Raw genomic sequence first — 72,089 nt, forward strand, 5'->3', positions numbered from 1 at the left:
AAAGCATGAAAAAGCTTTTGAAAAAAAAAATCTGTTGTTTTCTTTTGCTCATTTCGTGAATATTATGTGCCGGCTGACAAACAAGATGTGAAACAACCTATAAATGTGCATTAACAGCCAGACACCAGTGTGTCTTCCCGTTCGGGTACATTACAGCTAGATCACGGCAGTGTAGAGTCATATATACTGTAAATCTACTGTACACTACATGTTGATACCCTTTTCAGGCAGATTTTTTACACCAAATTGTGGAATCAGGTGATGAGTATGGTCAGGGATTTCAATTAGGATATAAGCCATAAGGTATCAAGCCAAATAGAGTTCATCAATGGTTACAGGTATAAGATTACTGCTGAACAGTAAGAACAAATGCTCTATTCAAGGAATGCACTAGACCACAATTAGAAGACTTTCTTTGCTTCAGCTAGGAAATCTACTGTACTAATTATACTATTATGTAATGATGAGCTGAATGGAAGAAAAATAGGCCCATTAAAACTATTAATTGGCTTTTTTATTTAAGAGCAATATACACTGATCAGCAACTACATTATGACCACCTGCCTAATATTGAGCCGGTCCTCCCTTTTGCCACCATAACAGTGATGCACTACTGTATGTGTTCTGACACCTTTTAATCACAACCAGCAATAACTTTTTCATGAATCTGATCTACACTACCTTGGATCAATTTTGTAATGTCATGACCTCTGCAGCCTGGGAACATCAGACAAGAGCTGTTGTTCTGAAGTTGCTTAAACCCATTAAAATTTGTCTGGTCTCACAGTAGCTACATTTTTATTTTATAGCTCAAATTGAGGAAAAGGTGAATGCTGGTTTTAATAGAAAGGTGTCAGAACACACAGTGCATCACTGGTTTGGATAGAAAGATGGGGGATCTACTCAATTCTTATACAAAATAATTTAAAACAAATGAGAAAAGTTCTCATTCAGTACCTAATATGTGCCTCTGTGTTTTATGTTTTGGTAATTGTCCTATTTTAATTTAGCTCATCAATACATCATAATTTCCAGGAGCAAAGGAAGTCTTACAGTAGTTAATGCGTTGATAGAAATTGTACTGCAGCTGGTCAAGATTAATATAATTTAAATGCATCCCAATTCATTTGAAGCGTTATTATTTCATTGAATACAAGTCCTAATCAAAATATAACCTTGGGCTCCAAATTTTTTTCTCGCCTCCAACTAATTTAAATTAGATTTTGTTCTGTAACTAATGTGAATAATGTTGATTATGTAATTCTAGTGATTATAAGATTAAATCTTTTTCCCAGTTGGTGCACCTGGTGTTGTTACGACTAACCCTGTGTCGCAGCCATCTATGGCATCCGGTACTACAGCAGCAGTACTTTTTTACTCAAGCCAGTGTGTTCTGTGGTCTTTTCAGCACCACTGGACATAGGGTTGAGTTACTCTGTAAGCTGATTTATGTTAGAATATTGATGGTCACATGTCTCAAATAGTTATACAATATATGAGTATGTAAATATAACAGAAATGTAAGTTAAATTTGTCATTAGTATGCCATATGTAATTGCCATGGGTATTTAAAAAAATAACGATGGATTGGCACCCAGTCCAGGGTGTACCCTGCCTCATGCTCCAAGAAGACTTCCTGCAATGCTCCATAGGATATATAGAGAATGTTTGAGTGGTACAGTTTAGATTTTCTATTAAGATTATGTCTACCAAATGATGTTGTAACAGTAGAGCAATTACACCCTCTTGTAATGAGCTATTTTATATCAACACCATTATGTAACACACTGAGCTACAAATTCACTTGTCAGGTCCCCAAAGAATGTGTCACAACCAAATAACAATAAAAATTCACTTAATTCTTGTGTTAATAATCTTATGTGACAATTTATAAATTAATGTTTGGTTCCCAGATGTCATGAAAGGTTTGTGCAGGTGTCATATAAACCTTCTACTAGAGATTACGAAAATGTACCTGAAATTGAACACATCTCCTTTAATAATCTTCATGAAAGGGAGTATCTCAGAGGATTCACCCTTTTTTTTATTATTATTCATTACCTGTCTAGACACACATTTGTATGGATAGTCACACACTAATTAATTAATGGTTTCCAAGGACAGACTTCCAAGAGGCAGGTGTAAAGATGTACCCATGTGCACCGGGAACAGATAGGACTGATGAAAGAAAGAAACCCCAATAATTGTTGCCTCAAGGGAAGAGAATACACCTTAAGGCTAAAGCCTGCTCAGACTGACTGATGGCTAAAATTGAAATTGAGAAAGTAGAAGAGATGGGTCAGTAATGAATCGAGTTGCAACTCAATGAATACATTTCCGGAAGCAAATGAAATTTGTTGGGATGCCGCACTGCCCTGAAGCTTTCATGACCGCATGCTTAATAGTTTTAAAAGGTTTTCTTCAGACATACAGATGTGGGTATGAGGCATATACTGTAAAGATGCAATTGCAAACGGAAACAAGAGAAATTGTTAAGTGTAAAAAAGTGATGAAGAAGATAGAAAGTGACAGATGATAATTACAGGTGGCACAGGGGGAGCAAAACAAAATTAGAAAAATCTTTTTTCAGTTTGAGAAATAACAAGAAAGAGACGACAGACAGGGTGCTTTCTTTTTGAAATCGAATCAAGTCTGATAATAAGGATATACACATTATTATGTTATTCGTAATAAGATTTCAGCTCTGTTCAACATTCATACAGTTTCTTCATACTTCAGGTATGGGTTTTGAGTCACAGCATCAAGAACAAACAAATAAATCAACACCCAAGCATTCGATCCTCCAGCTCACAGGACTCCCACTCAGGTCAGAAACTGCTTTTGACAAACTCAAAATTCAGAAAAACATGAATAATGAATGATTTATTATTCATCCTTACTATGTATTAAGTCCTAAAGGCTATTTAAATAACAATATTCCACAATCTTTCTGACATAGATGTTTAGATATTTTTTCTCTATAGTTTAGACACTGAGGGTCTTTCAAACATTTTCCTATATTTTTACAAGCATACCTCAAGTACATGTAGAGTGATAATCAATCTAATGTTAATATTGATGTTAATAATGTTAATAGTAATAATTTAATAATCAGAAGTGAAAGACTACTTATTTTTCTTTCATTCTATATTTGTTTCATTCTAAAGAGAAACTGCTCCAGCATTCTACAACCCTTTTTGGGTGGAAACCATCCATTCATTATCTATCCCACTTATTCTATGGAGGTTATTCCCAGCGAGCTCAGGACACAAGGTAGGAAACACCTTGGATAGGGTGTCAACCCACTGCAGGGCACAAGCACACATTTTTGTGTGATATTTGAAAATACCAATCAGCCTACATGGCATGTACCACATGAAGAACATAAAAGCTCAAGACACATGGATCAGAAGTTAGATTCGAACTCCCAAACCTGTAGGTGTAAGGCTACGGTGCTAACCATTAAGCAAATTATGATTGAAATAATGTTGAAATGTGATACAGAGATGAGCCACAAAGGATCAGGAACCACGATCAACCCCTATTAAATTCATGGAAAAGTCAAAGTTTTGGAGAAAGAAACAATCTGTTTATGATCTATAATGTTCCAGCTCATTGGCCAAGCACGGTGAAGGTATAGTGTCATGGCCTTGGATTGCATGGCTGCTTTTTGAACAGATGATGAAAAGAAGTCAGAAATATTATGTCTGCCAAATTCCAGAGAAATGTATCCATTTGACTTCTCATCATGCAACAAGATGGTGACCCAAAACACACTGCCTACTCAACAACAGACTTCTTAATGGAAAAAAGAAAGAGAGGTTTTTCACTGGACAATAACCCATTTATGGTGACTTAGACTGAACAGAGAAATCTTAAGAACAAACAATAATGGAGAAAAGATACAAGCCTAGAAACCCATTAGAGGAATGCAAGAGTTTGGAGATGTTCGTGGATAATCGGCTTGATGCAGTTACTAAAGTAAGAGATATGCAAAGATTACTTTAATAATAAAAAAAAAAAACGGGTGGTCTGCCACCAATAATTTCATGCTTTAAATCATCTGGATGTAAATTGCAGGAAATGAAAGCTGAAATTCTGATTCATCATGTCATAGACATCTTTTGATCTCAAGCCTTTGTTCAATTCCCCTCAGTATATATAAAAAAAAACAAAAGAATTGGTATTGCTTTTCCAGTACTACGGCCATTAAATACAGATGACATAACACAGATCAAACTGTAGTGTTTTTCTTGTACATTATTATGTTTCTGGCTTTAACCTTAATCAAACAATCTTTGCAAATTTAACAATCCAGCTTTCACACTTGTTATTTGGCAGACAATAAAATATTACTAATTTCAACACATGACTTTATGGACTGTATTAATATTAAGTGCTAACTTGCACTTGGTTACATGGTTGTGTATGTCACAAACAAAATTTTAATTATAATTTTTATTGTAAGCACATTCATATTGAGAAAAATAAAAAATTTAAAAAGCTACAGGTAATGTTTACATCAAACAACTGAATAAAGAAGAACTAATTCAACAATCTGTTACTTTTTTATGATGGTCCCTTATGACTCTTATGGCTAGTTTGAGTTTACACAGGAGGAACTGGTAGGAAACAAACATCTGGTGAGCAGATATTCTGATTTGGATTTCCTTTGAGAGGTCAAAGGAGAATGGCCAGACTGGTTAAAGCTGGCAGGATGTCTACAGTACCTCATTATCCGCTATGATTACCGCCATGGTGAGAAGAAAAGCATCTCAGAATGATTGAAGCACGACTGCCGTTATGCAGGGTCAAATTTACTGGTCAGCATCAAGTTCTTATGTTTGAGATGTACATTAACTAAAGCTCTTGAACTGTATCTACAGTGCGCTGCTCTATTTGGATAATTGCATGTGGTTTAAGCACGTGTACTGGAGTTACGGCGAGCGTATATAAAGCTGAATCACCTGTGTAATTACTTATGGGATTTCTGAGGCTGAGCAATTTATGGTTTTATGTAATTTGGAGAAATATTTTTAAATGAATGGACAATTATGGGAAAAAAACTATTTACTGTATACACACTTACCAAACCTGCTTTATTTGTCTCCCAAACCTAACTGATAAAAACAGCGGAGAGCCTGGAAAAGACTTTTTTGTTGTGCATGACCAAGCACAGTTGCAAGATTTTGTGTCACATGGCATGACATTTCTGTCATGCGTTATTACTGCTGCATACACACACTTTTAGCCTTAGCAATGCACAGACTAATTAGTCTTCATCAGTGATAAATGTGATTAATTCTAGAAATATTACTTCATTTAAAAAGGCTCGGAAGGACTGCACCAAAATGGACTAGAAAGTGTTTGTAATAAATTAATAAATGAATAATGGAGTCTGATAATTCGGTCTTCTAATTTAAGAATCTGAAAAAAAAAAAAAAAACGGTAAGTGGTGGGTTTTTTTTTTTTTCTGGAATCCAGTAGTCTATCTTGTAATACAATGACACCCCAAGAGCCCCACTAAATCAATAAGAAAGCACAAGATTGAAGTTCAGTGATGCAGGGGTGTTTTTTTTATCTGTGGCATGGAGCGTTATTTGGAAACTATTTGTAGCCACAAGTGGAATTATAACTAAGTCCTGACTCATTAAGAAGACACAGATACATCTTATTTGTTCAAAAGAAAATGTTAATGACACCTTTGTGTACCTTATGTAAAAAGATCAGGATGCAAGTGTATGAACTCAGAGGCCCAGATTTAATTAGATCCTAAATAACCTGCACTAATTGGTGTGTGCAGAGTGGCTGTAACTAGCTTTGAGGACACCGAGGACTTAGTCATTTTAGAAGAGTTAGTCATTTCCTGAACCAAAAGTTTAAGGGGGGAAAAACGTCAGTTCTCTATTATTGTTTAAATGAAAAAGTTTGCATGCTTAGTTTATCATCATCATCATCATCATCATCATCATCATCATCATTATTATTTATCATATGAAACATCTTTTACCTGGAATAGAGTGTTTATTTAGCATGAATATATGAATGAATATTTGTGTATGTGTAATTAAATTTCACAATTAATAAGAGGGAGTAGATGTAGCTGACGACTTCGATGTAGCCATGCTTATATTCAATACAGCAGCTTTTATAAACATTTCCACAATAACAATTTATTATCAACAAATTATAATGTTGTTACAGTGGTGTGGTATGGAGAGCCGCACCATGAGATGTTTTTAATGATAAGAGCCCTGACGCAGGGCTTTAGAGGGGGTCAATGAAATAGGAGATTGTGAGAATGCTTATGACAGGCACGGGAAGACCTTCTCGTTTGGAGATGGCGTGGGATTATTAATAAACTGATAACACAAAATAAACAGAGCTCCGCTGTCCACGCGAGAAAGGACGGGGCTCTGGAAAACAAAAAATAACTATATCCTCTAGGGGCTTATGCCCTTACTGAGGATCTATATTTAGAAAGAGAGAAAGTAGAGTTTGTGCTTTGTGCAATTTCACCTGAGACCGCACGCTAAACCGATGATTTACTTTATATTTCCACTCATTCCGCTTTAGAATATCAGCTAACTTGCAAGTTCTGGGATTGAATCCCTAATAGAGCGAAATGGAAAGCTAGAGTTAGTTTGTGTCATCCCTTTTTCCACACAGAAAGTTGTCAAACTATACGTGTCGCTCCTGAGCTGCCAGTGATCCAGACTCCATCTGCCCTCTGGACCTGTCTGATCCGTCCTGGTGTCCCGCTTCTGGTTGGAGATCTTGTCGCATGAATGCCCTGTGTGGTCTGCCTGCGATGCGTGTGGTGACTGCCTGGGAAGTGGAACGGTTCCACTTTTCCACAAAGACGGTCCTCGATGGTTCAGGACTGAGACTACCTGAGCCTTGAGAAACAAACTGGACTCCATTTTAACTATTATTACTTGTAATTATTAATTAATATATTACCATCACACATCTGGAGTTTAACTATTTCTTATACATGGTTCAGGAGTATGTTAAACCTACATACAGTACTGTACTATTTGATAGTGCAGGCTTCTGAAGCTACACTGATCAGATAAAACAACTGTATTCTGTAAGTGTTGCTGTAAGTGTTTTCTGTGTCGGCACTTTCACCAAAAAAAAAAAATCCTACACGTCGAAGGTGTCAATGCACGGTGAATATATATATAACCAGAACACAGCAATAATGAGTCATATTAAGACATCTGAAGAAAGAAATATGCAACCGCACCTTTTTTTTTTTTTTTTAGATAACAAGCATAATCTCATACAGCCGAACAAGACAAAATGACTGTCTACACAATAATTTTGTCTCATTGAGTAATTTAATGCCTGTTCCCCAGTCAGACTTATTTGGTCCAAAAGTTTTTGAGTTGATTGGATATACACAGTTCTCTGTAGACTCTGTTAATAAATCAGACTGAATATTTTTTTGTGTGCAGATGTTGGCAAGTGTTTGGATGTGTATCTATGTTGAACAGTTAAGCTTAGCGAGTCTGTGGAATATGCAATAAAGTTCAACATTTTGAGTCATATTCCAAAAAACAAATACTGTACACAAGTACAATAAGTACAATAAAAATTATGACTAACTAACATTCAAAATAAATTATGAAAAATTATTAATCAATTTAGAATCTAATCCAGGATAGTCTACTTGTTGGCATTCTTTTATATTAAATGTTGGCTTCTACCTTCAATAAGCTACAAAACGTCAATAACTGACTAGACAATTATAACAATAGCCGACTTTACAGTACATATACCCACCCCTCTTATAAAAAAAAAAGTAAATGCAGTTTTGCTTATAATAGCATTACATAATCATTTCATGTAAAGTCTGTTAGGCCTGTGTATGATATTTCTCCAAAGAAGAACAAGACACCGGGTTCTTTCTGAGACTAGGGCAAAGTGCAGGCATAAAAAGCAACTATTACGCTGTGTGGAAAATGATCTTTTAGGTCAATTTCACTTCTCGGCACTGTCTGTGGCTGCCTCACACTTACAAACCATTATTCACTTTTATTATGCTAGTTCCTGGAATTGAAAAATGAACTCACAAGAGTAAGCGAGTTCTTGACGGCACCGATGATGGCAGTTTATTTATGCAATTACGCAATCAGCCAATCATCTTGCAGAAATGCAATGCATAGGATCATGCAGATTTAGTTAATGTTAACATCAAACCTCAGAATGTGGAAAATGTGTTTTTTCTTTGTGACTTTGACTTCTGCATTATTGTGGGTGACACACACAGGCTGCTTAGAGTATTTTAGAAACTGCCAATCTCCTGTGATTTTCACACACAACGCTCTATGGTGTTGTATAAGAATGGTGTGAAAAAGAAAAAAAAAACCCAATATCAGTGGGCAGAAAAGCACTGTTGATGAGAGAGGTCAGAGAAGAATGGTCAGACTGGTTCAGGCTGGCTGGAAGTCTATGGGAACTGAAAGAAGCACTTTATATAAATGTGGTGATCGGACAAAACCACACAATGCATTGAAACTCAAAGTGGATAAACGGCAACAGTAGAGGACCAGGTCGGGTGTGGCCCGTCTGGCATCACCCACCATTCCACATGCAAAGTCACTAAAATCTGCTTTTTCTCTTTATTCTGATGATTGATGTTATCAGTTCCTGAAGCTCTTGACCTGTATCTGCATGACTTTACACATTGTGTGGTGACTCTATTTTTTTTTCCTTAACCAAGACCTAAAATTTTGTTAGTCCTAAAAGAATTTTTATATCTTTGATTAATCAACTCTGTTTTTTGTTTGTTCGTTTGTTTTACTTCATCTGTTCGATTGATGAACAGGTCTGCCCAGATGCTGCCAGATACTGTCCAGATGCTGCCAGATTTATGATCTTACGGAATAGTTTTAGGACGGTCTTTTGGAACAGAGACCATTTATCTCCACTGGCTTCACGCCACTTTAGCTTCATCAAACCAATTGCTCAGCTGCTAATGCAATGAAAAAGTACTTATTAAATATTGGCAGTGTGCAGTTGGTCAGTCTGGCTGGTCTTCAAAGAGGACATGGCGGCTGGGTTTATGAGGTGTGAAAGCAGCAGGGAGAGATATTTCTGGCAGGACCTTCCAGAATTTTAAACATTGTCCAATTCTGATAAATGTTACTAAGAACAAAAGCTTTCTTTCAGACTAAAGATTTGCATGTGTAGTGCCTGGAACAATTTGATCCAGAAAATGGGGACATAGAGTGTTTTTATTCCAATCAAACCAAATGTCTTAAGCTTCAATATTAAATCAAATAGACTTCATACTGTATACCACATTATGCTTTATTATTTCATATGAACTGTTATATATTATATATACTGCTATAGTGGTGCTTAGTGGTTAGCACTGTCACCTCTACCTTCAAGGTTTGGGTTCAATTCCCACCTCAGGTCTGTGTGCATGGAGTTTGCGTGTTCTCGTTGTGGTCTGAGTACTCTGGTTTCCTCCTACAACTCAAACACATGCAGTGTGTGCCCTGTGATTGATTGGCACTGTGGCCTAGGGCTCCTGGGATTGGCTCCAAGCACCCCCATCTGTGTATGCAGGATAAGGCATGCAAATGTGTGTGAATGCTGATCAGAGATTCTACCATGGTTGCCTAAAAAAAAGGGATTAAATAAATACAGTGGTCACCATTGACTGTCCTACTTGGACTACAGCGGTTCATATCCTGTATATGATGGCACAGGGGCTTAGTGGTTGTAGTGCTACCTTACACCTCCAAGTTATGGGTTTGAAGATGGTATGGATGAAGATTGTATGTTTTACCCATGTTTGGTGGGTTTCCTCCTGCAGTCTCAAAGACATGCAGATTAGGCTAATTGCCGTTCCCAAAGTGTGTAAAGTATGCTTTAGTTAGTTGAAAGTTTTTATTTTATTCAACATAATAGTGAAATAAGTGACAACCATATTAAAACACAACACATTTGGACCTGTTATGTAATACACAAAAGCTGCTTGTACCGAAACATGTTTTGGGCTACAGTTTATGGTTTCTAAATAATGTATTTCACAATCAATTGTAATCATAATTAGATTGGGATAGATAAAGTAATTTAAATGAAGTAAAACATGTTTTCTTATCTTACCCAAATGTGTGGCTGATTTCATCTCCAGCAGCATCAAAGTGTTTCAGACATTCTTTTACCTAAAAAGTAACCAGGGAAACTCTGTAAAACATAAACATCTGATGTACTGTACTGTTCAGTGATAGGAGTGCGCTGAACATCTGCAGCCTTTTATGTTATGAATAGTAGACTAAGAACATTTAGCTGTATAAGCTTAGGTAAAGAAAGATGACAAAAATTGCAGATGTAGGTACACATAATAACAAGATTAGATATGGAGGATATTAGATATAAGGTGATGTTGGAATATGTTACTTAAAACCATTTATATGTTGATTTGTGTATTTGTATAAAGTAATTAATGAATTCCTTTATATATTGTGTGGTATCAGTAAGTTGTAAATGTGGCTATTTAGGTGTAAATAATTATGTGATCTATAGACTTAAAATAACTTTTTATTGAGCACATTACTGACTACTGATCCATATATCTAAATTTACACCGTAGTACCCAAATTACATTAATGTTATTTTACTGTACTTAATATTCATTATTATTAAATAACCATTAATATAGGAATATAAATTTTTTTAGCAAAACATAATTTTTTTGTAATAGTATTGATACTGCAAAAAAATATTATTTTAAGCAAAGGTTAAAATAGAGATAAAGAAAATTTTTTAAGAAATAATAACTAATTCTGTCACACCTATCCTTATATACAGTAAATCCCTACAACTGACACAAATCTGAAAATGTGAGTAATCTATTGCTAAACATTAACGTTAACTGACAAAGTCAGCAGTGATAGGGTGATTATTAATTATCAAAAGTATAATATAAACATAAGTATAATAAAGATATAATTTTAGTTGCCGACCAAATTTGGCCAAATGCTTTTGGGGTTTCAGCAGCTTGTTGGGTTTGTATTTATACACTGTGGTTATGAGGTTGAGGTTATACAGTGCCTTGGTGAAAAAATACAGTGCCTTGGTGAAAAAAAAAAAAAAACACCATTTAGGACAGGTCAAATAAAGAAAACAATTAAAGAAAATTTGAACGACTACTTAAACACTTGAGGAAGTTGGATGGTAAAAAAGTAAGAGCAGTTTCATGCACACAGTGTGTTGAGAAACTGCAATATTGGGACTAAACAAAAACCATGTTTGGAGCAATGTGGTCTTATGCATCTTGATTGGCCCTTTTTTTTTAATTTAAAGCTACATTGGTGTTGCTAATAATTATAAGAAAGAATGATTATTCATTTTAGTGGACAGGGCTTAGTTCATGAACCACTGTTGCATTTTGACATGAGTCGCTACCATACAATAGCCTAAAAATAATGGCAGACTGAATCAGGTTTGACTTTACCCATGAGGCATGAAGAAAAAAATAATGAACAGAACCGAAAAAAAAATCATACAGTAACTCAATTACCTCTTCACCTACGTTTTTTCCTTTTACGTTTTTTCAAGCTCTGTGAGAAATAGATTCCATGTTATTACACTGAGAACTGGAAGTTGTTGCAGAAGTGTTGTTTAAAAATTCCCAGGTGGAAAGTCCAGGCTCTGCAGTGCAAGATGACAAAAGACAGAACTCCATGCAGAATTAGACATGCTTTATTTTATGTTTTATTTCGGCATGGCTCCAACGTTGTTTCAACATTATACACTACAAAAAAAGTAAGCTCCTTTTTTTTTCCTACAAAAGCTTTGATTCAGACTGCCACACGACCGTTGCTCAGAATAGCAGTTACATCACAGACAAAGACAAAAGTACATTTTTCTTTCCTTTACTGTACTTAAATTGATATCTAGCAAAGTGCAAGAAAACAGTTTGTTCCATTACCGTTTTTTTTCCAGAAGAAGATAACAAGCTACTTTTAAATCAGCGTCATCAGTTTTTAAAAACCCTACCGGTTTATAAGACATCGTACATAACGTGCAATTTAGCAGAGATTATGTTAGTTAAGTAGGTGATGGCTCATCGTACAAGGAGGGCAAGAAGACACTTGACACATCACTTCATCTAAAATGACCCATGTTATACTGTACTTCTGGTATTGCTCCATAATCTACAAATCAAGTCAGGGAAGTATAATGAGGATGGATTACACATAAACATTTTTTTTGTATGTGTGTGTGTGTGCGTGTAACTACCTTTCATTATGAAATGTTTCCTCTTGAGGACTATTAGGATTGGCTGTCATCACTAAATAGAATTGGCTGTGATCACCTGGAGGAAAAATATCCTCATTTTCTCATTCGCCAGAACCCAGCCTGTTATTAATCACCGTGATCAAACATACTGATTAAACCAGATGAAAAGGTCTGGAGAGCAATAACAATTTCACTGCACTGAACTGGTAGAACACAGATCACATAAAGCATGAAGACGTAAATACAAGTTAACATTACATGATCTTTAAATCACAAAGAACAAGCAGAGATTCTGATTGGATCAAAGCGTGCATTTCGAACACACGCAGAAACACAGACAGACACTCATTCATTCTGTTAAGGCTATGGTGGCCGTGAGACTCTGGTGTTTCAGCCTAATAAACTTTTAAAACTCCCAGTGTCACTGTCTCGAACATTTGGATGCCACTAGATAAAGACAAAAGCTGCACAGTCTAGTTCCTTTGAATACCCAATGCCTGTACAGCTGACTAATCTTTGTACATTTAGACACAGTCAAACACTATAAATAAACTAAGAGGCTTGTGAGTAATTATTTATAGCCTATTCACCTTTCACGCTGTATTAAAACTATTTTTCTAATCGGTGACATTCGATTAATGATTAATCCAGCTTAAATAAAAGAAAAATCTGACAAAGAAAAGGAACTGCAGTGCTAAACACAGTGCTAAAGTGGTAGCTACATGTTAAGCAACATTAGCGCCATGACTCCTGACCAAAACTAATCTAGCAAACACTGAACAGCCTTTAGGACGATAGAATTTTTCCTCCAAACTGTTCCTTTACTATGGAACTATCCTGCAAAGTATACAGTATAATATATGGATCTTAAGAATAGCAGTAATGTTAATATTTAAATTTACCACGTTAAATATGTTAAATGTGACTAGCTTTTGCTAATCCTAATCCAATATTATGTTATTTATAATGGCATTTGATACACATTACTGTACACTACTGAAATATTAAATTACTTTTATGCCCCCGAGTGATCCAGTGATGCTGTAAAGGGCTTGCCCTATCATCCGGAGATCGCTGGTTCGATCCCCGGGTGATGCTGTAGCCTCACAACAGTGCATGAGCAAGCAGTTCGAAAAGATGTCGTTAGTGATGTCACTTAATTTGTAGGGGACACGTGATAGTCTGCGGCCCTCCCGACTGACTGGTCGTAGCAGCCTTAATGTGAAGCCCTCTAGTGGCGGGGAGGAATTGGACACAATTAAATTAGGGAGAAAATCAGGGGGAAACATCCTAGAAAAATATATATATATATTAAAAAAAAATTTAAACTTTAATTATGTTGTTTTTTTAGCACTCCAAGCCAGCATGAGGTTGGTAGTCAATGTCAGCGGTTCCTTCAGGTGCTTTTATAATTGTATAATAAGCATCTGACCCCAGCGTCATTTAAAAACTTTTAACCTCATGTTCATTTACTTAAGAAACAGCTTCACAACCCAGTATACAGTAGATATCCAAAAGCGAATGCATGATGACTCAGTGCCAGCCCACTCACACCATTTTCATCTGACACATGACCCATGCAATGACGTGATTAACTCCCTGCCGGAACACAGCCAGATCTCTAGCATGATGTGAGCTTCTCCAAGGCTCTAAGATATAGGACTAAGGTGAAAATGTCAAGTGTGACACTTTTAGCTGAACAATAATATAATGTTCTGCTATCTGGATTTAATACACTCACAAAAGGTACATAATCAGGAAACTGATTCCTAGTAACTGAGTAAATGATACGGCTCTTACAGTTATACTGTATGTGCCGACACCAAGCTGAAACACTGGCCTATAAAAAACTATAAATTGTCTTTCTTGTCTTGAAATGTACTTATTCACAAATTCCTCCTTATGCTTCAGAATTTGCAATGATTGCAGAGATTTCTATTTGTTATTGTGTCATATGTGGTGAACTGATTTGTCCCTTGATTCTTCTTACAGTTCCTTCTGTTTGGGATTGTCCTTTCATTGGTGTGTTACCTAAGTGTGTTCACCTGTTCAACGCCCCTGATTACTTTATATATGTAAACAGTTTGACAGCAAAATGAGAGTAAAGCCATTTTTGGACCTTCATTCATTTTGGGAAATTATTGTTTATAGACAATAATGGGGCGGCACGGTGGTATAGTAGTTAGCACTGTCGCCTTGCACCTACAGGGCCCAGGTTCAATTTCTGACCAGGTTCAATTCTCATCTCTGTGTGCATGGAGCTAGCAGCAAGTCACCTGCGATAGGCTCCGGGCCCCCCTGAATACAGGATAAAGCGGTATAGACAATGAGTGAGTGAGTAAGACACACACGGTTGTCCATAACAAATCATTTTTTTTTACAACTCAACACTATTATTGACACTAAATTGAATATTTGCATGGTGACAAATACAAACGCAGATTGATTTATCAATTTGGACAAAAAACGGATGGAGGTATAAATATTTGCAAAATGATCCAAAATTCATACAGACTTACCCAAAACTATTTTATGCAAATCTTTGAAATTAACACCCTTGTGACTCAAAGGAACAATGCACAAAATCATATTATTTTATCAGTTTCTAATACATCTTTTATTAATTTTTCTTAAACCTACCAAAATGGAGTTCTCATTTTGCTGTCGAACTGTTGTGTCGTTTCTTCATTGTACACACATGGTTTAGACTGTAACCTCTAATTATTGTTTTTATATCAGTGGCTCTAATTATGATTTGTGTATTTGACCTTATAAAGCTTGTACTGGGTTGTTTTCTTCATCTTATCACACGTTTAACTGATGTTTATAGAGGCAAGCTTTTTTCCATCTGCCCTATTGGATTATTATATTTGTGGGTTTTTCATGTCATTTCCAGTGAGCTTTTTTTTATTCACAATTTTCTTCATTGTTTTTATTTCCACAAGATTCTATTTCAGTGTAAAGCTCTATTTGCAACTTCAAGCTATGTTTGATCTCTGTCAAGGCCTGCGTGAAATGCAATGGTAGTCTTGGAAACAGAAATTCCGATTTGTCAAAGCAGAATAAAAAGGATAGCCGGCCTGCTTAATGTGTCATTCCATGTTCAAAACATCGCTTAGAGCTCTTTAAGGACTAGAACAAACTTTGTCATGTAACACAAAGCTGGCAACTTTGGAGAAATAACAGCACCTGCTTCGCCACAAGACGGTCTGTCATAGTGAGAAACAGTGCTTGTGTTTTTAAGCTCCAAGCCTCCTGGGATGGATGTTGTTTGACAGCGTACAAGGACGGTCTATAAAACCACGGGGGAGAGAAAAAAAGAATAAAAGTCTAGGAGAAGGTGAATGACAAATGCGCAGGTGCAATGTACAGATGGAAAGGAAAAGTTAGAAAAATATACATTCTAGTCCAGATGTGTTGCAGCTGGTCCATCTGTTTTGTGTGTGTGTAAGGAAGAGATAGCAGAATAAGTAAATGGAAAAAATAGCTTTGTAACTAGTTTACATTTCTTGCACTGTTTAACGCAATACAATGTAGGTTTTTTTTTTAGCTTAGGGTTCAAACTGTGCCTAAATACTTAAATAAGATTGGTCACGAGGTGTTGCGTAATATCTTTAACAGCACTGCTTGACAAGTAGTTCCAGCTCCAAGGTAAATATCACAGGTTTATATTAATGCACTCATTCTAGATTCTCATCATCTCTATACTGCACTACTGCAGCAGTAAACTCAAATGAACAATTTAAATTGTGCTATTTGTTAAAATGGTTAATAAAGACTATTTGCAGTGTGACGGTTATTGAGTAACAATAATTAATTGAGTTATTTAGTCTGATAGTTTTAAAGCCAGAGATATAGCTATTGGATGGATTAAAGTTTTCAGACACTTAAAAGTCCTAGATTCAAATAATTGTTCGCAGTACTGGAATAAGAAAATATACAGTAAGACAGAGAGAAAATTATACACCCCTGTGGTAATGCCATCAATCTACCCTGGTGTTGATTATTTTCCACTAATTTATATATCCCATCTTTTTTTTTAAGACTCCCGTCACACTGCATCAAAGACCATAAAGTTCCCACTGCATCTTAAAAATATTGAAGAATGCTGCAAGAGCAAGGTTGAGATATAAACTTATGAGGTTCTCACTATCTGGGCATTGGTGGCTCAGTGGTAGGTTTCTCATCTCCTACGTGGAAGCAATGGGATCCCAATGCCCAAACTCCAGCAGATGTGGTGCTGGTTCCAAGTCCAGCATAAGGACTTATCCAAAGACGGAACTTAAGCACTTTTGTTAGTCGCTCTGGATAAAAGCGTCTGCCAAATGCCAAAATGTAAATTTGGCTTAAAAACTGTTACGAATTGGGTGGCCCGCTGTAGTGACGACTCAACAACACCATCGAGTTCATACTACTTCATAACCACATTCCTGTCATGTTCTCATAATATGACAAATTTCCAATTTTGCACAGGATCTAATTAGATTAAACCGAGTTATCACCATGTCCGATCAGATCTTAACAGGCACTTTTAAAATGATTAAACACACACAGTGCTTTTCAACATGGCACCGCCACATTATGGGCGGTAATACTAATGTATAATGTATGTTTTAACCCATTTTGACTGTGTTTCTGCCAAGTTGTACAAGTTCTAACTGCGTTCACCCAATTTGTCCTGCAAACGTAGTGGGATGAGGGTTAGCTATGGCATAATTAAATATTCTACATATAAATTTCTGTTAAATGTGTTATCCTGGAATAAAATTTCCCCAAAACCAAAGCAATTAAATTACCCTATTTAAAATCGAAGCAAAATTTAAGATATTCTTGTACGTTATATTAAACTCACCACAAAACTGGGTTAAGATTATACTGTAGTTTCTAGATTCAGCGAAGCTTTACGAGAACGCCGCATCAATTTACGATAAGCAAGAAATCAATTGTTTTGTTTTTTTGAGTGTGTACATTTGTACAGTATGCATGCATGTAGGTTTTAAGTGCCAACAGTCGTAACACTCCAATAAGGTTTATAATACTTCTTTAAACCCCGAATCAAAATTGTTTAAAGAAAGATCGAGCTACTTAGTACATTTCTTTGCTGCCTAGGCAAAACAGAAGTGAAGAACAGTGGATGGTCATGTGTACTAACAAAGTTACTAAGACAGCAAACTGAGAGATATGCATCACGGATAAGGATTTGGTAATAAGATGCATAAAACTCCCCACGAAAAACGATATGCTTGTAATGAGTCACAGATTTTGGTTCCTAAGATCACCATCACGATTCACAGACAGCAATGTAACGAGCACAACTTTACACTTTAAACATAAACAATGAGGACAATATAAAATTTTATGCATGAACATCTGTACCATTTTGTAGCCATTATTTAGTTAGACCTCTAACTAAAAAATAGTTTCATGCAGTATATGTATAACAATCACAGTAGGAATGATTGAATATTTACACAATTTTCTATTACGACACAGGCGAAGTCTTGGATAGGTAGATTTTTAGCAGATAACCTTTTTTGTTTCAGATAGAGATAGCCTAGAGTGTTTTGGAAGAGCATGCTCAAACTTTTCCTCCGAGGATCAGCATTGGTGCTGTGTACTCATCACTGGCCAAGCCTTGGGCATTCTCATTTGTTCTAACATCAATACATCGGCAAGACAGAAAGAGGACTACATGAAACTACTCACAAATCCGAAAAACTGTTTAAGACCCTCAAGACAAAATGTGCCTAAAACTCATACCATCTGACAGAACTCTAATTTCAAAGCTAACACGGCCCCACTGTGCTAACAGTGGTGTAGCTAAATTTAGACATCGAGGCAGCGGTAACGCCAGTAACCTCATCATCACCTTCCCTCCTCTTGCGCTTGCGGCATGGCAGGGTGCAGCAGGTGAAAGTTGCCAGCAATGCCTTGCGGAAACGAACGTTCATGAAGCAGTAGATGATGGGGTTGACGCAGGCCGACGTGTACGACAGCAGCTGGATAAAGGAAATAGGAGCTCCGGAGAGCGCCCGCTTCGCCGATATCTGGTCAAACGCCTTCCATGTGTTCGCTGTATAGAGAGGCATCCAGCAGATGAAGAACATAGCTACAATGATGATCAGCATACGGATCACGCGCTTTTTAGCCAGGAGTTTGGCTTCGGACGTGTTGCTGCGCGGCCTGTCCGGCTTGGACGAGGCTGGGTTGCTGATGGTAGAAAGCTCCATGGCTGGGGGTTTCTTAGGAACCTGGATGTAGCATCCGTCACTATCGTCATGGCCATGGGATACGGTGCCGTTTACGCCATTCTTCATTGCTGACAACAGAAATGAACAAATATTATATGAGACATTTATAACAGTGCAGGGCGAATGTCCAGACTGATATTGTAGTTGCTTTGTCGTACATATGATTTCACATTTTAAATGACCCAAAGTTGCAGTGATATCACACGTATTGTTATTAGTGCAAAAAAAAAAAACATCGAGGATAGGAGAAGCATAATTATCGCTTAGTAATTTATTAAGATAATTTAAACATTTTTACAATTTTACTTCATTACCTACTGTATATACAGTAAGCCCTTTATAAACCTACATAGCTCTTTATGTTTATAGCCATTCCAGTAGGCATCAGGTGACATTAAGACTTCTTTCATCAATGTCGACATCTCTGTGACACAGCACCTGAGTCAAAATGCTTATTGACAAAATGTTCAACTTGTGTACCTAACAACTGACAGAAGCCTATATAAAGATTTCGACGATTATTGCAGTAGACATCAGGTGACAAAAGCCCTGCTTTCATCAGTGCTCCGGGTCACGTGACAAAGATGCTTGTTGACACTAAAACCTGCAAAAGCCTTTATAACATCTGACACAACCTTTCTTAAACATTTAAAGAGGTATTTATTTATTGCACTAGGTATTGGTGAAGTTTGCTTTCTTCGGTGTTGATGTCAGGTTAAAATGATAACTAATCTAAGTGATATGGATGTTTGTTGAGAAATTAAGGTGTTATACTGTTAACATCTTGCACAGTATTCAAATGTCAGCTTTTGGTAATAATAATATGGAAACCTGTTTTTTAGGAGTGATGTCTTCTAGACATACTGTTGTTGTCCTTACGGCTGCTCCCGGGAAGGGGTCGCCACAGCGGAACCTTGATGGCATCCATGCACCAGTGAAACGCTGGGATATGTACATTAGTGTAGCAGGGGATCATATACAGAAATATAGAGAGCTTTACTTTAATAACTGTGTTCTGTTATTCTGCGCATTCAAAAGTCCCGGTTTGACTTGAACACCCCTGGTACATTGTAGATACTATAGTACTGTTTGTATATCTAAACATGGGTCAAAAATAGGCTCAATGTTTTTTAGGTAATATTTGTTGTGGAAAGAAAGAAGGACAAGAAAAAAAAGTATATTTGCAAAGCCTTCAACTAATAAAGAATCTGTGCATTAGGTAATTGCTGGAAGAGCAAACGTACTATATACTGTATATATGCTTAAGCAAATTTAAAAAGCTTATAGCTTTCCCTCATATTTATGGTATAGACTCTGGACACGCTGCAAAGACATGCATTTTTAGTTGTAGTCAAATGCGTCACCGGCTAATCAGATTAAAATACATGATTTGCTATGCAACGCAAGCGGTAAAGCTCATAAGCTTGCAAATCAAATCAGCTATAGTGTTTCCAATCACACACCTTAATCAGACACCGTACGTCAACAAAGCTTGACATCAAAATAAAAAAAAGCTTCTTCTTCTTTGTCTTTCGGCTGTTCCCTTTCAGGGGTCGCCACAGCGAATCATCTGCCTCCATCTAACCCTATCCTCTGCATCCTCTTCTCTCACACCAACTAACTTCATGTCCTCTCTCACTGCATCCATAAATCTCCTCTTTGGTCGTCCTCTAGACCTCCTGCCTGGCAATTCCAACCTCAGCATCCTTCTACCGATATATTCACCATCTCTCCTCTGAACATGTCCAAACCACCTCAATCTGGCCTCTCTGACTTTATCTCCAAAACATCTAACGTGGGTTGTCCCTCTGATAAACTCATTCTTAATCCTATCCATCCTTGTCACTCCCAAAGAGAACCTCAACATCTTCAGCTCTGCTACCTCCAACTCTGCCTCCTGTCTTTTCTTCAGTGCCACTGTCTCTAAGCCGTAGAGCATCGCTGGTCTCACCACTGTCCTATACACCTTTCCTTTCATTTTCGCTGATACTCTTTTATCGCACAACACACCTGACACTTTTCTCCACCCATTCCAACCTGCCTGTACCCGCCTCTTCACCTCCTTTCCACACTCTCCGTTGCTCTGGACCGTTGACCCCAAGTACTTAAAATTCTGCACCTTCTTTACCTCTGCTCCCTGTAGCCTCACCGATCCTCCTGGGTCCCTCTTATTCACACACATGTATTCCGTCTTGCTGCGGCTAACCTTCATTCCTCTGCTTTCCAGAGCATACCTCCACCTCTCCAAATTTTCCTCCACCTGTTGCCTGCTCTCGCTACAGAGCACAATGTCATCTGCAAACATCATAGTCCATGGGGACTCCTGTCTTACCTCATCTGTCATCCTGTCCATCACCAGAGCAAACAAAAAGGGGCTTAGAGCCGATCCTTGATGCAGACCCACCTCCACCTTAAACTCTTCTGTCACACCTACAGCACATCTTACCACTGTCTTACAGCTCTCATACATGTCCTGCACCACTCTAACATACTTCTCTGCCACTCCAGACTTCCTCATACAATACCACAGCTCCTCTCTTGGCACCCTGTCATACGCTTTCTCTAAATCTAAAAAGACACAATGCAACTCCCTGTTATCTTCTCTGTACTTCTCCGCCAGCATCCTCAAAGCAAATACTGCATCTGATGTACTCTTTCTAGGCATAAAACCATATTGCTGCTCACAAATGCTCACCTCTGCCCTTAACCTAGCTTCCACTACTCTTTCCCACAGCTTCATTGTATGGCTCATTAGCTTTATACCTCTATAATTGCCACAGCTTTGCACATCTCCCTTGTTCTTAAAAATTGGCACCAATACACTTCTCCTCCATTCCTCTGGAATCCTCTCACTCTCCAAGATCTTGTTAAACAAACTTGTCAAAAACTCTACTGCCACCTCTCCTAAGCACTTCCATACCTCCACAGGTATGTCATCAGGACCAACAGCCTTTCCACTCTTCATCCTCTTCAACGCCCTTCTCACCTCACTTCTACCAACATTTGCTACTTCCTGTTCCACAACAGTCACCTCTTCTACTCTTTGTTCTCTTTCGTTTTTCTCATTCATCAACTCCTTAAAGTACTCCTTCCATCTCCCCCTCACCCTTCTGGCATCTGTCAGTACATTTCAAAATAAAAAAAAGCACTGAGCTTTTATGCAGGGTGTCAGGTATCCCTGTGAGCACAATCCTTTACTAATGTGACAGCAGAATCTCTTCCTTTACTAATGTGTTAGCAGAATTTCAAAGAAGGCAAATATGGCGATCATGACAAAATTGTGGATTGAACAGTCAGATGCATTTATACTTATATAACGTGGCAAAAATGTGTCTCATTCTTTACGACTTTGGTTTGGATTAAAATGTGATTCTTAGTCGGTGACCTCATCACATCACCCTGAGTCAACCTATTCTTGCTCACAGTCACAGCAGTCACATTCGCTTCAAAAAGACGTTTGATTTTCAAACATGGGACCAAGAACCTTTTTAGGTGTAAATTTTCCATGGACTCCCCCAGCTGAGATGTTTAAGTTGAAAATTATTTACAAGCTACATGCTATTTACATGCAGATTAGGCTAACGGGCATTCTCAAATTGCCCGTAGTGTGTAAATTACTTAGTGTGTGTACCCCGCGATGGATTGGCATCCTGTCCAGGGTGTACCCCACCTTGTGCCCTAAGTGTCTTTAGACTGGCTCCAGGCCCCCTGAGACCCTGAATACAGGATAAAGCGGTATAGACGATGAGTGAGTGAGTGAGTAGGTGAGTAAGTCTATCCTATGGTGCTGCAAATATTAAGGGTATCCATATGGGACCAGTCACGCGGTCTACATTACAATCACTACAATCCCTCCCAGCTCTGCCTTATGTATTCCACTACAATACTGCACCTACGCAATCATTTGCAGCAGAGTTATATCTCACAGCTGGAGAAATGCTTTTATTCCCCCTTGTAGAAACTGTTGTAGTGTACTGAAAGCTTTAAAGAGATGATGCTCAGGCAATAAGCTGAAATGTGAAGTATAAGGTATTTTAATAAAAATATGGACCAAAAGAATTTCTTTGCAGGAAAGATTTTGATAAAAGCAAACCATGTTCAGAGAGAGAATCACCTAATCAGAGCTCAAAATCTAATGTAATGCAGAACTAGTAAACTAGACCTGCACGAGTGAACTTAAAAGAGCTGTTTATTACTTTGCAGAGGCAGTTTATAACATGCCTATTAATGCTACATTGGTGATACTTTAGTAATGGGTTGAAGTAAAACAAAATATATAAGATGCATTGGCTCTTAAATAATCAGCCAAAATTCTATTTTTATATTAAATCACATTTATTTTAACTTAATATAATTTATATTAATTATTTTTATATAAATATTTTTGGGTTGTTGAACAAATCATCAGCGTTTCCATTATTTCTTATTCTTTGATATACGAGTGCTTTGATATATAAGCACCCTTCCGGAACAAATTATGCTCACAATCCAAGGTTTAACTGTACTTAAATGGTGCTTGATGGTAGTTTTTAAAGCAAATGATCGATTATTATTTAATTAAAATATTCTTTCATTTTATACTCCTATATGAGGTACATTCAATAAGTACTCTTAAAAAACATGAGATAAATAGATTCATGATTGTTTAATGTTATGTTTTAAAGCTTAATGTTAATTAGACAAATAAGACAAAATAACAGAATCAAACATCCATTATAAACATACAGCAACCCTGTGCACACAAATCCTGTACAGTATTTGAGCAAAACAGAGATAAAACCCTAGGTAAATTATTACTTCAGTAAAAGTAGAAGTCATAGGGAATTTGTACCTTTGTACTTGAGCAAAAGTACAAAAGTACTTACCTTCAAAAGTACTTATTTTTCAAAAGTACTGAGCGTGTATTAGCTTACAGTAACCTTTAGCAAAACCATTTCCCTCTCTCTCAAATCTTTGCTGTTTTATCTTCTTTTCTGATTTCAAACAGCTTCCTCATTGAGCATTTTACATAAGGAAGGCAATTACACATAATTGTACTATAACATCAAATACTGTACTATAAAATGTAGTGAAGTGCAGTAGAAAGTACAGATACTCATAGGATGTAATGGAGTAAAACTAAAAAAGTATGCAATTATAAAATCACTCATGTAAGTAAGAAGTAAATGTACTTACAGTAGTTAACTTCTACCTCTGGTGTTATGCAAATAACCTTCAAACAGTGTTCCCAAGGTTTTAAAGTATTTGACTTACTGTTGAGTTTATGATATTTATATATTGTGTAAATATATATTTATATAAATAATTAATTAATTGAAGTGCTGCTGCAGAAAGAAAATAATAAACAAAAAAAAATCTATAGGCCATTTACTTATAAGGTTCCTGATTGATATTTCAGTTGATGTTGGCTTTTTTTATTGTTTCCTCCGAATCAACTATATGGCTGCATGAATAGATATGCATATCAGATTCCTTTTTAGGAATACAGGCTAATTTAAATGAAACTGGCAAATTATTAAAACTACTAGTAGCAATATATACATACAGTGGTGGGCAAAAGTGTATTAAAATTTTCAAATGTAAAATTCAATGTTTTAAAGACATACTTGTATCTTTAAATAATGAATAATGTGTCATTTTATGCAATGAAATTGCAATGCAACAATCAACATTTAGTATGAAATCCTTTATTCTTCAGAACCTGCTGGATCTGGCTGGGCTTAGTATCAAAAAGACATCAGCTGTACTCCGGTGTCACTTTTTCAATCCATGCCTGCTTGATTGCTTTCTGAAGATCAAGTACAGAAATTTGCCACAGTTCCATTGAGAAATCCCAAGTTTTAGACATTTTTGCGCAGAGGTGAACGACCCGGCTTCAGAAAGTAAAAGTTAAGTTTTGTTTACTATAACACTGTAACTATGAGTGTGTGTGTAAAACCATTTTTTATTTTATGTCTGTAAGCGCGTGCGTACAGCACTCGTGTACTGTTTCTTATAACACACACGTTTGTGCGCGTATAAAGCAAAAGAAAGTTTCATTAGAGAGGTTAAAGATCCATTTTTTCTTTCCCTCTCTATTTCAGCCTGGTGGTATGCGTGTGCGCGCGAGCGTAATTTGACACCGTGACCCTTCACACACACACACACTCTCTCTCTCTCTCTCTCTCTCTCTCTCTCTCTCTCGCCTTTACACCCTCCCCACCCCCTCTAGGCTTTACACACACACACACACACACACACTCTGTCTCTGCTCTACACAGAAACACTGCACTGTCGCGATTCTTTTCAAAGGTAAAGTGCAGGGTAATGTCTAAAGGATGTTCCTTGCTATTTTTTCTGACAAGACAGACTTTCCTAAAAAAGGGAAAGCTTTACTGTGTAAGATGAGAAGGGGAAAAGGGGGAGGGGCTGATTCCTGCTGTCCTCTTACTTTAGATTCACACACATACACAAACACACACGCACACACACAGCGCCTGTGCGCATAAACAGAACACCTATCTGTCTGCATTTATTTTAACTTTTTTTAAAGGTTAAAAAACTAATAATTTGAGTTTCCATTATTTCTTTTGGTTGAAATTAGCTTTGATTTACAAGTGTTTTGGAATATGAGCCCACTTCCACTGTATTTTTTCTGTTCTGCTTGTTTTGAAATTCCTACTAAGGGCGAATTAGCCCCAGTACGTGGGCTATATATATACACACTACCGTTTAAAAGTTTGGGGTCACTTGCAAATTTCTTTGTTTTTGTTTAGTGATTTATTTTCTTCATTCTACAACAAAACTGGGGATTTCAAAACTATAAAATAACACATATGGAATTAGGTAATTACATAAAAACAACAAAAACAACAGTTAATTGTTATTTTAAGACACAGAAGTCAGCCTTTCTGTAATAGTTCTTGCAAGAACAGTATTGTCAAGTGCATTGCCAAAATCCGTCAAGCACCATAATGAAACTGGCTCTCATGAAGACCATCCCAGGAGGGCGAGACCAAAACCTACCTTTGCTGCAGACGAGAAGTTCATTTAGAGTTATCAGCCTAAAAAATGACCAATTAACTCAGCAGGGAAACATCCCCAGACCATCACAATACCACCATATTTTACTGTTGGTTTGATTTTCTTTTTCTGAAATGCAGTGTTGCTTTTACGCCACACATAATGGAACACACACATTTCAAATAGTTAGACTTTTGTTTCATCAATCCACAAAGTATTTTCCCAAAAGTCTTGGGGATCATTAATATTTTTTCTGGCAAAACTTAAATGAGCCTTTATGTTCGTTAAACCATTTTTGCCCAGTCTCTTTCTTATAGTGGGGTCATGAACACTCACCTTAACTGAGGCAAGTAAGGCCTGCAGTTCTTTGGATGCTGTTGTGGGGTCTTTTGTGACCTGTTGGATGAGTTGTCACTGCGCTCTTCTTCCATGCTCTCCACTGTTTCATGTTTTTTAGATAATGGCTCTCACTGTGGTTCGCTGCAGTTCCAAAGCTTTAAAAATGACTTCATGACCTTTTCCAGACTGATCGATCTCAATTATGTTCTTTCTCATTTGTTTTTGAATTTCTTTGGATCTCGACATGATGTTTAGCTTTTGAGGATCTTTTGGTCCACATCACTTTGTCAGGCAGGTCCTATTTGAGTGATTTCTTGATTGCGAACAGGTGTGGCAGTAATCAGGCACGGGTGTGGCTAGAAAAATTTAACTCAGGTGTGATGAACCAGAGTTAAGTTTAACAGGGGGGGCAAACACTTTTTCACACAGGGCTATGTAGTTTTGGATTTTGTTTTCCCTTAATAATAAAAAACCTTCATTTAAAAACTGCATGATGTGTTTACTTGTGTTATCTTTGACTAATATTTAAATTTGTTTGACAATCTGAAACATTAAATTGTGACAAACATGCAAAGTAAAATAGGAAATCAGTAAGGTAGCAAACACTTTTTCACACCACTGTATATACATCAGCTTAGTAAATTAGTTAAATAATAATAACAACCTGCTGAAGTCTTAAAACCACGATAACAATCGCATTTTCAAAACCAAAAAGACATTATGTTGGAGATACCTTATGACAAAATTAATTTTTTTTTATCTCACCTCCACAGTCATTCTTCTGCTCCAGCTCAAATTGAATCCCACGGTAAAGCTCTCTGGAGATGAGACCATAGGCGATGATCATTACCACACCAGGGATGAAAAACAGAATAAAAAGCAGCAAGACATACCTGTGAGAAAGATTAAAAAAAAGATCAATAAAAAGCTGAAAGAGACTTGAATCAATACCAACATTTAAGAAGTGACTCTGTTCCTGTGCAGATGAGATCCACTAAAGCAATTATCACATACAGTACGTGTGTCAGCTCAGTTAGCGATATGTAGCCTCACTGATTACTAATAGCCTTAAAGAGTGATTAAATTAACAAAGTCCTTCACATACAGGCACTGACTCAAGCATCGGGGAAAAAAAAACCACACAAAAATAAAACAATACAATAACTGGCATATAGTATTGCCTAAACAGTTACCAGTAAACATCTGTATTAACATCTGCTAGATCTACAATGATTCATGGTTTGTATCTAAAAAAGACACAAAGCATGTTGGTATTATTTTTTCATGCTGGTATTTAAATGACACCGTGGGAGGGCTGCATGAATGCATCTCCGCTGGTCCTTCGCGCTCGTCTTTTTCATCTCTCTGACGTCTTTGTGCGTTCATTTGATCTCAAACACACTTGTCTTCCTGTTCCATACATGCCTTTCAAATTCATCACCAGGGTACGAGCAATCAAAGCAAAACTGTCTTAAAAGAGATTCAGGAAGTGGATTGATAAAGACATCAGGATGATGGAAAGATAATGGAAAAATGATCGCCGATGATACAGAAGCATCTTTTGTTTTATTGTAGTATCATTCAGTGCAGTCTCAAAGCCCCGTGTTTAGGCATCAGAGCCCTCGGGCTTCTCAAATTCATTTCGTAATAGCGCCGGTCTTCAATACATACTCGAGTGGCAAGGTGAGTCCAGGGCCCATGCCCAGGGGCAATAAATGTCTCAAGTGCTGATTTGAGATGGGTCAAAAACAAGCCCAAGAACACCATAAAACAAAGGCTGATGTACTTGGCATTGCCAAGTATATTAGTTAAGTGCAATATTCTTGAGTGTGAACCTTTGTAAAGAAGAAGAATAACACACTGAGGTCATTTTTCACCCAGTAAAAATGGGGTGCGCGCACAGATTACTGATCATTTTTAAAGACAGCAGTTTGACTACTTTGAACCAGCCTTCTGCTCTGCGTGCCTATTAATTATTAATGCATTTAACACTTGACTGTCTATGTAACCTCCTATCTACATCACACTGAAACTGTACTCAGATTTTCCAATTTCTCTTTCAGCATGGACTATATCCAAGGGGTCCAAGGGCCATACAGCATTTTTGAGAGTAAAAACTGCCTTTATTTCTTAATGTAATCCCCTGCTACACTAATGCAGTTATCCCAGTGCTTCATCAGTGCTTTGATACCAGTAAGGTATGATCAGACTTCCTGCTTCATGTCTAAAACGCTGGCCCCCTAGGAACTCCAAAAATGTTCCCCAAAAATGTAGAAATGGCTTGGTGCATTGTCAGGACATGAAAATAACTCCCATCTGAAATTCTGTAGATATGTGGTGTAAAGTGGTGACAAGATATCCGTTGATTTTCAAGGATCAGATGCTCCACATGCGGAACAACTGCAGCGGACTCATTTAAGATCGTCATTCACAGATGTACAATCTTCCTTAAAACTTTTGCAGCATTCAAATGCAGCTAAGCACCTCAAGTCTTTTGTAAATGTCTATTAATTTTACACCTACGGGAAGTTTCATTACAAGTGCTGGTTTAAATTAAATGCCCTGTGTAGTTACATGATTGGGGTACTATTCAGCCCCTGACTTGATTTTTTTTATTTATTTACAATATTTTCTCTAATAAAATTCCTTTTTTTTAATTGTCACATTAGAACTGCCAAAAATATCTCATTAAAAAAAAGTAAAGATTCTTTTGCTTACTAGGGCACTAATGTTTTTTTGTTTTTGTTTTTTCAGAATGTGAATATGCTCAAGAGAACGTGCTAATTGCTTAGAGAAATGCACAAGAATTAGCGATCTCATGAAATGCCATTAATTAGCATCCATAAGGACCATTAAGGACTTTCGAATGTTTTGATTAAAATTAATTTTTGTAATTAAGAATTCATTTTTCATCTAGAATTTGTGGAACAGGGATATATATTTGCATATTGATAGAATCAGTTTATATAATAAAAAAAATATTAAGTAAAATAATAAGAAAATGTAGTTTTCTTCTTCCTGAAATCTTTAAATGATTTAATTTCATAGTGTTGGGTGTGTTTAATAAATGATTGCCTGAAACTAAACTGTACATTTTTCTCTAATGATGACTCAGGTAACTGTAATAGATGACTCACGTTAAAGGCTGTTTCAAGCATGAGATGCTGAACTGAATCACAAGTAATGCAAAAGGATAGATTTTTAAAAATATTTTAGTAATTAGTCATTTGATTTAATGATTACGTTCTTTCAAGGTGATGCTTTAATAATGCGTTTGAACAGAAAATGGGCTGTAAATGTGAAATATTTTAAGGTATTTATCTGAAATATGCAGGTTGTTGTGAAAAGACACTTTACCTTATTTTAAAATATATTTTGTCAACAAAAGTGTAGAATCATTAGGAAAAGTGTTTTAATTACCATTTCCAACCAGTGAATTCAGTACAGCAGTAGCCAAAAGTATTAAGACAACATATGGCATGTGTTATATTTCTTTCTGTGTCATGTCACTAATTAGTGAATTCTGAAGAGTTGTGCTAATTACAGTAAAATCAACTGGTTTAGATAACAGAAAGAACAAATATGTGTAAGAAATTTTTACTTTCTGAAACCAGGGAGTCCACCTTAGCACAAAATTGGCTAAAACCATATTGAATTGTGGTCGTCTGGGGAAAATTTATGTGCAGGATCTACAGGAAGCAATCAAGAAGGCATGGATTAAGCGAGTGACACCAGAGTACTGCGGACGTCTTCTTGACTCTATGCCCAGCCGGATTCAGCAGGTTTTTGAATAATAAAGAACTTCGTACTAAACACTGATTGTTGTTAAGCAATTTTGCTGCATAAAACAACACTTACTCACTTTATCTTGTATACAGCGATGGATTAGCACTCAGTCAAGGCTATACCCTGCCTTGTGCCCTAAGTCTCCAGGCTCACCGAGACCTGGAGACTTAGGGCACGAGGCAGGGTACAGCCTTGACTGAGTGCAAATCCATCGCCGGGCACACAAATACCCACACGCACACAGTCATTTACACACTAAGGGCGATTTGGAAATGCCTGTCAATGTGAAATCTGCATGTCTTTGGTCTGTGAGAGCAACTCAGAGTACGCAGAGTAAACTCGCCAAACATGCAAGCTCCATGCACACAGACCTGAAGCGTGAATCGAACCCTGAATGTGCAAGGCGACAGTGCTAACTACTAAGCAACTGTCCCGCTATAAAATAACAAATTATTCTTATAAGGTCATTATTTATTAATTTTTTATTAAATCATTCAAATATTACATTTGACTTTTGACCCAATAGTTTTGACAAGCACTGTGTAATAAACAGGATCTGTACTGTTTCAGAGTGCATTAGAAAGAAATGTATAAAAGCAACCATACCTCATGGTTAAGGTTACTTCACTTAAGCGGTAACTGTACATAAAAAAATGAATATGGACATTTAATTAAATTAAATTAAATTAAATTAAATAGATTTTTTAAATGTGTGACAACCAAAGAACTGTAGAATATTTTCTCTATTAAGAAGAAAATGTTAATGAATAAGAGACTGGGGAGCTGTATTACAGAAATAGTTCTGGGTTTGTAGTACAGGTAAGTCCAACTGGGCAAATTAGAAATTTGTTCCAGCTTTGGGAAAATACTGTAAATAGAGTTTTCCACTGGCTTTCACATGAGCAAATCTTTAAAAATCAACTAAAAACTTTTTCGAAATTTTTAAAATAGAACAAAACAGCTGTCTCCTTTTTTGGATCTTGATTTACATAGAATCCACTATAATTATTTTTGCTCATAATAACTCCTTCCCTGTATGATATCTGACTCCAGGTTCATTATGATAAGCATGCTGAGTACTGAACTCACCAAATCTGTTCAATTTGGCTTATACGCCAGTCTGGACGGCACATGTGAGCCGTGATGTTGTTGGGTTTGGAGAAGGGCACGAGCGTGCTGAAGATCGGATACGGTATCATGATGCTCACCGACAGCACCCAGGTAGCAGCAATGACTTTGTACGCATGCGAGCGGGTCTGCCATGCCCGTGACTTCAGCGGGTTGCAGATGGCGCTGTACCTCTCAATTGCTATAGCAACCAGGCTGAAGGTGGAAATGCTGACGGAGATACCTGCGGAGAAATGTGGGAGGAAGTACAAGACGTGATACAGGAATGGGTCTGTAACTAAGCGACAAAATCCCTTTAAAAAGAATCCGTGATTATGCGTGCCTTAAAGCAGAGTCGTATAATTCTGCATTTCTCAACTGCTTTATTTCTGTGATATATATTTTGCATGATTTAATGCTGCTGTTTTTTTCTCAGGAGACTGGATGTACAGTTGTATGCCTGTTTTCCTCCATCACTAATAATCATAATGCTTATATCTCCCACTTTAAGTGGTCATTGTTTTAAGAAGCCTATTCACAGTTTTAATTGGTTTCCAGAAAGAAAGAAAAAAAAAGCATCACAATGCAATTCACCAAACAACTTTTGCATATATGAATATGTATATGCGGATTTGCTCAGCTGTTTTTTTTCTACAGGGTTTTCTTGTGTGAATGCAGAAAAAAAACATAAATTGAAAATCAAACTGTCATACCCAGTCTTGTTTTTTGCTTTATATTTTGCCTCTAGAACTTGAATTGGATTTTAAAAAGTCTCAAAGGATGCTGTTTATTTTATTTATTCAGTTATTCATCTTCAATACTGCTTATTGCTTATCCTGTTACAGGGTCACAAGAGCCTGCAGCCCATCCAAGGATAGTGTGGGCACAAGGCAGAGTACACCCTGGACAGGGTGCCTATCAATGGCAGGACACACACTCACACACACACACACCCATAGGAAATTTGTACTGTGGTGGGAAACTAGGGTACCCGGAGGAAACCCACCAAGCACTGGGAGAACATGTAAACATTTGAATGTGTAGTGACTCGGTACTTTGAATCTTGTTCTTGTTCATCAAAATAAACAAATCGCATTTCGTTCCTTTGATTAGAAATAAAATAAAAGGTTACATTAGACCTGTTACAACAGACACCCAACACATCTACCATACACAAATTTTGGCTATAGTACCAGTAATGAAAATATTACAATGCAGCTAAAGACATATTATGTTAAACAGAATGAGCAGCTCACCTCTCATATCTTCTGGTTCAAATCGTTCGTTCTTTTGTCATGTGACTCTCATAGACGCTATGCAGTGCATTACACAGGAAACAGAATTGAACGGTTCTTTTAATGAGTCTTCTAGTCAAAGTCTTTTGAATCTATTGCACTGCATAGTGTCTATGTGAGTCACGTAACAAAAGAACAAACAACTCGGACTAGAAGACTTATTGAGACTCATCGGACCAAAAGACTCAAAGGTAACTAGTGAAACCTCAGATTGAGTGTAATGCAGTTTGCGAGCGTGCCGCAAGACGAGCAAAGATTTTCAATAAATTTTGACTTGGAAAACGAACAAGTCTTGGTTTACGAGTACCGAGTATCATGTATCACGCATGCGCTTCTTGTTTTGATTCAGAGTGTCACGTGATCACAACTGAGCCAATGTTTTTTTCTCTCTTTTTTACTGCGGAATTGTGGGTAATCGTCTCTCATGCTGGGTCTTAGTGCGCGTCTCTTACTGGTATAATTAACATCCGTGCACGTGTGTACTGTTTACTGTAACACTGTGACCACGTGTGTGTAATACATATTTTATTTTTTTGTATGCGTGTGTGTAGAAGTGCACAAGTGTACTGTTTATTATAACACACGTGTGTGCGCGTGTGTAAAGCAAAAGAAAGTCTCATTAAAGAGGTTAAAGATCCATTTTCTTTCTCTCCCTCTCTGCATCAGCCTGCATTTTGTCATAGGACGCCTCCTCTTGCCTTCAAGCACACACCCCTTTTCCGCTCCACCCCTCACTTTCACACACACACACACACACACACACACTCTCTCTCTCTAATGGAAACACTGCTCTGTCACGATTCTTTTCAGAGGTAAAGGTTATATTTTGTGTTAATTATTTTTATGTATTTATTTTTTTGGGCTGCAGAACAAATTATTTGAGCTTCTATTATTTCTTATGGGAACGTTTGCTTTGGTTTACAAGTGTTTTCAAATACAAGCCTGCTTCTGGAACGAATTATACTCGTAATCCAAGTTTCCACTGTAGTCATTTCCTGTAAATAACCTATGGATTTTTTGTGATGATTTCCATATGTGCGGCCAGCAGAAAATGAACAAATCCCTCTCCGAGACTACCCGTTCTTCTAAGTCACGTTAAAGATTTTTAAAAAGAACGAATCATCACTAGCACAAAGACCCGAGGTAAGAATCGAACCCTGGCGAAGTACCCTCCAGTTCTTAATCACTACCACATTTTGTAATTAAACAACATTTAAACATGACTAACCATTTAGGATGAAAATCAGCAAACCATGCTAGATACTGGCACTGGATTTGAACAGCCTTACTATTTTCCCTGACCACTTTAATGAACCCCAATTTATTTATCCAATTATCCAATCAAACAGTCATAAGTTAAGCCTTTATTCGTCATATATATATTCCTGCACAGTAAATTTCTTTCTTCACTCATCCCAGCATACTGTAACTGGGGTCAGAGTGCATGGCCAGCCATGATACAGCACCCCTAGAGCAGATAGGGTTAAGAGTCTTGCTCAAGGATCCAACAATTGCAACAAGGTAGCACTGGTAACTCTGTGCCTTGATCCTCTGAGCCACCACTTCCCCTAAAAACACCACCTGTAGGCCCCAGTGAGGATTGAACCCACGACCCCTCGTTTACGAGACCAGTGCTCTAACCACTGAGCTATGGAGCCTTGCTACTGCATCCTATCATACTGCTGCAGCACAATACAGAAAATGTTCAGGATTTCCACTTAAATTTTGAAACAAGCAGGATAATAGGGGAAAAAAAATTCTTAGTGTCTAAGCTAAGCTTTTTTTTTTTTTTTTTTGGTACCAGACAGACTGTCTGAGTATTTCAGAAACTGGTGATCTCTTGGGATTTTTTTTTTTAAGTCTGTAAAGCTTACACAGAAAGGTGAAAAAAAATCAGCTAACAGCAGTTCTCTCCTTGTTGATGAAAGAGGTCAGAGGAGACTGGTTCAAGCTGACAGGAAGTCTATGGTAACTCAAATAACCACTCTTTGTAACCGTGGACCGCACAAAAAGCGTCTCAGATGGCATAACATGTCAAAACTTGGGGCAGGTTGACTACAACAGTCTGCACAGGCTCACCGAAACCAAATAGACACCAGACAATCGTCGGCCCTCCATTTCAGAGAGCCTGTACCCACTGCCCACTTCACATTCTGGTTCTTGGCTGACAGGAGTAGAACCCCATGTGGTCATCTGCTGTTGTAATGTAGCTCGCTTGCATGTTAATCATTTTCCGCTCACCGTAGGTGTAAAGAGTGGTTACTTGTGTTACCGTAGACTTCCTGTCAGCCTAAATTAATATTCTCTGACCTTTCTGGATAGCACAGTGTTTTTTCTGCCTATTGTTTGTGCACTAATATCTGCACACAATGAAAACATCTAAGATGACATTTTTTCCCTTGTGAAACGATTTTAAACTGATTTTGAACCGAACATGTTCGGGTAATTGCCTGGGTACGCAGGTGTACGGGGGTTCCTAATAAAGTGGCAATTCGGTTTATTTAATTAATAATTTAAGAATTTTGCTAATTAATGTTACCACAGATGGGCTGTTTTAATAATAATACTAATAATGTTATTAATAATGATTTGAGAAAGAAGAAGAAATTATTTATTTGTTTATTTAATAATTTATTTATTTGCTTACAGACTTGCCCATGAACTTACACTATGTATCATGCACAATGTTCTAGTTAGATCCTTTTTCATTGCTAAAGTCCTGGAGTTTGAGAGAATACTGTATATTAGTGTGAACTTACTGTAGTGTTTCTATTTTTTCTTCAAAACCATTAAATGGTGTTTATATTTTAATCTTTTATTGATTGATTTCATTCCAGCTACTTTTACATTTGTGAAGCATGCAATGGCTTCTACGGTGTCTGGAATAAAAAAAAAAAGGCCAGAGTTGCCCTAAAGTGATTCTTCCTTTGAGACCAGATAACACATGAATGAAATGAAGCTTTTTATGAAGAGAGGCAATGAAGCTTGAAGAGTCTTAGAAAAGGTTCACTGTTCAAGTCCCTCAACGGCTACAGGGTGACCGTAGCTCAAATTGTCTCAAACATCCTTTTTGATTTCCTATTCATAAACCTTATAATCTCCTCTAAAAAGGATATTTGGGTTTTATTTGGGGAGAAAAAAAAGCCAGATATTCAGTGTAAAAAAAGACTTAAAAGACTTTATAGCTGCCTTGTTTCCTTTTAAAAGAATTTACAATAGGTGTAAGGCAGCATTAGTGGCGAGCATACTATAGTGGCGAGGGAAAGAAATGGCATGCTCCACTTGAAAGACAGCAACCCACATCTTTTCCAGACACTTTACCTTTATCTGGCATATTTTTGCTGGCCTTTTATGTCGTTAAGGGCAAACATTAACAGACATAGCCTTGGAGATTAGACACAAAAATCAATAAGTAGAAGGAGCTGTAATGGTTCATTGACTGCTTGTGGTCTGATGAAAACCAGTCTGCCCAAAGGCTGACTTAAATAAATATGGCGGGGGGGGGGCAAAATAAACCAAGAGTAAGCAAGAGACCGCTAGCGTAGCGGCAGGATGTGACAGAACGTTCTCTCCAGCAGACAGACGGCAGCAGTCTTCCTCTCACTCAAGCCTGGACACATGGCACTGTGGGAGTGACCCACAGTGCCAAGCGCTAAGTAGAAATAGCTGTCTTTTGTACAAATCTAAGGCTATGTCCTGCCAATTCAATCATATAAACTGGCCTAAAAAGACCTTAAAAGATCAGCTTGTTAAAATCCCCAAACTACGTCTGTTCTTAATGTGTATTGCGCTCTCTAAGGCTATGGGAGAAGTTAAAACAGTTTATAACTGCACAAGTATTACTGGTGCTCAGTGGTCTGTGCCTTCGCATTAACGCACATGAATTGTATTTAGACCATGCTGTGTTTAAGTGATGCATCGAAATAGAAGCATAATGGCCTGCGTGTTTCATGGCGTGATTGTTTGCGTTGTAGTTAATAAAGCATATGAGACAGCTTCTAACTTCTCATTTAACAGTGCTTGCTCTCCTACATAACGGCATATGTAGTTCAACTTTGTTTATGAAGTCCATTAAATCATTCTTCTCGTTCCAAGGTTATATGCTTGCCTGTCTGATGTTTCCCTGCCAACTACAAGAATAATAGTAGTAATAATACTAATAATTATTATTATTTTTATTATTATTATTATTATTATTATTATAACAACATCGCTGCATTCAACTTGATCATTAATGATAATTAAGCTCAGAGGTCTAACCTTGTACTAGGCTGACATTTCTGTTTCCAATTCGTCCCTCATCTATCTTTAATGTCCAGAATCAGATAACTGTTTGGCATGCCTACTGTGAGTTCTTAATTCTGGATGGTTATTTTCATGTTCAGTATTAAGGAAATATTATTACAATCACAGCCTGCTGGAACATTCGTGTTTGGCCAGGGTGTAATTTGCTGCCTTCAGAACAAAGCTATATTTTTACTCCACACCAAACAAAGACGTGCATGACAACCCGTCATAGATTATTAGTTTTCTCGGCCCACAGTACGAAGTCATGCAGAGAAAATGATATAGTCCACTTAAATAGTAACAGTTGCTGCCGCATACAATCAAATCAAAATCTCAACAGCATGCAAAGCCACCAGTAAAGGTTTAATAGGATAACTCTATGCGAGGACAATCATTTCACAAATAAGATTACCATCGGTCTTGTTGCATATTTCAAAAATCTAAATTCAGTGTTGCTGAAAAAAATAATAAAGGTCATTGTCATGGGATTTGTTAAGAGTGGTGGATGGGAAGGTAAATAGCATAATGATAGCACTTACGATAGTTGTAATACAGTGTTTACTGATGTACTGAATTGAAAATACAGAAAATATTTGGCCAATAAGATCGGAATTTGATAGAAAAAAACTGTTAGATTAAAGGAGAATGACCAAACTAAAGGTCTGGACAATTATTCGTATTGTTATTTGTGTTCTGTATACAAATTCCATGTCCTCATTTAACTGCTCCTCGTTTACGTATGAGCATTGCCAAAGCATCTCACCGTCACTGCATATTTGATGTGATTTCCTGATGCAAAACATCCAAATTTATCCAGGCTTCGGACCAGCACCGGGGGTTCTTGCGGGTCTGTCAGTGTCAAGAGTTGTCTCCTTAGCCGGGTATCCAGCTCAAACTCTAAGGCGATTCTGTTTTCTCACAAGGATCATTTTTATGGATATTAGCTTTACAATGGAAATGTTAATGTATATGCTAATGTTACTTTACATTTATTTGAACTCCATCATCCATACCCTACACATTGTCCCTTGTCAACTCCTTTATTTTTTGTGGTAAGTTACAACCATTCCAGTTAGCCTGTTCGCTAAATTCTATGTATAGTAGTGGCTTGACGCCTGTGATATGGCTGGATATAAAGCTGCCTCTATTTTGGCCCAAATTTTATGGCTTAATATAATTGTAACTCAGTTACCACAAGCTAACTAGCTTAGCTTTATCTTGACTACAATGCTAATGTTGCTTTACATTTTTTTGAACTCTAACATCCATACCCTAAACATGGTCCCTTGTCAATTTCTTGTGGTAAATTAAACCACCACCATTCCAGTTAGCCTGTTTGCTACATTGATGTAGAGTAAAGGGTTGACACCTACGATGTGGCTGGATATAAAGCTGCCCCTAATTTTGCCCATTTTTATGGCTTAATATAATTGTAACTGGGAAATGGGAATGGGAAATCAGGCTAAATAGACCAAAACCATTTTGTATCAGGCTGTAAACATGTTTATTTCTGTAAAGTTGGGCATTTTAAAATAGGACTCATTTTTTCAAAACTGGAGGCTGCCTATTGATTCTTACCACAATTTTAAAGCTGTGCTCCAAAATCTCCCCCTCATTCATAGAGCTATCTTAATCATCACACTTCATTTAACTTTCTCAATCCCTACCAGCTCAAATCTTTAATTGTTCTTTTTTTCCTAACAGTCAGTCAGTCCCACATATTTGCAGACAAGAATGACTCACAATTGACAGAATTATGGAGAAAACATTGGCAGCCGAACAGTTCCATGGTTTAAATTTACACCTTTCTGATGAATATCTCAAAGCCCTAACCACTGGTCTACGACTGCTCCTCCATATCTTAGGCTTTCATTAATGTGATTCCCTTCGAGTTTTGCTTTTGTCTACTTCGTTCTCAGGTTAACATGGTATCACAGTGCCAAATGAACACAATTAAATTGGTATTTCATAAGTATAGTAAAGGTTTTGATACAGTCTGTGCATTTTCTCACAACTTCTTCAACCTGAAACTGCATTATTGTGGGTAGTATTAGTTGTACTGTATAAGAACAAAAAATATAAAAAATTTATATATATATATATATATATATATATATATATATATATATATATATATATAGTACTGTTTGTGCTTTGAGAAATGCCAATCAATAGATATAATATAAAAATCCTCTTCTATACTCTATAAATCCCTGGAACGCAGTAGGTATCGAAAGGCCAAATGGAGAGCACCTCACCCATGAAATAGGCAACGGTCTTGCACATGGTGGCTCCGAAGATGAAGTCCTCCAGCAAATTAGGGATGAGAGTGAATGGCATGCAGAAGACAGCCATCATGAGGTCACTGACAGCTAGTGAGAGCAGGAAGGAGTTTGTGACGGTGCGCATACGCTTGTTCGCCACCAGCACCACGATGATCAACAGGTTGCCAAACACGCTCAAGAGGAAGATCAGAGAGTAGAGGAGAATCCTCAGTGAGTACATGTCTGAGGAAAGGAGAAAAGAGTCAGGTAATGGAAAACATTAATTGACCTCCTAAAAAGCAGAGAAAAATTATGTCCAGTCTGGAACTGCATTATGACATTAATGGGATTTTTAGTTGAGACCAGATCAAAGCGGTAGTTGGCTTTGTCATGGTAACCTAAGCTGATGTCATGGTTGATTAGTTTTTTATAAGGAAAGAACTCCTGTACAACCCCCATTCTTCACTGGCTAATATAGTTGCTCAGTGATTTAAAGAACTTGAGGCATCCTTATCGCAGATGTGGCACCCAGCAGCAATCATACACACTAAGCGGCAATCATGCGCACCCAGGAGCAATCATGTGGACAGTGACAAGAAAAAATATCCGGTCTGATTACAGCTGTTCAATGACTGAAATAATCAGCTTCTGCAGTTGTTCTCAGGAAGTTCAATTTCAGACACAATAAATCATTCTGGGCTGCATTCAGAGTTAGGTTATGCACTTGTAATAAGGATTTAATATTAAAATTGCTAACTTTATTATCCATGTCTTAGACCAGCTACAAACTAAGACAAGTTATTTTAATATACTGTAGTGATTTTTGGGCAACAAACTGCTATTGCACATTTCAATACAATAGATAAATAAATAAATGGATAATGAGGTGGGGGTTTTTTTCAAGCTTTGCATACTCTAGATGACTTACTTATCAAAGTTTTAATTGCAGCCCCTGGGTTCCTTGGTGCCATTTTTTGCATTATTATTTCTAAGCACCTGGTGCTGAGCTGTGCTGAGCTGTTTCTTATGTAAAGCCCCCTGAAAGTATGTGTCAGATGGAAGCTGTTACACATTTAGCAAAAAGGACCGAACGACACTTGAAAGGAATTGGGATAAAAAGTAAAATCATTTTTCTCAATTAAAAAACTATCGTCAAGCAGGATCACAGCCGAGGTGCATCGTTCACATACTGTAGCACATTAGCTGGTTCACATGGCATCGGCGTTACCCAAAAGACAAATAAAGTTAGTACTGTAAATGATAACTAATCACAGAAATAAACAGTTGAGCTCAGCAAAAAAAAAAAAAATGCTGAGGTTGGACAATAAACTTTTTTAAAAATTATAAAATCTAAAAATCGGAACCTCTTACTTGCAAATGTCACTTTTGATACATTATATATGGAAATAAGGAATAAAAAAAATCATGTTTGAGATTAATCAAAATCAAGGTAAAATGTAATAATCGTGATATTGATTTGTGGCAATCTTGTCACGCGCTATGTGGCGCCCTCTAGTATTTGGCACCCTGGCCGACAGCTTGTGTCGCCCCAGCCACGGCACGCCCCTGATGCATATCATTAAATTGTGCAGCTAAAGATAAAAAATGCTGCCTGCATCTACATTTTATAGCCTTCAATTTTATTTGATCTTAAAGCCAAATGTGTATGTTAAAGGCAGAAATCTAGATGTTATTAAAAGCCTATGTCTTTAAACTTCTCCTCAATGTTAATCTGGAGGAGTTAATCAGAGGGAACAACTCACAGTTACGTGCGACATTAATCGTATATATATTGGCTTTTTTGATTTTTGTTTTTTTTCTTTTTAATATGACATCTTGTATCTTATTTTATATTCCTGCATATCCACATCTGTTCTTCTATAGATTACCTTTTTTTTTCAAGGGGGTTTTGCACCACCAATTTTCCCGAGTTACATAACAGGGATCTAAAATCTTTAACAGAATTCAGCAGTGCATCATAATGGAGCATAGTTATTGTAGCTACGACACAAGATGAATAGTAGGACTTTGGTAAACAACATTCACTGGGATTCCCTAAACGCATCAGATTCCACTCTGTTCATTTTCAAATCCTTAAACTGCGAATTACTTTATGCATCATACTTTCCGAACATCAGCTGCAACCCTGTAACTGAGCAACTCAGACGCCGCTGTTTCTATTTCCCCAGTGTGACTTAGTCTGAGACGAACCCAATGCTCGCATTTAGAAATTTCACATTTAAGACTTTAAAACATTGGTAGTGCATAATGAAAGAAAATCTCATTAATCTGTCTCTGAATCTCTTGCTAGAGAACTGACGAACTTAGCTCCTCTCTCCTCAGTTGCCAAAATTGATAAAACATTGACTGAGTCAAAGAGCATTTTATCAAATGGTAGCTAGATTAGATTGGCGGTTTTCAATTTTCTTCAATTAATGCCAGTCAATAGGGCTCAGGTTTGCAATTAAGAATGATGCATAGCTTATTTGAAAAGCTAACCATGCTTACTTCAATTTCATGGCAATTAAATAGTTTCAAGCCAGTTTATAAGGTTCAGTGCAAAAAAGTATGAGTCGCATTACCTAACTTGACGGGTAGTGTTGCGCAAAGTATGCGAAGTTCAATACTTTTTTGATAGCATAACTTGGAAAGCGATGTGCTCTTTTCCAATGCATTCATTATTTTCTGTCTATTTAAACAGGTTAATATTATGCTCACATGATAATATGACTATAAAAACAGAAAAAAAATATATTTAATATCTAAAATTATGAATCGATGCTTTCAATTTCAAACAACCCAGTGGGAAATACTGTGTAAGTGGTAAAGTGCTCGCCCTATCATCCGGAGATCGCTGGTTCGAACCTCGGGTGATGCTGTTTTTCTCTCACAGCCGGAGGCACAGAGAGAGCTGATTGGCCGAGCTCTCTCAGGGGGGAGGGATGAGAGGTACTTGTGCTCCCACATTAGTCACGGCTCTACAGCCAATCAGGGGCGTCTGTGAGCTCGCGCACGCGGAAGGAGTGGCTAGCGCTTTCCTCTGAGTGTGTTACTCCAGCCCTAACGGTGCGTGAGCAAGCAGTTCGAAAAGATGCGGTCGGCTGATGTCACGTCAGAGGAAACACGTGATAGTCTTCGCCCTCCCGGCTGAATGGTAGTAGTAGCCTTAATGTGGGAGCCCCCTAGTGACGGGGAGGAATTGGCCACGACTAAATTAGGGGAGAAAATTGGAAAAAAAAAAAAAAAAAAAAGGAAATACTGTGTAATGGGAAAGAATGCATGGCCTATCTCCATCTCTTAATATGAGTTAATATATACTGTAAGAATCTTTCATTTTCTGACTCCTTGGTTGCAGATGACATATTTTTACAGTTATCAGTAAAAATATAAGAACAGATGATTTTAAGGCACTTAATATTTAGTTGCATATCCCTTACTCAAGCCAGCAACCCGTTGACATGACCAAACTGTTTTCTATTGTAATGTGTCCTCAGGCTTATACGGCATCATCCTGTAGGTACTGCTTGTTTTTAAAGATGTCTCCTTTCATCTCCTTTTTGAGGTAAAATGCATACTGAAATGATTTAAGATCTGGTAATTTACTTGTGCCAGTCCACAACCTTCTACTTCCAATTTTACTCCTGATGAGTGGTTCGAATCACGTGGTATGGCCCGTATATTGTTTGCTTTCTAAGTATTCTTTAAAAGGTAGAATGTGAGATCTGCAACCCTTTTTTATTTTGCTCTTTTGTCTCACATTCATCTTTTGATCTCGAACCCAAATATCTTCTGTTTATACAAAAACAAAAAAGATTCTGCCTTGTTGTTCCAATCATTCTAGGGATAACTGCAACTACTTTTGCACAAGACCAACATGATTAGGACTATGGGTATAATATGGCTCATCTACAAAAATTATTTCTTATTCTAATTCTGATCCTCACTTCGATTTGATTCATACAGTATATTGCCAAAAGTTTTCGCTTGCCTGCTTTCACATGCATATAAACTTGAGTAACATTAACCAATTCTTAATCAATAGGGTTTAATATGATGTTGGAACACCCTTTGCAGCTATAACAGGTCCAACTTTTCTATGAAGGCTTTCCACAAGGTTTACGTGTTTATGGAATTTTTTAACCATTCTTCCAGCAGCCCACTTGTGAGGTCAGACACTGAAGAAGGCCTGGCTCGCAGTCTCCGCTCTAGGCAGGTTCATCCCAAAGGTGTTTTATCAGGTTGAGGTCAGGACCAGTTAAGCTTTTCCACACCAAACTCACTCATCCATGTCCTTATGGATGTTGCTTTGTTGCTTTGTGCACTGGTGTGCAGTCATGTTGGAACTGGTGTGGGGTGGTTTTTCAGGAGTAGAACTCGACCCCTTACTGTACTACCAGTAAAAAAAAAACCTTGATGCTTAAGCAGACCAATTTTGGACATTTTGGACAATTTCATGCTCCCAACTTTTGGGAATGGCCCCCTTCCTGTTCCAACATGACTGCGCACCAGTGTACAAAGTGATTATATAAGAGAAGAATTAAGAATAGAACAGAATAAAGAAAAAAACCTACAGATAAACAAATAAATGAATGAATAAGGAATTTGAATGTTACAATTTAAGAGTAGTGAAATGATTAATCTTGAGTTTAAAACATTTTCTTAATGCTTAATTTGTAAATGTTTTGAATTAAATCCTTCTCTCATTAGAATTCCTGTCATTGATCTCTCCATGCACAAGCAAACAGCATGAACAATTGCACTACGCTACTGTGTATATGAACCAGATTTCTCTTTCCTCACTTCGCTGTTTTCTATGTTTTTGCCCTGTTCATTTGACTTGTGTCGCTAATGTGACTGTTAATTTATATTCCAAACTCGCTGCACAGCTGTGACTGTGCTTCTGAGACTGGGCAAATTTTCCATTATTATCAACAGGGTGCTGGCAGAAAGCAGGGTATGTAATACATCACTCTCACTTTATACAGATGTTCAGAGGCCAACACTGTGGCACATGAGGCTGATATTACATACCTAATCACCGGAGAGAACGGACATGCATCAGCGTTTTTATGTGTGTGTTCTCTCTCCTGCTCACTCTCTCTTTCTATCCCTCTCCTATCTCTGTTGCATTGGAAGTGTGTTTTATAGTTTTAATCTGGACTCCATTCCTATAGCTGGAGGGCACCAGAGTAATATTTGTTCACATACTAGGGCCGTTATTTAAAATTAATCCACAGCAGCTCAAATAAATGTTTTTCTTTTCTTTTTTCTTTTTTTTTCCAGGAGATGTGCTGGCACATGGTGGCTCAACAAATATCCACGAACAAACAGAAATTGGAAATTGGATGCGAAATTATAGCGTAATACAAAAGCACCCAAGTGCCATAACTGGCAAAATGCAAAATGATTCACAGAGCTGAACTTATTTTTGGCTGTGGAAGCTTTGTGTATTTCAGCAACTGATGATAATGATGATGACAAATTGAGGTAATTATAAAACATTCAAAAAAAAAAAGGCTTCAATGGATCTTTAGTTTGTTCTTAGTGTCCTAAAGCGGCTCTATTTTTCTAGAGGGTCAAGTGGAAGAAACCTCATTAGATATTTCTCTTATTATTATTATTATTTTTAGATTTTAACTTTTGACAAAAATATATATATATATCTCCCTTGATAAAGACCTATAAAATCGATACGATGCTGAAATTTTAGCATTGAAATAGCTTCCAACTTTCAATACAATAACAATTTGCTCGCCATCATTTAGATGAAAAGAGAGGGTTAGGGTGAGCATTAGTGTCCAACTGTTTGTGTAAATCAGAATGGAATTGATTCACATTGCCATACCTTGTTTAAAAGCTTACAAGGTTTACATACAGTACGATCAGCTTCAGTGATCAAGTAAACCCATTATATTTTAAAAGTGCACTTGAAAATCTATGTAAAATGGCTTTCAGAGGAAGCTATGGCACAGGTACACACTTCCACAGTTAGCTTCATGTTCCTCTGCAGTGGCACACTTACAGTACATACAATCAGCCAAAAGATGCTTCAGTGCCACATTACACAGTGTTCATATTGACCTCATTGTGATTTGTAATAAATTCTCATGGCATGCTAGTACAGTACAACACACAAGGGTTTCATCTATGAATGGGTACGCTTCCTTAAATGGCCTTAGACTGAATACATTCTGAAAAAGAAATCTGTTATAAGGTTTTATAATAATAATAAAAAAAAAAAAGTTGGGTGCTAAATAAAACAATTCTTCCTAAGAACACACATTATTGATACACATTCATAGCATTATGTTGCATTTTGGTTCTCTTTATCATTTTCTAGTGGCTTGATTACATTGTTTGCATAATGTCTTAAAAATGAATAATAAATGAACAATGAGTAACATATCTATCTATCTATCTATCTATCTATCTATCTATCTATCTATCTATCTATTTGCTTGTAGTAATTCTGCCATGTGATGTGTATTTTTTTTTTTAAACGCCCAGTTTACTGATTGCATTGCTTGTGCAACAGATTGCTCTCTATTATATTTCAAATATAGCCTCTCAATATTGTAATGCATTTACATAACACAACATTTTCCAGCAGTATACACATCAGAATAAATAAAGATTGGAAATACATTGCAAATTACTTTGGCAGTCCCGTATGTACAGCATATATGATATATTCATAAAAGAAAAAAATAGTAACAGAGCTGCTGTTATTGTGTTTCTTTTCATAGAGACAGCTGGGGATTGCAATTACGTACACCGCAAATTCCAAAAATGTTGAATGGAACCAGCAGGAATCCTATGACTCAAGTAACCATAATAGATCGTGTTGTTATAATGTGACATCGACAGGATCAACAGGTTCTTAGGATGAAAATCATCATTATATTCATGAAAGAATATATTTAAAACAAATTACAAGTTGATTTTTTTAAATAACTTTCATGACGCATGAGTGAGAAAAATACAGGTTCTGAAAACCATTCTCAAGAATGTTTTGATGTTTTGCTTGAAAGCACATATTTGGTGGGAGGAATCTGTTTCTCAATGGTTCACTAGTCGATTGATGGTTCTAGCTTTGGAAATAGGTACAGTTTTCCACAAAATGTTTAACTTTCCCCCAATTTATTTTTTTTTAAATGATCAATGGAACAATTTCTTCCTAGGCTTTTGATGTTTTATTATTATTTAAAAAAAAAAAAAAAAAAAAAAGGCTGTATGTTTATATTGTTTTAAAATATAATGTAACATTTTCTTTTGAAAGACAAATGGCATACGTTTCATCTCCATGTATCAAATATGAGATCAAAGGAAAAGAGCTCACCTTTAGATCGCGTGACTTGAAGTTTGGTTAATCCTGACGCATTGCTACAGGTGGTGTTCAGGTCCACGGTGGAGTGGTTTAATGGAGAAGCTTGTGGAGATGGTGCGCAGCCCCACAGGATGCCGTGACTCTCATTCATTTTAGGGAGATCCATGTTCACCCAGATATTGAGTTGAGAATAATCCAAACTAGAACACTCTCTCTAACGGATTAACACTTTGCGTTTATTATTTAGATATAAAAAATAATAATAATAAGAAGAAAAATAAGAAAAAAAATTTGCATTCATTTTCAGTAAGAATAAATCAAAGGCGATGTGGAAACATTGTTGCACTTCTGCGCACTGTGTCTCGTGGCTGAGAGGCTTAGAGCGATGCTGAGCGCAAACGATGTTCTCTCAGTGTGTGTGTGTGTGTGTGTGTGCGTGCTGTTGGGGAGGGTTAGAAGTGTGTGTGCGTGCGCGCGCGCGCGTGTGTATGTGTGTGTGTGTGTGTGGAGGGGGAACCTCGGCACTAGAAAGGGATGCACCATTTGGAGATCCCACTAGTCTCAGAGTGAATTGGGTTCTGGTTTATTTATTTATTTATTTTGGAACGTTTTTTTTTTAGAGATCTCTGTCGCCCTCTAGTGGAAAAAAACGGAAAGAAGAACAGAAAGGAGAAGTACAGTAGAGGCCCAGCGGCTTAGTGGTTACCTCACTGTTACCTCACACCTCAGGGGTCTGTGTGCTTGTTCTCCCTCAGCTTTGTGGGTTTCCTTCAGGGGCTAGGGTTCCCCAGACGGTTTGACTTTTAGGGTGATTGACGTTTCCAAAGTGAGTGCCAGAGGTTGGGTCTACAGCAATGTACAGTAACTTCCCTAACGAGAGAGAAGCAGAAGAAAAAAAAGGCATTATGTACAAGCACCGCCCTGCAAAAGTAATTGTAAGAGGGCCTTGGGGTTTAATTTAAGTAATACTAGCTGAAGTACAGTACCGGTCATTGACGGGAAAAGAGTTTGTAGAAATAGTTGAAAGGTTAAAGCTAAGAATAAGCTGATCAGCTTTATTGTAATCAGTTTTTATTTCAGGTTGAGGCCCACATACTGTACATGTCTGTCTGTCTGTCTGTCTTTCTCTCAGCATTACTTATTAATACAAAAAAATAAAAATTCTTTTAAGGTAGAGTATCTAATGCCTTGTTTACACTAAGTACTTTTTTCATTGTCAGCCAAATACACTCCCTGTTCGGTAATCGGAGAGTGAATCACAGATGAGAAATTATAAAAGTAGATCAGATAAAGATTAAGTTTCGTCTAAAAACGACTGAAGCGTGTTTAAATGTACTTATACCACTTCAGCGCTGTTCTTTCAGTGAGGAAAATATGAACCAATTCCAGTAAAAATATTGTTTCTCTTTTCTAATTAATATCTATCCGTGCAGGTGTTTGTTTGCATTGAGTATGTGGCTTATTAGTAGCTTCTTTTAAAGTAGATTATTAAATTTAACACATAACTGTTCATAACATCACTTTTACTTAACATGATGATTTCATTTATGGTGCAGGTTCAGCTTCAGGCAAAAACTTACTGCAAAAGTTTTATCAGATTCTGTCCAGCCAGTTTTGTGTGATGCTGTGACCAAATCTGGCTGGACAGACAGAAAGACAGACAGAAAGAAATTTTTTTGAGACTGGTTTCAGGTTCTCCAATGTATGGTAAAAATATTACTGAAAGATGAGTTCTGACAAATGTACAGAGAAAACCTTTCTTTTATTTTTATACAAATAAACCACAATGTTTTCCACTGGAAAACAGCATTTAAATATTCCATGCTTATTACAATAAACCTGAAATTAAGTTTGAAAAATAGACGGAGGCACAAAAACATGGTTTTATTTGACATGCTTCTATTGCCCCAACATGTTACCTAGATACTTTTTGTTGCTTTTTTTTATTGATTTTATTCTAAATCTTTACCACAAGAAAAAAAAAAAACATAAAAAAAAATCACTAGAAGAGTCATGAGGCTCCTACTGCACACTGTTCAGAACATGCATATGGTGTTAAAGCCATTATTTTATACTCTAGGTAGTGTATGTTTACAGTCAGCCCCACAGTGCACAGGCAAGAAAATCAGCAAAGAAATTAATACTCTTTATCATTATAAAAACATAGTATTTAAAAATCAAATAAAATATTTACATTTGGCAGACACCATTGTCCAGAGTGAATTACATTTTTATCTCATTATACATCTGAGCAGTTGAGAGCCTTGCTCAAGGGCCCAACAGTGGTAACTTGATTGTCGTATGGTTTAAACCTGAAACCATTTAAACTGTAGTCCAATGCCTTAACCAATGAGCTATCCCTGACCCCATTTCTGGAAATAAATAAATAAATAAATCACAGAATCCAATAATGGATTTAATCATCTAACACTGGGTTACCACTGCTTGGTTATTAACATATGTTATAACAAGATAATGACCCAAAACCTTTATCCAGATAAAATACAGACAAGGTTGCTGGGAGAATTTATTACAGTATGTTTGTGGTGGGTGCCAAAAATTTGCAAAAAACAACTTTGAAGCACTGTCTAGGCTACATGCTCATTTTTAAAAGGGAGCCAATAATTCTTGTGCAGGGAGCTACATGCTTTTACATATTTGGAAATAGATATTGATTAAAAGATAGAAGCTTTTAGGTAAGTTTATTACAGTAGCTATTTATAAGCAATGAAACAAAATGCGCGAAAAAACTAAACTCTATATTACATTTAGCCTACATCTTTGCTACAGTTCCTTCACAAATAAAAGTGTAGTTATGATGGTTGAATAAAAGTTTGTTTAGTGCAGCATTTCCCCTGTATTGCATATTTTAATGATCTCTTCGCTCCAACACACCTGACTGAACTCATCATCTAATTAATATACACTTTATCTGTTTCTAATAAGTGGATTCAAGCATGACGAACACAATAAAATGTGCGATGCTGGGGCAATTTGCTCGAGATGAGTTTTGGAGTTAAACAGATGTCCCTTTAGATTGAAGCTTCTTGTTGACGGCCGCGCCCTTGGCCGTGTCATTGTACAAGCTGAGGTGGTTTGGGTGATTGATGCCTTGCTTCTTTCGCCATCCTCGAGGCTTCATGTTCATGTAGTCATGTGAGGACATGTCTTCTCTTTTTAGACGGAACTAGAAAGCAAACACATTCTGTTACTAAAAATGAACATAAAAGTGAATTTATTATATGTTTCCTATATTAGTTACTACTACTACTACTAACAATAATAATAATACATCTAGGAACCTTTGTGGTTCAACTAGGGACCGTAAAGGTCAATGGTGACCATTTTTACAACCATGGTAGAATCACCAGTCAACATTCACACACTATGGGCAAATTGGAAGCACCAATTAGCCTAATCATGTTTTTGGACTGTGGGAGGAAACTGGAGTACCCAGAGGAAAACCACCAAGCACGGGGAGAACATTCAAACTCCATTCACACAGACGGTAATCGAACCAAGACCCTGGGGGTGCAAGGAGACAGTGCTAACCACCAAGCCACCATGCCGCTAAGTATTTTCATCATAATAATAATAATAATAAGTAGTAGTAGTAGTAGTAGGAGTATCATCATTCGTTGTAGGATAAAAACATTCAGGCTTACCGCTCTTATTTCTTTTTAATTTACTATTATGTAAATTATTTGACACTCACCCTCAGGGATAATGCAATGAAAGTGATTATCAGGCCATATATGCTCAGTGCCCCAAAGCCCACCCAAAAGGGCAGATGATTGGTAGGGGGTTCCACTATGTGTCTGGCGTGTGTACACCCATGTTCTTAAAAAAATAATAAAGTAAACAAATAAATAAATCTTACTCATAGCATAACACATTATCATTTTGTTTACCATTTCAAGAAAATTATCTTAAAATTTTATCTTAAATTATTATTCCTAATAAACTGGGAGAAAGCAAGAGAAAAAAATAATTTTTCGTACACACCTTCAACAATCACAATGATCTGAGGTTGCTCCGGGATCTTTACCAGTGGAGGCGGGTAGGCCTTTTCAGCCATGCATGTGTACAAGCCTGTCGCGTTCAGCGTCACATTGAGAAGGATAAAATTAGTGGTGTTGTCAGAGCTGTTCACAGAGTGCTCCAAAATGCGTCCTAAGTTTTCTTGGCTTCTTATTAATGACATATTCCCATACGTGATGGAGGCGAATTTATCATCACCCCTATGCAACGTGAACGTCATCTCCTCTGCTGTAAAACCGGGACAGGGCACGGAAACATTGCTGTAGAGCGGTACACGCCTAACATTTGGGATACCATCTGAAATAAAAAGAAAAGAAAAGGAGAAAAAGAAGTCATGATATCATATCACAAAAGAGATGATGTGCAGTCGGTTTTCAGACAAGACGAGTAACTCATTCATCTCATGAAAGAAAAGTAACAAAGGTTTCTGAAGAAGGACCAGTCTCATACAGCAAACTGGTGCAGCATGGGGAAAGGTGATTCCCTTTCCCCATATACACAAACTTTTTCTGGCAGTATAATCTACACCTCGTAAATCGTGATCTTACATTTCGTACAAGGAGTCGATTCCCCTATCTGTCTCAGAACAGATGCCTTCAGCTTATAATTCAGTGGTGGCTACAATCAGATTGTTTCTATTCTATTCTATTTTATTCTACTTTATTCTATCTGAGGCCTTGTCCTTTTACAATCCATCGGGGAAGTTTTAAAAGCTTCTATGTTCTTCATGGCACTATTAATACACAATTAAAATAGTTAAGATTTTTTGGTTACAATGTTTTTAAGGGTTAAAGTTGTATAGTTAATTGTCTTCACTTATTATAATGTAATACGTAAATGTGTTTTTCATAGACTTGAAGAATACCACAAACCAGCGGTTTCCTGAGTCCTTGAACTTTTTTTTTTTCTTCTTTTTTGCAACTTCTTGAGAGCAATATTATCTAATAATTATTTTCCAGTCTGTTTGGAAATATTAACACAAAAACTTGATTCTCAATTTTTTTTTTTCGCAGTTCTGCAGAAAACGTCTTTGAAAAACCTAAGGCCTCCCCACACACGCACACACACTCACACACACAGGCAGACCCAAGAAAACAAAACTCTGCTAATGTGCCAATAAATGTCTTCCCCCATGTCAGAGTTCCAAAACAATCTCTGTCTCTCGTACACCTTTTACACTACAATGTTTACAGACTTTTAGGTTCAATGGAGAAAAAGTGTCACTGAAGTAGAACAAAGGCACACAAGAGGAATGTGAGGAAAGCTTGAATCATCAGCTCACGGAAACTCTTTGACACTCCCTGTGTTGTTCATACTGAAATCATGGTCTTGGGGTAACCTTAACTGAACCTTCTTCGTGTGTGATAAATGATGAAAAACATCATGAACGTTGGTTAGATTTGCATATCTTTTACTTTAAAGTGGCACTTAAGAATCAGCAGTGTTTTTTTTTTTTTTTTTTAATTCCCTTTAATAAAGTGTAACCATGCAAAAGCAGAGCAGTTGGAATAACAACATGCATTGACATTAAGAAAGAGAAACAAGTATGTATAAAAGTGTGGCTAGGAAGCTGAAAATATAACCTAAAGCAGGTGTTGTGGTGGCACCATTTTGTTCAACAATGTACATACCATTTATATGAGGATAAAAATCACATCCTGTTTTATTTAAATCCATAAAACAATCCAGGTAACAGGTTTATCTCTGAACAGTCAGATTGTTTGCATTCACGCTTCTGTATGTAGGTACTGTATATTTATTTCTACATTATAAATTTGAACATAATAAAATAATAAGACCACCTGAACCGATGATTCGTCTACCAAAGGGTTTTAAAAACTCACCTTTCCAAGGGCACTGTTTCTCAGGGAGGGCACAGCTGAAGAGGAAAAGGGGCAGGAGGGTCGCATACAGCCAGGAAGTCTTCATCTCTTGTTACGCACTTTCAAGCAGAGACTTCAGTGCACCTGCTCGCTCGAACCAACGTGGTGCTGCTAAACCTGCACTCTTGATCCACTTTTTTTATACACTGCTATCCACTAACCCGAGTAAACATAAATGTTTTACCTCTGCTAAATCTTGAGCTTATTACATAGACAGAGTTCAGCTACACCATAGTGCAGTAGGAGAGCCGTTTGTAAAATGAAACGATACGTGCACAAACCACACTGCGATACAAAAGGCACATCCCCGTACAGTGTGCAGGAAGTTTCCGTCCTCTCCCTGCAAACTCGATCAATTTGCATGGTATGTGTCAAAATAAAGCATCACCTCTCTTCCTGCACACTTACAAAGGGTTTCTCTGTCAAAAAGTTAGCAGAGACCCTTAAGGTGTTGTACAATAAGTGGGTGGCTGAGTCACTTACCGTTGCTAAGATACATACCCAAGGTGATTAATGAAAGGCACAATAGTGTTACAGTATGTAGAGAGGGTTCAGTCTGGGCGTAGTAAATTGTACGAAATGTTTATGTCGATGACTGCTATGGAAGCAAAAGATAAGAATGATTAATATGATATACTGTAATTATGACACGTAACATTGCTTAAAAGAAAACCATAGGTGAACAAAAACAAAAACAGGAGTAAAGGATCAGGGTTGAATCAGGGTTGAATTTAAAACAGATTTAACTGCAACATTTTGAAAATACAAACACCTCACATCCTGCATCTTTTTTTTTTCTTTTAATGAATTGTATTTTCTAATAAATTTTTTTTTTTTTTTGTCTGATGGCTGCTTTAAAAAATTAAAAATAATCTGTAGCAAAGGTCAAAACCCATCAAATAAAAAGCTACATGTAAACTACAAATTTGGCACCCCTGCTTTTTAGACAGTATCACCTATGAATATGTGAATAGAATGCATGATGCTTTATTTATTATTAAATATCAATAAGAGTATAGTAACAATGAGGTGGTTCTGCTGTTGCATAGTTGGGTTAAAAGTAAGATATTTATTTTAGTAGGCTTTTTTTACCTAAAAAACGTAAGGTTGGATGTATTCACATTACATCACAGTAGAAATTCCAAAGCATGTATTTATTTAACCATTGTGTTGCATTAAATTATTTCATTTGTGTTTTTAGTCTAAACTAGGAAAAATATTGTAATAATATTGCCTTTGATAAATTTTCACATTATGTATTTACGCAACTCCATTCCTTGTTATCATCAGACGATTTGTATTTCTTTTTCAGAATGTTTGAAGGGAAAGCATTGTCACTTGATACGTATTTAAGAAAATCACAAAACAACAAATGATTCATTTTAAAAGGTAAAATGTAAAGTGCGTCTAAACAACAAAACTTCACTTGCATTACAAGGCGAAATGAACAGAATCACCATGTAAAACCTAATTTATTTATTTATTCATTTATTTAATCAACATTTTGATTTACCAAACTGAAGTAATTTAGACAGTTTCGATTGTCTGCATACGTGTGATCAAGCACATGACTACTGATATATACAATACATTGTGAGCGAGGCGTGTTCTGTAAAAGTGGTTGTGCTACATTTCTTGCACATTGCTGGTTTTGCCTTGTGGTGCAGAGCTGAGGTTTAAATCATAACTATTCTCAGTAAAATTACCAGTCCAGCTACATGTCGAGAACTGTGGAAAATAATGACAAAATGGCAAAATGGCATTAGAAACAGGTTCTCTATACTGTATGGTGCACACAAATTAATTGAATTGCCATATCAGTACCTGGTGTGGTATTTTTATCTTTACTATATATCTTACAACAGGAATAGTTCTTTACGTCACAGATACAGTGTCTGCACCTTTTCTTAACAGCGCCTATGTTTATGGAAACTGCTAAGATTGCATTTTTTTTTTTGCTTTCAAACAGCCTAGTTTGGTACAAAAACCACCCTGATTGACAAACAACCCAAATATGGCTGTAAAAATATGCCAGCTTCTATATGTACTGCACCAAATATCTCTATAAGTTTCAATATTTAAATTTGAATATTCAATATTTGAATTTTTTGATAATTTTTTTTATTATTATTATTAAACATGAACTGGAAAAGAGGCGATTTATGGATGCAGTGAGAGAGGACATGAAGTTAGTTGGTGTGAGAGAAGGAAAGCTAAAAGGGAACAGCTGAAAGACAAAAAAGAAAAAGAAGAAACATGAACTGAAACAGTGGAAAAAATTCCCCAGAAGCCAAATGCCAGCACTGTCATCAAGTCTGGTTCTGACAGTTAAATAACGTCAGCTAAATCACTCAAATTCAGAATTGCTCTTTACTAGAGATGTACACGTGCCTTTAGTAAAATGTGCCTTTTGTATTAATTCAATTAATTAATTAATTAGTAATAAGAAACTCACATAGTAAATTTTTATTTATATGGTTCCCCAATATTGTCTAACAAAAATTGAGTTTTGTTTTCAAAAGTTGTTAACATATGTGATGGCATCATTTCAAACACTATAACCATGACCAGGGAGACAATGTATATCAAGGAAGCTCTAAATCCATCACGCAGGTCAGAATACTGTACGATCTTTGTTTCTTCTGCAAGCTTCATATTTGACCAGGAATCTCATCCATAATGTCTCAAATTGATGATCTTGTATCTGTATGTGTATTTGCATCCATTTAGAACCCATCATCAGTTAATTCGTAATAATAAATTCATATTTGGTTATATTATTGTTTTCAACGTGTCTCAAATATCTCTATAGCGCTAAACTAAACACATGTCCTCTCCAAGGTTTCATGCATTGATTCATCGATTAATTACAAATCTGAAGCTGCATCAAAATGAGGACAATAAAAAAGAGAGATGAAAAACTGAAAATACTAATATATTGTGTTAGATATTGTACTATATGGTAACAGAGTATGTTAAAAACAATAAAAATATAGTATAGTAATATAAATACAGTATTTTAAAAAAATTGTTATACACTAATCAGCTCTTATATTAACACCACATAACATTAACACATTAACATTGAGTATACCAGCTCACCCATGCACACATGGACCAAAAGCCAGCCTGTGTGGTCAGATCTCACAGAAAAACCAATGCATCACAAATCACTGATAAAAAAAAAGAATGCAATGCTACCTAGGATATAAATGCACCAGAACACCTCAGCCACCCATGGTCCAGCAGACAAAGAGCCCAAGGCCTCTGACCCGGTCTAAGAACCCACAGCACCCAAATAATCCACTGTCAACATAGTGGTGCAAGACACCACAGCACTCCCCAGATGTCTTGTAGAGCCATGCCCTGTGAGGCAAGAGTCAAACATGTGGCACAAGAGGAACCTATGCAATGTTATTAGTCTTACTACTCCCATCGAGGGAAAACCACAGCGGAGCATCCGATCTGCACACAATTTGGCAAAGGTTTTTTATGCCCTTACTGATGCAAACCCTGCAATTTTGTGTGGCCTTGGGTCCAGAACTGCGTCCAGTGGCTAGGGTTTGGGCATTTGGTAGGTGATGAACCTGGGCATTTGGCATGGTGAGCGGCAAAGCTACCACTGAGCCACTAACTCCAGGAGACTTAGAGCACGAAGAGGTATACACCCTGCTGCTGCCACTGCCTAGTGTACATATTTATTATGTTATTGTGTTTTCCATATATTATACTAAGTATTACAATAATAATTTCCTAATCGAGTTAAAAAGTTTCTGTTAGAAGTCAAGTTTATTACTATTATTATTATGGCTAATGATTATAATAACATTTAAAAACATTCTACAGTCATAGCTTTAGAGACACACATGTTGGAGTGGTAGCCAAATAATGAGATGGAATGTGAGAAAAAGAGGAATGTAGGTCACGTGGGAGACAGAAACTGCGAGATCTGTGAGATCATTTAAATCTAGCAATAGCCTTTATGCTTATCATGCTGCAGAACTGGCAACATCAGCGGTTTAATGAAACGACTCAGGTTTCAAGGAAATGGCAGTTGACGCTTCAGAGAACGAACGTAAATATATCGTGTTCAGAGCATGTTCTGCTGCTTCCAGCACACGTGTAGGAGGTCTTTCAGCTGAGACTCCACATCACATTTCCTGTTTTCACTGTTAACATCTCGATCGACTTGCAGATTGCACGTTGCAAGATCTTCGTGGTGTACACCTACACACAGCTTGTGGAGATGATCTTTACAGCTGAAGAATGCGCTTAAAGAGACCTCCTTAGCCTTCATTATGAATGAGACTAGAAATAGAACAAGTGCTTTTTGCGGTTTTCTAAAATCCGATTTGGTTTCTACTAAATTAAGATCTGGTTTCAGACCCCCATGTGTAACGACTCCCCCTCAGTTATTTTCCTGTTTTAACCACATGTGAGCCTATACTTCCGTTTGATATATTTTATTTAGGGATCAAATAAAAAATGAATACAAGCTCTTAAAATAGGATTTTACAAGGTTTAGTAGCACAGACTAAGTTTTATTTTATCTAATTTAAATAAACTTTGCATTTATTTAATATTATTTATGTTGGATAACATCATTAATTATTTCTTATTTACATGTTTTTCTCTTATGCCTTACATCCACTAAGAAGAGTTATGAGAGTTTGTTTTTATGGTGCACTATTGATCTAATGTTATATACTAATTAGTCATCAATTTACTTACCTTTTGAGTGCATTTACTTACTCCTGTACAGGGTCACAGGATAGGGGTTTTGGAGCCTCTCCCAGAAGACTTTGAGCACAAGGCCAGGTACACCCTGGACAAAGTGCCAGTCCATCACAGGCCACACTATAGGCAACTTGTGAATGCCCTTTTGCCCAATCTGCATGTCTTTAGACTGTGGGTGGAAACCGGAGAACCCAGAGGAAACCCTACAGGCACGTGGAAAACTTGCAGGCTCCATGCACACACCCGAGGTGGGAACCAAAGCATCACCCTTGCAGGTGCGAGACCACAGTGCTTATTGTACCACTTCACCACCGTGCACCTTCATAGAGATTAAATATTACTTAAAATCTATTATTAAATATTATATTAAGTAAATGTTATAATAATTTGATGATGTTTTTTCCAACGTATCATCAACAAGAAGTGCAAAATGTATTAGTTATTTTTTTTTATTTTTTATAAGAATTCCACAAGGCTCTATTCTAGGCCCACTGATTTTTACATTTCACATTGCTATCTCTGGCTAGAACATACCATTTCTAAATATTTGCCATTGTCCAAAGAGAGGGACTTGAGAGCCTGCTCCTCTTTCTTCGCAGCAAATCTCTGAGCAAAGCACAAGGACCTCGGGTTCAGTGTTCCCAGAACAAGCTGTGTAAGATTGCATTTTGTCCACTAGATGACAGACTAACCCTAGTTGGCCTATTTTACATCATTATGAGTTTTTTCTGGCTTTGGATCTGACCTGTTTGAACTTCTTGAAAGAAAAAGTATATTAATGCCAAAATATAAAATTTCTTCAATTATTAGAAATTGTTACAAGTCATCTTGGTGTTGTTGTTGTTGTTGTTGCTACTGTTACTAAATCTGCCATGGTAAACTGAATCATCATTTTCCACCACAAGAGTCTTTTACATAATGGTAATGTTGGATATTTTAGTTTTCTCTGGCACCTTCCTTCTTTGGAACTTTTCTGCCAGTTTTATATTTAAGACTGTAAAAGTGAGCACCAGTTGGGTTTAAAAACCATGATAAAAAATATATTTATTCATTATGTATTTATTTTAAATCAATTTAAATTCAAATATATGGGAAATACCTATTAAAGCCAATTAAAGATCAAATGTTTCCGTAGCATTTTCTTTAGGTTTTCTTGTTTCAGCTCACTAATGAAACCATGCTCCTCAAAGAGCTTATAAAGGTTGTATAGGAGCTTAATGTCCAAATATATACAATAATTTAGGAAAGGGGTATAAATAAATCAATTTCCTAAAACATTAGCTGTACCTTGGAATGCTTAGAAGGCCATCTTCAACAAGTGAAGAAAATGTGACAATACAAAATAGATAAAAGTACAAGAAGAAATCTTATCTGGGGTTCTATACAGCAAAATCAAAGCAGATGCAGGACAGCAAAGACATCTCTTAACGATCTTTCAGATTTTTTAAATGTGTATGGGGTTGGGAGCTATGGCAGTAGCCCTTTAAAAAAAAAAAAAAAAAAAAAAGTTTTGAAGAAACCAAACAAAATTTTTAAACATGAATATAAAATGTTTGGTCCAAAAACTAGACACATCACTCTAAACAATACCCTCAGAAAAGCATGGTGATGGCTGCGTGATGGTATAGGTAAACTTCTCCTTATGTTTGACTAAGATTTTAGTCAAGTGACAAATGAGTGAATGAGTCGATCACGGATAGCTCCAAATACCTGCCTATTTTGTCACAAAACATGTGGGCAGCTAAAGATGCAGAAGTTTTTCAGTACATAAATAGACATAAACCTAAACAAAAAAATTACAAAGGAATGGCTTCAGAGAAGAAGAAGATCATCATTTTGGATAAGCTTCGTCAAAACCTACACTACCGTTCAAAAGTTTGGGGTCACTTGCAAATTTTTTTGTTTGTGTTTAGTGATTTATTTTCTACATTCTACAACAATACTGGGGATTTCAAAACTATAAAATATCACATATGGAATTAGGTAATTACATAACAACAAGACACAGAGGTCAGCCTTTCTGTATTAGTTCTTGCAAGAACAGTATTGGCAAGTGCATTTGCAAAATCCGTCAAGCACTATAATGAAACTGGCTCTCATGAAGGCCATCCCAGGAGGGCGAGACCAAAACCTACCTCTGCCGCAGACGAGAAGTTCATTTAGAGTTATCAGCCTGAAAAATGACCAATTAACAGCACCTCAGATTAAAGGCATTATGAAGTCTTTACAGAGCAAAAGTAGCAGACACATCTCAATATCAACTGTTCAAAATGCAAAATGAATGCATTTTTTGGACGCCTTCAGCATTCCTTTACAATGTAGAAAGAAATAAAAATCAGGAACCATCATGGAGTTAAAAAGTGACCCCAAACTTTTAAACGGTAGTGTATATCTTTAGATCTTTAGAAGCTTTAAACTGGCACTAGCAATGGTTTTGCATGCATGAGAGGCATGCTGCTGTTTAATATTTACAATATACAAAACAAAATTAGGCAGAGGGATAATGGTACCACACTCAGGAGTTATGCGATTGCTTTGTATAGAAGAGACTGTTTGTGTGCAGGAAGCTGTTGCGTTTGGTGTGGCTGGTTATGTCTGCTACACTACATTCTGTAATCGAGAATTGTGAACTTTATAGGGTTATAACCCTATGGACCACAGATGTACATGAAGTCGGTTAATGCCTGATCTAACCTTACATCTTATGACTGTACTATGATAAGGTGTTCTCATCAAAAAACCTGAGTAAAACTGCAACTGTTAAAGGAAGGAGGAGGATGATGATGTAGACTGAAGTTTTAAAATTGTTTTACTGCATATGATGCTTGTGATCTTTAACAAACTTTATAATAAAAAAAAGTTTTTGTGTGCAACAAAAATCAGCTTATTTCCTCTCCCAACAAAAGCTGAGAACAAAAACAAAAAAACAATGCAAAATATGAATTAATTAAAATGATACTAACAGTTTGTCATACTTCTTGTTCCTTTAAAAAACTTGTTCCTCATTATGCTGTCAAACTGTTGTTAAATTGCTTTGCATGAATGTGTATGTAAAAACCAAATCCTTTAAATCCATGAATGCAGTTTAAGAGATTTAGAGCTTTTTTTTTTTTTTTTTGTAGCAAGAAAGAGCACCCAAATGAAGATTTGGTAAACACTTCCCCGAAAAAAAATACTAAGCACCTTTTTACACACTAAAATGTCCAGCATTAACAAATGTATAAATTATTTTATTGTATTTTTTTTTTTTTTTTTGCTTTTCCATTTCTAAACTGTTTGTTTTTACTTGAATTTTCCTAGTTGCATTATTAAATTTAAGCTGGACGATGGCTGGATGGCTGGACATGATTTATCTTTCTGTCATTTATTGCATCACAAAAACCTGCAAGGGGCGGGCAAACCTCTCTATCTACTGTACATCAATCATTTCTCAAATCCAATTGAAATCAAGACATGAATAGCGAGTGTACAGAGAGAGAGAGAGAGAGAGAGAGAGAGATCTGGTTATCTCATTTGCTTCCTCAGTCCTAATGTAAGGCCTCTGTGCTCCAGGCGCTTTGTCATATTATTTGTCTCTGTATTGCTGTAATTTTTTTCGGATCCCTTTAAAGCTGTTTTATATGAAATTAAATCTAGGGTATTTGTGTTTGTGTGTATTTGGTTATTTTTTCTCAGGGTACTTCTGATTTTGAAATAAATTTCTATAAGAAATTATTAATGCCCTGACTCCCATGTCCTTTCAGGTTTTAATAAATAAGCCATTAGAATCTTTTTTTAAATAGAGATTTTATCATATAAAATATACTTTTCACAGTACTGTTCATAATATGTATATGTGGCTATTAGTCATTAAGAATGTATTCTTGAATGACTGTATTCACTATGATCTATTACCAGAGAAACGTCATGTGGGTGAGTGTGTGACGAAGGGATTTCCCCAATTTATAATTACAAGTCACGGCTAATTCTAGTCAGTTAAATATTACCATCTTGTTTCATTTTGGTTTGTCTAGCTATATAAGAGCATGTGGGTTGTATTGGAGCTTAATGCTTCACGATGGATTATCCTTTTAAAGGGATCTGAACATAATAGTGCTGTTGCTCCTGCTGTATAAAAACATGCAGTGTGTCGCAAATGTGATTTGTTCACACCCACATACATGAAAGGTTCTCACCCGTGATCATGAAATGGTCCCATTATGCTGTTGTCTGCATTCTTGGTTCTTGTTATCACCAGTGCCAAGGCTTTTAAACACAACCGAGCTTATAACATAAGGTCAAAGGTTAGCTCTGGGTACAGAAGCATTTTCAGCACTGGTCACAAAAGGCAAACTGAGCCTCTTACCAATACCTTTCAAATATTCTCATTGCAAATCCGTCCCTCTTGTTTATTCAGTTCCTTTTATTGTTATGAATAGTGAACTGTTATACGTTGCAAATGGTCTGGATTTTAGTACCAGCCCATAGACAATAATTCAAATCGGTTATAAAACATTACATTGTTCTTTTCCTTGAATGGCAATCAATCAGTGAGATTTTGTCAGTCTGGCAGCCATTCCTGGCCATTTTGGGATTTCTTTTCCACTCTGTGTTGCATTCATTCCAGCTCGCCACACAGGACAGCACCAGAGATCCAAACTTCCCAACACACGGTCTGCACGCTCACTCAAACCTCTCATTAAAAATGTGTAGCTCCATGCTCCTTTCCAACAAAATATAAAAGCAAGCGCTAAGAATTAAGAAAAAAAAAAAAAAAAACAGGCACGTACGTTTGTATAAATTCTCCAGTTTGGAATGGTTCATAGTTGAATGGTTCATAGTTTATCAGCTTTTTGCTTAATTTTACCCTGCAAATGTTTCCAACAAAACATTTTTTACCCTTGCCAACACATTGTTTAATTACAGGCCACTGCAGGAAGGAACCTCATATTATATGTGAAAGAAAAAGAAATGGCCCTCTAAAGATGTTTGACATCTGGCCACATGTTACAGCATATGGTCCTCATGCAGGAAAAAAAAACTGCAAATGCAAAATTTCACCTTAGGTTCTTAAAGTGCTTTAGGGTGATTGTGGAGGTTCCAGCATCTATTATCTAACACTTGTGTTTTGGTTTATGTAGAGGTCTTGTGACCTGTCAAAATAAAGCTGGTCTTTTTTTTTTTTCCTGGACCATCTCCAGGGCGTACCCTGCCTCGTGCCCCAAATCCCCTGGGATATGCTCCAGGCTTCCTGTGACCCTGTATGGAATAAACTATATACTGTAGAGATTAAGTGAGAAAAAGTAAGATGAGATTTGCCTGGTACTGGGTTCTTTTTTTCAGACTAGAGCTTTTGTAAAGAATAAAACATGACAAAATGCAGTATATACAGAAGGAAACATAAGCATAAAAGTGCATATTTCTGTTATTAATCACATTATAGCAAATATAATACAATATTATATATTATACAATAGTATAATATAATAGTTTTTTCCCTCTAATAATAGATTATAAAATGCATCTGGTCAAGTGACAAAGCTCTCAGGATTGAAGATGCTTTTGTGGTAGAAAACCTAAAAAGTGTTGACACTGTTCTTACATACTGCAAAAAAAAAGCCACCTAGGCAAGTGTAAAATTATATAGAATATAGTCAGATTTTAGTCAGATTTAAAAAAAAAAGTTTTTTTCTCTTATAGAATTACCATGAAACAAATGTAAGATTTAGTTATGTTTAGACATTTTCATTCATTTAAGCCTTAGATTGTTTCTTAGGGAAGGCAAATTTTGCAAAACTAGTGAATGATATAGGTATAATAATCTTAGATTTAATTTCCTTGAATATTATACAATAGGTACATTTGTAAATTTGCTAAAATTCACAGACAACTTAACTGTATTCATGACTGTTTGTTATTCTTTTTTCAAATCATTTATTATTGAGCTCAGATTAGACCTGAGCAATTAATCAAAATGGACATTCAAAATTCTAATAAACGTAATCTTGTCCATGCCAATTATTTCTTTTTTTTTTATTATGGTAATACTTTTTCTGCTGTGTGTGTGTATTGTAAAATCTTCAGTTAATCATGATGTTGATTTGAGGTTACTGTACAGTATATCAACTTCTTCGTCTTCTTTGTCTTTCGGCTGTTCCCTTTCAGGGGTCGCCATAGCGAATCATCTGCCTCCATCTAAACCTATCCTCTGCATCCTCTTCTCTCACACCAACTAACTTCATGTTCTAACTTACCGCATCCATAAATCTCCTCTTTGGTCTTCCTCTAGACCTCCTGCCTGGCAGTTCCAACCTCAGCATCCTTCTACCAATATACTGTATATACAATCTCTCCTCTGAGCATGTCCAAACCACCTCAATCTGGCCTCTCTGACTTTATCTCCAAAACATCTAACATGGGTTGTCCCTCTGATGAACTCATTCTTGATCCTATCCATCCTTTTCACTCCCAAGGAGAACCTCAACATCTTCAGCTCTGCTACCTCTAATTCTGCCTCACATACTGTAGTAGCTCCAATTATGTGAATTTTCCTCCATGCATTATAGAGACATGATAACATACACTGCATTGCAAGAGCTACTGTACCACTACTATCAGTGATGCTGCTTACAGAAAAGTAATCAACAGCTTCTGACCAATCAGATTTGGGAACTGAACAAGTAAAAAAAAAAAAAAAAAAACATTAATTTTGTAGTTTTATCAGCAAAGTATTCGTAAACTCATAGACTGCAGATTTGAACAGAAATACAAAGAAAGTACATTTTCACATCAGGAATAACTTGAAAATTCCAAAGAAGTTTTAGAAAACTGATTAATTATTTTATATTATACATATAATAAAGAAAATGTGTGTGCCAAAGAAGCTACTTCTGAAGATTATGCAACATGGAAGTGACCAATCTTGCGTCCATAAAAATTTCAAGTTGCTAACTTTAGCAGTTTTGGAGATTAGAGAATGTCCATTTTTCTCTTCAAATAATAATAAATAAATATGCAAATACTTCATATTTCTATTAATTGTTAATAATTAAGTATTAATACTAAAAATTAATGTAAGCATCTAGAAGCTCATGACCGGTAACAATTGTTGCTTAAATTAAAGCATTCTGTGCAAAATTTAGGATTTTTCCCAAAAAAAACCCATCTGTAGTGTCTGTAACCATGTCAAATTCATGTTGCAATATCTTAAACAATTTAGCATTTAAGAAAAATACACTTTTTCAGATTTGTCTTTTCATGTGAAATCCAAATTGGCAAAGTTTCATCTGAATGACAATTAAGATCATTGAAAGATTTTAATGTAAAAAAATTACAGACACTACATGAAAGGGCATGAAATTATTTTTAGCAAATGTGTTTCTTTTTATCTAATAAAAATATAAATACGTATTTACAAAAAACTAGGCATGGATCAGGAGATACTGAAGCATTAAGAATTGTGGAAAATTATGTTATATGAGCATATCTGAAAATTGTAGCCTACTTTTTCACCTACTGTAGGTGAAACACATTTTAGCACCAATACCATGTTTCGGCCATATAGATGTTCTCTAAGCAACACTAATGTTCAGCTATTTGTTTCTTCCCGGCAGGTTTTCTAATGCATATTATATTTCATGGTACAGATAATGATCTTGAAAGAGTCTTGAAAAAAAAAAACTGTATTGGAAAAGTATAAAGTTATTTATAAGGAAAATGCATCTTTTATTTTTATATATCTTAAATGATTTTTTTTTTTTTTAAATGCTTTAGGACAGTGGACCTGCAGAGCTGAATCAGATGACAGACTTGTACTATGTGCTGACTGATACGCAGCTCTTCCTAACTAATCCTGACACCTCTAAGTGGCAGGGTCAAAGGTGAACAGCTGTCACACATGCCCAGGTGACTGATGTCTCAAAGTGAAAGCGAGGTTCTTAAGATCAAAGTTGAACCACAAAGCCTGGTAAAAAAAAAAAAAAAAAAAAAAAAAGTTTTATTATTATAAATCTTTTCGATCCTTACTTTCATTAAATTATGTAGTTTACAGAACGGCAAATGATAAATACAAAACTGAGTGCATGGATGCCGAGTGAAACTTTCCATTAGAATTTTTTCCATTAAAATTTCTTTTCAGCAAAAGTGTTGACCCGCTGTCAACCAGATTTACCCAGATTTAACTTACATAGCCACTCACCACACATCATCCGTGCTTCTCCTGCATCCCAAGAATAGCGTAATGGGAAGGATGTGAGCCAAGATGGCTATCAGGGTGAGGGTTTGCAGTATGCACTTTCACCCCTGACCTTAAAGGTTACACTGATCCTCTATGACTCCCGCAGAGAAAAAGGGAGATAAGGAGACAGAGAGCAAGATTGTCTCGAGTAGAAGAATGAGAGACTGAAAAAGATTTGCAGTTGTTGCAGTCTGTTGAAGAGAGATAGAGGGAATATGTGTAGGTTTGTTTCAGTAACAACATATCCAGAATTATATGGGTTTGTTTCTTTAATGAAATCCAAAAACAAAGAAAATTTCAAAAAGAGATTTTTTTGCACAGCTGCATCTCAAACCATATAATACTATCAACTAAATAATACAGGCATGTTTAAAGCTTAGTACCGCCACTTTAAATTCTATGTTTTTTTTCTGTCTCTCACATTACCGTGGAGAAATTTTGTCTCATTCTTCCTTGCAGCATTCTTTAAGCTCACTGAGTTTTTTATTATTATTATTATTATTATTCGCTTATGCACGGCACTCATAAGGTCCCTCCATAACATTTCAATTAAGTTGCAATCTGGACTTTGACTAAGCCTTCAAAAACTGCGATTCTTTTATTTTTCAGCCATTCTGATCTAGATTTACTGGTCTACTATAGATAATTGCATGTCCATGTACTTGTTCTGTCTTTTTCTAATTTAGTCGTCATGGACTTTAACATTCAACGTGCTCAGTGAAATCAGTAGCATCTGCGATTATTGGGTTTTTAGTATCACGGTCTGACATTGGGGTGAATGTCTTTGGACGTCTCCTTCTGGGAAGATTGGAACCTGTCTTGAATGCTTTTCTCTTGTAGAATGTTGAACTAGAAAATGGTTTAATAATCAGATTAATTTGCAGCAACAATTGCTTCTCTAAGAGCCTTGCTTATGTCTTTCCCTCTTGGCGTTGTGTTAACACACACCTGAATGCTCCAAACCGGCAAACTGGCAAAACTGTCTGTTTTTATAGAGGTCTGCACATCTGCTGATGATCAGTTTATCAAGGGCTGATGATTAGCAGCACCTGGCTGCAACTTACCCTCTTAAATCCTGTGGCAGCAGTAAGGAGGGACTTAGTATTGCCCAATGTGCAGAAGATTAAGATTCACTTAATTCTTATATGTTTTGTACAGCACAGTGAAATGATTTATTTTCGCATATCCCAGTTAAGGTCACAGCACAGGGTCAGCCAGGATACGGCACCCCTGGAGCAGGTAGGGTTAAGGGGCCTTGCTCAAGGGTTAAACAGTGGCGCCTTGACTCTGCTGGGGTTCGAACCTCTGACCTATCGATCAGTAACTCAGACCCTTAACTGTTTGTACCACTATTTTGCTAACAAATTATTATTATTATAATTATAAAATTTTTATAATGTGAAAATTACATTTTATTTTATTGCATTATATTTATTTACTTATTCTGTTGTTGACTGTTGTTCATTTTGTTTATTCTCTCCCGCTCTTACACTTTCTCTCAGTTTTATGCCTAAATTTAAAGCATGATGATATTCTTTAATGCTTCTACTGTAAGATAACGTATCATGAATGCATTGACATTTTCCATAAATTTGGACCTGACAATAGTGTGAATTATTATTATTATTATTATTATGATGATGATGATGATTGAGTATTTTTTCTACATGTTGGCTAAGGTGTGGAGTATTTAGTTTCAGGAATCCATATTAATTTATTTAAATTCCAAAATAACACGTTTACATATATATTTGTATGTTTTTTATTTTATAAGAGCTATATAATAATAATTATTATATTATAATAAGAAGAAATATGTAGTGTATATTAGCCACATTTTTCATGCTGATTTTTGAGATCAGTCACTATTACTTGTGTTATGCAGATGTCTTGTGTTCTCGAAACTTACAAAAAACATCATGCATACGTGAACCCTGGTATTCAGTGGCCTCTTCAGCAGTTTTCTATTGATGCTTGACCCTTTGCTTTATGGTTCACCAGTCTTTTGTACCAAAAAGTAGAAGTGCCATAATCCGAAAGAGGGATTTCGACACTCTTTTAATCCTCTTCTATTGACAAAAAAAAGGAGACAAAGAGGGGGAAAAAATCAATGCCATTGGATGAAACTTTATATGTCTACCAGGATAGTCTTTCCCACTGTACTGTAGGTCTTTCTAACAAATATTGCAATTCCAACATCAACATTTGTTCTAATATAGTGGCTTTGGAAACATTCTCGGAATAAAAGGTTATAGACCTAAATTTTTTTTTTTCTGAAATGGGGATCTATAATTTCTACACTTTTGGTTTCATTATTTCTAACAAAAAAATACTTAAACACATAGGATCTTCATTTTTTTTTATTTTTTTTTTTTTTTGCATATGAATACTGTTGGGTCTGAATGTATCCAGTCAGTATGGCACAGCATCTCAGCTTTCAGAGTCTAGCGTAGAGGAGGGGGACACAAAGAGAACTTTAGAAGAGGAACTCCCTCAAAGACATTCCTCTAATCCCTTTCATCAGCGATACAGATAAAGCGAGTGAAGCTTTGTGAGAAATTCTTTGTGAGATTTTTTTTTTTCTCATTACATTTCAAATTTTTAACCTTTAATATCTGTAAAAGAGCTTTTTTTAGGTTCTATATTGGGTACTGGGTTTTTGTGGTACTTGCTATTATAAAAATCAAATCTGCTTTATTAAAAAGGAAAATAAAGTATGAAGAAATATTCATTCTTAAACTTTTACTGGAGTCTTGGGTCACGAGACGGGATGCACCCTGGACAAGGTGCCACTCAATAGCAGCGCACAAGCATGCACACTCTGACACACTACAGGTAATTTTATGAAGCTGCTTTGAGACAATGACCATTGTTAAAAGCGCTATATAAATAAAACTGAATTGAATTGAATTTGGAAACTCCAATTAGGCTAATCTGCATGTTTTTGGACTGTAGGAGGAAACCGGAGTACGCAGAGGAAACCCACCGAGTACAGTTAAAAAAAGCGAGCAAAGTCTTGACCCTGGAGGTGCGAAGCCACAGTGCTAACCACTACGACAAAATGGTGCCTGTGAAGAGATGTATACACAAGAGATGCATCCTACTTTTAAGATTAACACACCATCCTACATGGTTTCATGTGCATGTATTTTCAGTTCTTTAATAAGCAAAGACGGTTAAAAATTATTTAATCGATGTCGAAGTGGCCTCTACTTGACCCATGCAAAATCATGATGCCACAGAGACAGGATGAATTTAGGAACCAGGCGCTTGGACCATAAACTAAAGCAGGCAGTTATTGATCATGGCATTTCCCCATCGTTCAATGACCTCTTGGTGGATGTGTAAAACGAATGCACGGACAGGAAAGACAACCTCTCCGGTGGTCAGCGCTTTAAAATGACAGCATGGGGACATGTCTAAGAACTCACAGGTCAAGGACTGTCACGGCAAAGGTCTCAAGTGACAACCCCCCCATCCCCCAATCACTCGACCCTCACCCCTCCTCCCTCCCAAGCAAATTGATTGCTTACACCTCAGAGAGCTTTCTCTCAGCATATTAACTTCAAATTTAGCTCTAGATGCAAGTGACATGTAGCTTCAGCATGCTTTTGCTCTCTCTCAGTCTCCTAGAATAACTAAGAGATCCAGAAATAGAATGGAAAATAAGATGGACGCTATATTATGCCGTGCTTCAATGAAAAGCACACACTAATAGAAAAATACATGGGCATCATATATAGCATAAATTAAATTCCTGAACATTTTTATTAAGTACTCTTTAAAGGTCATCATCATTCAATAAAAATCATTCATCAAACATTTTTGACGCACATTATGACGCAATGCATCTGCATATTGTGAAACCGTTTTTGTATCTGCATACTAATTCGAGGACGAACTGCAGAATCCCATTTAAGAACCTACAAATGGAGACAAATAGAATAATGGAATATTTAATGCAATAAAAACTAAGATGTGGCTGAGTACTTAGGAGATATTAAAAAGCGGGAATTGAATTAATAAAACATTAACAAATATTAGGTCTTGAATAGCAGCAAAATGGCTTTGTCCACAACTTATCTGAGACTAAAATAATAAGAACAAAAAGACCTGCTGGAAAAAAAAAAAAAAAAAGTGAAACGAACACAACTCTTAGAGAATCAAGGTTATTAGAGCTTGGATTATTATTTTTATTATTGGAGCTTTGGAGAAAATTTAGAAAAAAAAAAATTCTAAAAGAACTGTATTACCTATAGAGTCAAATAAACAACAGGAGGTGCTTTGGGTCAGCCTTTCATGTAAAGCTTTTTCTTTAATTATGATTAACAATTTGTTAGGCAAGCAGTGCTGTTTTTTTTTTTGTTTGTTTGTTTGTTTGTTTGTTTTTTTAATCAGCCATGACATTGCATTAAGCCTGATATGGTGCAGGTTCCCCTTGTGCCACCTGGGCGGCTCTGGCCCCACAATGCATGACTCTGGGAGTGTGCTGTGGTGTCTGGCACCAGGAAGTTGGCAGCAGATCCTTTGGGTGCTGTGGGTTGCAGAGTGGGGCCCTGGATTGCACTTGTTTGTCTGGGACATTCCATGGACATTAGGTCGGAGTTTAATCTGGGAAATTCGGAGACCAGATCAACAACCTTGAGGGGCAGGAGTAGCTCAGTGGTTAAGGAATTGGACTACTGATTAGGAAACCCCTTAACTACTTAGATGTTTAATGAGATAAAATGCAAGTTGCTCTAGACAAGGCTGTCTGTCAAATACCTTTAATGTAACTATTTGTCTGTTAAGCCTCACATGCAGCCCGTTGGTGTACTGGATGTTCTGGTGCCTCTGGTGTCCGTCGTTGCCAGCATCGACTTCAGCAACTTGTGCCACAATGACTTTTCTGTGAGATCAGACCAGACAGGTCACCTTTTGGTTCCCGTGGGCATGCGGGAGCCTTGGGAAAATATGTGATTATGTGTTATAATTCTACACAAAATAGTTATACAAAGTTGTAGAAAGACCACCAAGTGATGATTAAATAGTTATAATTTATAATTATTTAAATATAGTTAACCTATGTGCAATAAAAGCATTACTCATCCCAATATAAAAACACCTGTTCCTGAAAGACCCCAGAGTTTATTACATACCTAAACAAACAGCATCATGAAGACTACAAGAACAAGTCATGAAACATCTGGAAACATCTGAAAACATTTAGGATTGAGTTAAAGATATCCCAAACTTTACCATCCCATAAAGTACCATTCAGTCCATTATGTAAAATTAAATCATACAGTACTGTGCCACGAAGAGACCAGGTGAGCAGGGCATTAGTCTGAGAAACAACAAAGAGACCAAAGGTAACTCTCAAAGTAATGCTACCACCACCATGTTTTCCTCTCTCACCTCTTCCAAAACATACACTTCTGCCTAGACTTATGACATACAGTACAGTATAATCATACCAATTTAATTATATTTTAATCCCAAGGTTGTAGTGCTTGAAGATGTGGAACTGCATTATCCAGAACATAATCCTCCAGTTACTGAAAGGATCACCCCAATTATCATGAAATGTGCTGTAATCTTTGGACACAATGAAATTTTATTCTCAAATTGGAATGCAATCTGACTGATTATGTTTATGAAGCCCAGAGAAGATGTACTAGTGCTTGTAAGAATATGAGTTTAGGTTACACCCTTTTGTCAATAAAAAAATTGGAAACAGAAGGAAATTGTGGGAGAAAATGGTTCAGTAATTTGCTGATGAGGTGCAAATCAATAATAATAATAATAATAATAATAATAGCGTAAAAATTTAGCGTAAAAGAACAAGCAGAGTCCTGCATCTTGTCTCCTGTGTCTAGTACAAGTCAACTGCATTCTAAGTATAACCGTTTTGGCTGCTCATACGGTAATAACAACCTAACAGTCATAATAAACATTCGAAAAATTAATAGCTTTTGGCATGGTGTTGACATTATGATCACTGAATCAAATAAAAAGAAAGAGATTGCTACACTCAGCTCTTTTGAATTGACACATTAAGCATTCCCAAGGGAAATTTGTTGGCTTTTTACCATTTCAGTCACTGGGGGACAGGGCTCACAGTCAGCTCCTGTACAACCCTGTGAAGAACATGAGAGTTAGCAGGCTTGCTTAAAGTCCCACCAGTATCAGTGTCAAAAAAGTCTTAACCACTGTGGATAGCTTTCATTCCCAGCCAAAATCCTGCCCTGTCATCTGATAAAACTTCAAATTGAACGGTCTGTAAAAGTCCCTGAGCTTGTACAACACATCAGACGGTATGTTGGGATGAGCTCTGCCTTTTGATTTGCCCAGACACCTTGGCCTGCTGCTCCCCTCGGGCTTCTTTAAACACGGGAAGCCTTTAGTCTGGTTGAAGTAGAAGTGCTTGTTGGTGACTAGCCTCTTCAATCCCAGAAAGTCCTGCACTCGCTCCATCTCGCTTGCAGGGTCCGTTACAAGCCTCTCCCCGCTAACGAACAGCAAGCTCGAAAGAGGAAAGTACTGGAGCCAGTTCTCTAGATGCTTGGAGTAGATTCCAATGCGCACGGCGCTCCATGAGGTATCAATCAGGCCTGTGCTGGAGTTTTTAAAGACGAGGTTCTGGAAGGAGGGAAGACTTGGGTTTTTGGACTGTGTCTGTGTGTAGTCGGAAACAGCCCGGGTGACCGGGTCTCGCACCACCACGATCAGCTTAGTGTCACGGCTCATGGTGAAGATACGACCAGGGGCTTCTCGCGTCACAAAGTAGCTGGGGGTCTTCTCCATCGTGATCTGTCCCTCCAGAGTGCGGGGCATCAGATTTCTACAAAGAACAGAATCTGTTAGCAATCCATTGCAATTCAAACCTAAAAAGAGGTTTAAAGAATCCAAGCTAACATGAGAAATATATTACTGCATTGTTTTTGGTTCGAACATGTGACCTTTAAACGACAAATATTACAAAAACACTCACAATTTTACTTAACTAGTTCTGATTCATTTTGGGATAAGATTAATAAAGACCCAGATGTGTATCAGCAATAACTACATTCAGTAGATAAATGATTTGCTGTTGGCGCCTGATGTGAAGCGCTACATGCTTTTTCAAAAATATTAAGGCGACTAAATATTTAAATGAAATTTAAAATTTATATCAGTTTGTTGATATGTACTGTTGTATATAGATATATGTAGAGTAAACATCGTAGCCAGGGACTGTAGGAGAGCTAACTTTTACCTCCAAGTTGACCTCATTTCATATTTGAATTCATAAATATTTTATCTGGGT

General features: G+C 36.8%; 3 protein-coding genes and 1 non-coding gene across 4 annotated transcripts in view; all 4 read right to left on the reverse strand.

Moving 5' to 3' along the window:
• Positions 1 to 16,904: 16,904 nt before the first annotated feature.
• On the reverse strand, positions 16,905 to 46,282 carry cckbra (cholecystokinin B receptor a). The gene is made up of 5 exons (XM_053477137.1): positions 45,938 to 46,282; positions 38,593 to 38,841; positions 30,735 to 30,996; positions 26,625 to 26,752; positions 16,905 to 18,586 (listed from the first exon to the last, which is right to left on the reverse strand). The coding sequence occupies exons 1-5, from the start codon at positions 46,089 to 46,091 to the stop codon at positions 18,054 to 18,056; spliced, it is 1,326 nt and encodes a 441-aa protein (XP_053333112.1). The 5' UTR covers positions 46,092 to 46,282; the 3' UTR covers positions 16,905 to 18,053.
• Positions 33,633 to 33,705, reverse strand: trnat-cgu (transfer RNA threonine (anticodon CGU)). Its single transcript has one exon. It is a non-coding gene; the product is annotated as a tRNA-Thr (tRNA).
• A 1,666-nt stretch (positions 46,283 to 47,948) lies between the features above and the next one.
• si:dkey-1h24.6 (T-cell-specific surface glycoprotein CD28) lies at positions 47,949 to 52,275 on the reverse strand. The gene is made up of 4 exons (XM_053477249.1): positions 51,811 to 52,275; positions 49,931 to 50,263; positions 49,641 to 49,765; positions 47,949 to 49,112 (listed from the first exon to the last, which is right to left on the reverse strand). The coding sequence occupies exons 1-4, from the start codon at positions 51,893 to 51,895 to the stop codon at positions 48,942 to 48,944; spliced, it is 714 nt and encodes a 237-aa protein (XP_053333224.1). The 5' UTR covers positions 51,896 to 52,275; the 3' UTR covers positions 47,949 to 48,941.
• A 17,682-nt stretch (positions 52,276 to 69,957) lies between these two features.
• si:dkey-121b10.7 (heparan sulfate glucosamine 3-O-sulfotransferase 3B1) overlaps positions 69,958 to 72,089 on the reverse strand; it is a 21,291-nt gene continuing 19,159 nt past the window's right edge. Inside the window, exon 2 of the mRNA XM_053477158.1 lies at positions 69,958 to 71,624. Coding sequence (XP_053333133.1) covers positions 71,006 to 71,624 — 619 coding nt within the window. The 3' untranslated portion in view covers positions 69,958 to 71,005. The remainder of the gene's footprint in view (positions 71,625 to 72,089) is intronic.

The sequence above is a fragment of the Clarias gariepinus genome, chromosome 18 (genome assembly GCF_024256425.1).
Source record: "Clarias gariepinus isolate MV-2021 ecotype Netherlands chromosome 18, CGAR_prim_01v2, whole genome shotgun sequence".
NCBI lineage: Eukaryota > Metazoa > Chordata > Actinopteri > Siluriformes > Clariidae > Clarias > Clarias gariepinus.

What these genes read in the sequence shown, in the direction of transcription:
- cckbra (XM_053477137.1), bottom strand. Translation starts at nt 46,091, where the DNA reads ATGGATCTCCCTAAAATGAATGAGAGTCACGGCATCCTGTGGGGCTGC. An exon ending in GACCGTTGCCTATTTCATGG is followed by an intron (nt 30,997 to 38,592) that starts GTGAGGTGCTCT and finishes ATTTCTCCGCAG; the next exon opens with GTATCTCCGTCAGCATTTCC. An exon ending in AGCCAAATTGAACAGATTTG is followed by an intron (nt 26,753 to 30,734) that starts GTGAGTTCAGTA and finishes TCTTTCTCACAG; the next exon opens with GTATGTCTTGCTGCTTTTTA.
- si:dkey-1h24.6 (XM_053477249.1), bottom strand. Translation starts at nt 51,895, where the DNA reads ATGAAGACTTCCTGGCTGTATGCGACCCTCCTGCCCCTTTTCCTCTTC. An exon ending in GAAACAGTGCCCTTGGAAAG is followed by an intron (nt 50,264 to 51,810) that starts GTGAGTTTTTAA and finishes TTTTTATTTCAG; the next exon opens with ATGGTATCCCAAATGTTAGG. An exon ending in GATCATTGTGATTGTTGAAG is followed by an intron (nt 49,766 to 49,930) that starts GTGTGTACGAAA and finishes TATTTTTTTAAG; the next exon opens with AACATGGGTGTACACACGCC.